The sequence below is a fragment of the Lycium barbarum genome, chromosome 11 (assembly GCF_019175385.1).
Source record: "Lycium barbarum isolate Lr01 chromosome 11, ASM1917538v2, whole genome shotgun sequence".
Taxonomy (NCBI): domain Eukaryota; kingdom Viridiplantae; phylum Streptophyta; class Magnoliopsida; order Solanales; family Solanaceae; genus Lycium; species Lycium barbarum.
The window spans coordinates 5,327,009-5,399,097 of NC_083347.1; the positions used below are offsets into that span (position 1 = coordinate 5,327,009).

General features: G+C 34.1%; 5 protein-coding genes, 1 long non-coding RNA gene and 1 other non-coding gene across 9 annotated transcripts in view; 5 read left to right on the top strand and 2 right to left on the bottom strand.

Moving 5' to 3' along the window:
* The window catches only part of LOC132618303 (G-type lectin S-receptor-like serine/threonine-protein kinase At4g27290), a 2,677-nt gene extending 1,657 nt beyond the window's left edge, over positions 1–1,020 (top strand). Inside the window, exons 4-6 of one of the 2 annotated variants that reach the window (XM_060333374.1) lie at positions 1–167; positions 248–398; positions 486–1,020. The exon at positions 1–167 is cut by the window's left edge and continues 71 nt beyond it. In XM_060333374.1, coding sequence (XP_060189357.1) covers positions 1–167; positions 248–398; positions 486–788 — 621 coding nt within the window. In that variant the 3' untranslated portion in view covers positions 789–1,020. The remainder of the gene's footprint in view (positions 168–247; positions 399–485) is intronic. The other variant, XM_060333373.1, reaches the window with a different exon arrangement.
* Positions 1,021–2,757: 1,737 nt separating this feature from the next.
* Positions 2,758–7,137, top strand: LOC132618304 (uncharacterized). Its single transcript, XR_009574049.1, has 5 exons — positions 2,758–2,949; positions 3,834–3,884; positions 5,093–5,178; positions 5,828–5,907; positions 6,930–7,137. It is a non-coding gene; the product is annotated as an uncharacterized LOC132618304 (long non-coding RNA).
* A 5,005-nt stretch (positions 7,138–12,142) lies between these two features.
* LOC132618302 (G-type lectin S-receptor-like serine/threonine-protein kinase At4g27290) lies at positions 12,143–17,080 on the top strand. 2 transcript variants are annotated; one of them, XM_060333371.1, is made up of 8 exons: positions 12,143–13,248; positions 13,392–13,708; positions 14,314–14,430; positions 14,591–14,733; positions 14,802–15,012; positions 15,102–15,339; positions 15,420–15,570; positions 15,662–17,080. In XM_060333371.1, exons 1-8 carry the CDS (start codon positions 12,299–12,301, stop codon positions 15,962–15,964), a joined length of 2,430 nt encoding a protein of 809 aa, XP_060189354.1. In that variant the 5' UTR covers positions 12,143–12,298; the 3' UTR covers positions 15,965–17,080. The 2 variants fall into 2 exon arrangements, with proteins under 2 accessions (XP_060189354.1, XP_060189355.1); XM_060333372.1 differs by having other exon boundaries at positions 12,145–13,248; positions 14,609–14,733.
* Positions 17,081–22,580: 5,500 nt separating this feature from the next.
* On the top strand, positions 22,581–23,238 carry LOC132617487 (calcium-binding protein KRP1-like). Its single transcript, XM_060332493.1, has one exon. It carries the CDS (start codon positions 22,660–22,662, stop codon positions 23,005–23,007), a length of 348 nt encoding a protein of 115 aa, XP_060188476.1. The 5' UTR covers positions 22,581–22,659; the 3' UTR covers positions 23,008–23,238.
* Positions 23,239–37,674: 14,436 nt separating this feature from the next.
* LOC132616984 (universal stress protein PHOS32) lies at positions 37,675–43,856 on the bottom strand. Its single transcript, XM_060331821.1, has 3 exons — positions 43,515–43,856; positions 40,722–41,228; positions 37,675–37,924 (listed from the first exon to the last, which is right to left on the bottom strand). The coding sequence occupies exons 1-3, from the start codon at positions 43,711–43,713 to the stop codon at positions 37,917–37,919; spliced, it is 714 nt and encodes a 237-aa protein (XP_060187804.1). The 5' UTR covers positions 43,714–43,856; the 3' UTR covers positions 37,675–37,916.
* A 73-nt stretch (positions 43,857–43,929) lies between these two features.
* TRNAS-AGA (transfer RNA serine (anticodon AGA)) lies at positions 43,930–44,011 on the top strand. The gene has a single exon. It is a non-coding gene; the product is annotated as a tRNA-Ser (tRNA).
* A 4,088-nt stretch (positions 44,012–48,099) lies between these two features.
* Positions 48,100–50,394, bottom strand: LOC132620432 (uncharacterized). The gene is made up of 3 exons (XM_060335107.1): positions 49,672–50,394; positions 49,448–49,576; positions 48,100–48,576 (listed from the first exon to the last, which is right to left on the bottom strand). Exons 1-3 carry the CDS (start codon positions 50,293–50,295, stop codon positions 48,292–48,294), a joined length of 1,038 nt encoding a protein of 345 aa, XP_060191090.1. The 5' UTR covers positions 50,296–50,394; the 3' UTR covers positions 48,100–48,291.
* Between the last annotated feature and the right edge of the window lie 21,695 nt (positions 50,395–72,089).

A 72,089-nucleotide genomic window follows, 5' to 3' on the forward strand; every position in this document is an offset into this window, starting at 1 on the left:
CTTTACCTTCACCAGGACTCGAGATTAAAAATTATTCACAGAGATCTCAAAACCAGCAATATTTTATTAGATAGTGACATGAACGCCAAAATTTCTGATTTTGGCCTTGCCAAAATTTTTGGTGGAGACCAAGTGGAAGGAAAAACAAAAAGAGTAATAGGGACATAGTAAGTTCTAAAATCTTGACCATTGAATTTTCTATTATATTCAATCAGTACATGAGCATAAATTTATTGAGTTGATGCAGTGGATATATGTCGCCGGAATACGCTGTTGATGGGAAATATTCAGTAAAATCAGATGTATTCAGTATCGGCGTAATCATTCTTGAAATAGTTAGTGGAAGAAAGAACAGGAAATTTCATCATTTGGAGCATCATCACAATCTTTTGGGACATGTAAGCACATATATCGCAAACTTCATTCTCTTAAGTTACTTTCTACTGTAAATGCAACTGTCTAAATGTGTTATTTATGTAATTTAGGCATGGTTACTTTGGACTGAAGGCAAAGTGTTGGAATTGATTGACGAATGTTTGAAAGAATCATTTTCAGAATCTCAAGTGTTGAGATGCATCCAGGTCGGTTTGTTGTGCGTCCAAAAACTCCCGAAGGATAGGCCAACAATGGCATCAGTAGTTTTCTGGTTGGGCAATGAAGGTCTGGTTCTTCCTCAACCAAAGCAGCCTGGGTTTTTTATAGAGAGGAATTCAATGGAATCTTCAGAGTCGACTGATGAAGCATATCTAAGTAATAGCATGTCGATAACAGTTCTAGAGCCAAGATAGGCACAAAATCACAACTGGAACTTTTGAAATGTATCGACTTAGTCAAAAGTACTAGTGTATATATGACTATATGAGGTCAATTCAGGAAGAAAGCCGAGTATTTTTGTTTGTCATTGAAATGCATTCTTTCGATACTATCCTGAGTAGAAACCTTACAAATAACTTGTGAAACAGGGCCTACTCTAGTCCCTTCCCTATTTTTGCTCTCAAATGCTGCTGTCTAAGGCATCTCACCGTCTCCGAAAGAGCTTGTCAACTAGAAAGATGTTATTTTAGTTTATCCCCAAATGATTATCACAAGTGTCAGAGACATGGCTTCTATACTTTCTGATGCAAATGAAAGTTATTAGGTTCGTTCATTTGCTGGAATGCAGTAGGCAGTACCTGCTGGATTCTTTTTCTTTTTATACCAACTGTGGAACAAAGCTGATTTTTTGAAATAATATCGAAAAATCCTCTCTGACTTGTAGTCCCAGCTGCAAGTCCGTTCTACTTCTCACCAAATTGTATGAAATTGAGGCAATTGTTGTAACGACCCATTTGTTGTTTTGAGCTTTTGACTTCTTTTCCCTAATATACCCTTTCCGTAGTTTTAAAAAGTATTCTTGACTTGCAAAAATCGGTTGCACGATGATTTAATTAGCGGGAAAATTTTGAAATATATTTATTTAATGTGTGTGAATAGTTTATTCATAGGAATATGAGTTTTACCCATATAAGGTACAAATTGGTAAATAAAGTATTTGATGGAATGACTATATTTTAAAGTCTAAGTTGATGAATAATATAATTGACTAAGTGGGTCAATTGCTAACTTATACATAGTGGCTTAGTAAAAAGGTTATTTTGGACAATTGTTTAGTTAGTAATTAATGGGCCAAGTCCACAACTCTTTTAACACCATAGGTTACACGGCCTATATACAAGAATGATTTAAGTTAATAGGTTTGGACATTTTTTTAATATTAGCACAAAAACCTTGAGACATCTACTCAAAACCTACGATGAAGAGGAGAAATTGAGTGCCTCAGGTAAGAAACTGGTTAAAAGCATTAGTTTGACTTGAATTTATTGCTATGAAATATCTCTATTGCCAATTATAATATTTGCTACTAGAATGAAGTTAATACCTAATATTAATCGGAAACAAATTGCTGTGCTTGGTTCCTTTAAGTTGGGAAATAAATTTGTAGATATCTATCATGGTTTAATAATGACCAAATGATTAGAATGGATGTATTTAAATGAAAAAGTTTGGCTGCCATAATATTTGATGTAGAGAAATCACTGGGCATTGAACGCATATATGCCCAGTTTATAAATTTCATTTCTTTTGGACTAATTTAGTGACCAAATCCACAGTACTCCTCACGTTTCCTCTAAATGGGTATGACTTAATGTTAAAAAGTGTTATATCCCGTATTTTTGAACGTCGAATTATTTGTAAGCTGAGGTGGGGCCCACACGTCAAGATTTTTTTTTTTGGACATGTGACAAATTATATGAATCACATATGTGAAGTTAAACACAACTCAAGAAGGACCCTTGGGCCAAATCAAAGTGGAAGTCCTCCAAACGAATATTTTTAAGAAAACGTTTTCGGGTGACCTGACTTTGGGGGGCAAAAACGGTATTATAAGTTTGGAATTTGGAAAAATACCAAGCAATAGAAGTTGTAGATAACTGAATTAGCTTTCCAACCATATGTCGTGGGTTCTCAGGTGACGTCGGTGCAAGGAGATATGGATGTTTTAAGGTCGAAAGGTCAGTGGGCTAGGCCCAACTCGGGACCAACCGGGTTGGCCCAAAAAAAAAAAAAAATTTAGGCCCAATTGAGAAGGGGTGGCCGGCCAAGTATAGGCCCAAGTCCACCAATTAATAAATTTTTCCATGTGTCAAAATAATATAAGGGGTCAAAACCCCTAGAAACTTCAAGAGAAAATTAGAAACCAAGAACAACACAAAGAAGAGCACAAATATAAGGCCATTCGGCCATAGCTTGAATTTTTGCCCCTTCGAAATCTTTCTCCAAAAATTATTTTCTTGTGGTATTTCCACTAATTCAAGGGTACTTTACAACTTGGTGTAATTATTTTGGAAGAAAGAGCACTTGTTTCTTCAAGTTGACAACTTGGTCAAGTGAAGAAGATTGTAGAAAAAGGTAAGAATTAATCCCTTTTTATTATGTTATGAAGGTTGGTTTATGTTGTAGTATATAGAAATGAGTAGAATTTATGGAAATATGGAAGTTTACAAGGTGGGTTTGCATGTGTGCATGTGTATGTAATGTTGTATAAATAAGATGAGTTGAATTTTATGTTGTATTCTAGTTGAGGTTATGGTGAAATTTATATTGGAAATGAAAGTTGAATGAATTTGGTTGAAGTTGGAAATATAGGTGTTGGCCGTGTGGTGTATGGAAATTGAAATGGGAATGAATTAATGTTGTTTAATATGTTAGTTGTGATCCTTGCAATGTAAATGAAGGCAAAATGGTTTAAGTTGGCATTGAAATGGAATGTAGAAAATTATGTCATTTTAGTATGATTTTATGATATTATGGAAATGTAGTTGTTAAGGTGCAAATTGTGATGATTGTTGATGAAATTAGAAGATGGAAACATGTTATGAATAAGTATGTTAAAGATTAGAAGTTTTGGAGGAATTATGGCTTTGGTGGAAAGTTTGTATATCTTGTGAATATATTGTAGAAATGATATGAAATACTTCCGAATTATATGGTAATGATTTTGGTTAGTAATGAATATGAGAATGTTGGTATTGATTTGAAAATGTGAAGTTGGAATGAAAGTTATTGCTTTATGTTGGAAAGAAGACTAGTTGTGTTATATTGTGATTTGTAGTGATTGTTGTTGTTGTTGGTGTTGTTGTTGGATTGTTGTTGATTGTTTTGGCCGAGTTGAATTCTCGGGGGTGTTATATGTATAGGGGAAATGCTGCCCAAATTTCTGTAGAAAAGTATTGATTTAAGATTTAAGTCCTAAAGTCTTATGGTTAACATTTGGTAAATGTGACCATTTGTAGATTTTGGGCGAAACGGGAATTGAATTTGGAAGGGCGTAAAGAGCATATAAGGTATGTAAAGCTATCCCGATTCTTCTTTTGGCATGTCCTAGGTGCACTAGGATCGGACTTGAGCCTCGGAAAGTATTCTGTTCATCGGAATCCGCATTTGAAAATACCCCTTTTTCATTCAATGGAATTGAACCCTATGAGTATGCTTCGTTGAAAGAATTGTGTAAACTTTCGCAAATTGTCTAGAAAATTATGGAATGTCCCCAGGACCTCCGTAGATGACTCTATAAGCTTAATATATGTAATTTGGGCCCATCGCTTCAATGGACCCGAGGTGGGCCCCACTATTCCCGCTTTGTCCTTTATGGTACTATTGTCTTATTTACAAGTAATATAAAATGAAATGTTTTAACTACACCTCTAACTATTAAGTAAAAATTGTTTTAAATATTCCATTAAGTCTTATAAACTGTTTTGGAACTTGGAAACGAACTCAGAAAGATTATGCCTCCGTAACCCATTATGACATCCGAAATACGCTTACTATGATTCTGTCCGATTTCATCATTTCGATTTGTCATTCGATATGCCTCATTGAGTCTCTGGAAATATATGGTATTTTTATTGCATTTAGTTTCTCACTACTCCGTTCGTGGATGCCTCAATGTTTCCCCCACTGAGCCCGGGCCAGGATATGTTGTCAAGCGTATTCCACTGCATTGTTCGTCGTGCCTCGATGTGAGGGGGCAGGTATACATGTACATGGGTTGTGGAGTATGATGTGCCATGTACACATATTCTGATATGATATGATACGATCTGATATGGCCATCTGATATGATATGTTATGTTACGGGGTTATTCCCCTTTTCTGATCCTTATGTGTTGTGGCACCAGTGTCGGGGGGTGACCACGTTCTGTCTGCCGAGTCCCTTGGCAGGGGCCGGATATAATATGGCATATGTTTCTGTACACACTCTTTATGTTTTGAAAATATGCATTTGATACTTTGGATATCACACTCACTTTTCCGTACGTTTTGTTCCGGTTATGATTTTATTCCGTAATGGGACCAGGTATGACACACGTTTTCTGCAAGTACTATTTATGCTTTATGATCAGCATTTTGCTAATCTAGATATTCCGTTCATTTTCTGTATTTTCTGCTTCGATTATGACTTTGTTTACTACGTCCCGTGCTTTACATACTCAGTACATATTTCGTACTGACCCCCTTTCTTCGGGGGCTGCGTTTTCATGCCGCGCAGGTTCAGATGACAGATTTGTTGATCCGTCTGCTTAGGACTATATTCTGCTATTTCGGGGTGCTCTTTTGTCCGGAGCCTATATTTTGGTACAGTCCTTTGCTATTGTATATATGTACGCTATTCAGGGGTATGACGGGGCCCTGTCCCGTCTTATGATTCTGTTGTGTTCTGTAGAGGTATGTAGACATACATGTGGGTTCTGTATATGTTTTGGGTTGATATGATCTGTGATAGCCTTATCGGCTTCCACGTGTTATATCTGTTCATCTATGATAACTAGTAACGCCAACTGACTTTTATATTGATACATTCTGCTAATATGTTGATTTGGGTTATTGGGTACGTATGGGTGTCCAGCACGGACACTAGTCGCGGCCTACGGGGTTGGGTCGTGACAAAAAGGATCTACGGAAACAGAATGGATGCTGGGTTTTTTTTCTTTTTTTTTTTTGTGTTGACGTTTTCTATAGCAAGTCTAGGAAAAATGAAGGGGTTATACGCATCAGGTCATTTAAGCATTAGGATAATTATGTCTGTTGGTTCAGTAAGAAACCGCTGTTGAAACAAATTGTTTGTGCTTTGTTAGCGGCATTAAAAGAGCAAATGGATTGATAATTACTTTATTTGCTTAGTAATTTTGCTTGCCCGATTGTGGATAAAGAGAGGTAGAAGGTTGGTTTGTTTATGGAATGGAACGAGAAAGTAGAGTAAAAGTCTGCTAATGTGAAATTTCAGAACTACGAGAAGATCGGGAACATTCAGAGATGCTCAGAAAAGGAAAGACGACTTTGTGAGTTCGTTGGCTCGACTTTGAGGTAGGTTACGGTTTACCTTATGGTGAGACTTTGATTAGCGAAACGTATGTTTAGATGATATTGTTGGAGAATGCATGTAAGCCTTCGGGTGCGAAGTTGGGATGGATATTGTCTTAAGTTGAGCCTTGTTGTATGATTTGGGGGCTAGCCACCTCGTTGTGTTGCTAACTCATCTTGATCTATTTACTTGTTGGCTCGTTGACACGTTGAGATATTGGTAATTGTGACTAGTGATAGATCATGGCCATGATATTGTGGTACTTTACTTGAATGATATTGAAATGAGAATGGTGATTCCATTGTGGCTTATTGTGTAGCCTTATTGCTGATATTACTTGTATGCCATGTGTGGTACCGTTTCGGATTGAATTGGTTGTTAACATTACATTTCATCATACTCATATGCATTTTCATGATGCATTGATATATGCATGGTTATGGCACTAATGATGATATGTGAGAGAGTGTAGCCTTCGAGGTCTTTGCCGAAGAGCGTAAAAGAGAGATGAGTGTTTGTTGCCCGAGGTTTCTTGCTGGGAACGATGGAGTGCCCAATGCCCAAGGTCTTTGCCGGGATCGTGAGAGTGTGCTCGTGATCCGAGGTTATATTCCGGAGCGAGTGGTACATGGACTTCGCGGGTCCCCCATGGGTCATGATCGCCGAGACGTGGAGTTACTCCATCCGGGACATGTTGTACAAAGCTGCATATGCATTGCATTCATCCTACATACATTATTGCATTGCATTGTATCTTGGTTCCTGTTGATTGTTGTGATAGTACTGTGATGTACTGATTCGAATTGATTATACTGAGACTTGGCACAATTGGGTTTAGATGCTATAACATAAAAGATGACTTGTTCTGTGGATATGGATTCATGTTGACTTGTACTTGTTGGTTTATGTGTTTATCTTGCTTATTGTCTTTATATACGTTAGCTAGTCTTAGTCGGCCTATGATACCTACCAGTACTTATTATTTGTACTGACCTGCACTTGCTGCATTCTTTTATGAATGCAGAGTACCAGTTGAGATTGACTTCTACTCTTCGTGGCTAATATTCGAGGATTCCTGATTCGAGTCCTTCATGGTGAGCATGAGGACGTTCGCTGCCCGAAGACTCTTTTTATCATTATGTATTTATTTTCATTCTGAGACATGATCTTTGAGGCTACTATGTATTATTATGATACAGACTTGTAGTATTTAGTTAGATGCTCTTGTATGACCAGATCAGATACTGGGGTGGATTTCATTTACTTCTGCATTTTTTTTTATATTATGATTGTGAGACTTACGCTATTTTATTTCTTTCGCTATTTTCTCTTATTTGTGAATGTTGAGTTAAGGGTTCGCCTACCGACTTGAAAAAGGTAGGTGCCCGCATGACCTAGGCAAAAATGGGTCGTGACAATTGTACCAAATATTGATCTTTAAAAGAAGTTTGCTAACTTCATCATTTGTTAAAGAAAAATCACTGTCATGCTGTTCCTGGTGCAGTAGGTCTGGGATATGATTAGGCTAGCGATTCTTACCGGCAATCTTAATGACCTCTATGCAATGCAACAACTTAATTCATTGTCTTACGGTGCTATGAGAGATGCTCCCTTCGTTCCTCCACACTCGCTTAGGCTACGAGTTATTTTAGAAGAACAAGCAAGCTACCTGATCAAACTAAATCCACAGTATCATTTTATCTGAACATGAGAAAGGAGGAGAAAATATACTTTCCATATGTCACTTCAATTAAAAACTTTGGTCCAAATTATAAAAAGAAAGCATTAATTGTTTCTATTTTCAATTCTGCCCGGCCTTAATGCTATATCGTCATTAATTACTCTTTTAAGGAAGAGATAAGAGTAATTTACTCAAATACTTCTAATGATAAATGCAATTACTTAAACAGTTTTCTTAAAGGGTATGTCGTAGTCTTAAACTACATATTAAAAGACCACCAAGAATATTAACTTAGCATGTTTAGATGATAAAATTAAGTGATAATATAAACTAATTTAATCATGATTTAAGTTTTAAGAATTAGTAACATGTATTTATTACTTTACTAGTTTCTTTGTACGTGCTTTGCGCGTGACCAAAGCGCGTACTTCATTTGATAATAAATACTATAGAAAAAATTTAGACGTAGCTACGAACTTCGTCATTAATCCATCGCTAAATTACATAATTCATCACTAATCAATTGGTACAGGATTAACGACGAATTGTCCTCAGATGCCTCATTATGCCAAAGGACTTCTATGGGAATATACCTTATTAAAATTACTATTCCATTATTTGTGTAACTTAATATTAAAAACAAAGAACCAACACAAATTCTTTCAACATGATTTTTCAAATATTTGTCAGATAACAAAAAGTACAAATAAGATATAGAATATGTTATACTCCATCGTCTCAATTTATTCTGATAATCTAAGCATAAAAATTTATAAAGTATTAATACTGTACATTACAATAAACAAAGTGCTCAATGAGATTTAATATTTAAAGATTCTAGTGACATTTTATCTCCTTTTTAATAGGATTTAAAACTTAAAAGAGTCATACAATAACATAATTAATTTGAACTATACAACTGTTCAACCTTTAATTACACAGAGTTTTGTGCTTTTATAATTTATAATAGTATACATAACATTGTTTTACGCTATTTTCTAACTATTGTGAGTTGTATATTATATTTATGTTTTGCATTATTTTTCATCTTTTTCTCTTGCAATATTTCAAAATTGGTTGTTAAAATTAATTGTAGTAATGTTAATTTTTAGGTGGTCATAATGGATTAAGAACCGTAGATAGTTAAAAACATGGAATACACTTTAAGAACTGATATATATATATATATATATATATATATATATATATATATATATATATATATTTTACTTTAGATGTTAATACAACTACTTGTAAAAAATTAACTATACCAAAAAGGATGAAGATGAGTTTCATTTTCGACTTTACCTTCTTCATAAAACAATAAAATTATTTTGACTAGTACTTAAAAGAAAAACCAAACTTAAGAATTCTATTTATTAATGTCTCCTTGAACAAATAGAAATATTGTTATTAAGTGTACATATTTCACTTAGGACGTCATTTATATATAATAAGTTATTAATTATTATACTACTAAAAATCTTTGCACGTTATTTTCAGTCAATCATCACAAGAGATATTGCCTCGCATGTGTAGTAGCCTCTACAACAATTGTAAAAGTTATACGTAAAGATAATGAATACATAACTTAAAAATATTTATCTAACATATATGTAAAATCAAAACATACGGAAAGTACAAGTTTCAGTTGTTGATAGATGTATTTGTTTTTATTAGATACATCTTCAAGTTACGATAAGCAAATTGGTAAAAGGACATCAACTTGACGAACGACGATAACTATATTTTCTGGGAGTATTATTCATTATATGATTGATTTGGGAAGAATAAAAATATAAAATAATCAAACAAAAGTGCTAATCAAATACATCGGGAGCCTTCAAATTTCACGGTTCGTGTGCTATGTTTCAAGAATCATACAGTATAAATTTATAGCATAGACACAAAAATTAAAATAAAGCAGAATTTGGTAACCCAAAAGTTGAAACATATGTCACATTTATAGCTTTTAACACGTTATTTTTAGTTGTAAAAGAATAATTATTAAATATATGTACCTTGGGGAAAGTTGAAACTTGCATTAGGCCGTTTATATATAGTATTTTGCATTGGTTGTTTGCTTTCATAAATTATAGTCTGATCTTTTTTGTCATGCTTTATTTTGAGTCGAGGGTCTTTTGGAAAGAGTCTTGTTACCTTGCAAGGTAGGAGTAAGGTCTACATACACTCTATCCTTTTCATACCTCACTTGTGGGATTACACTGGGTATGTTGTATGTTGTTGTTGTTTTAGTTAGATGTACCTCGGGGAGGATGCAAGCTTATTGTTACCGGGTTAATCTGACTAGTACTCTCAATGCGGAGCACAAATATCTGTGTTAAAATTCTCTAAAAATACAACAAATAATAGTAAATATGAACCCACAACTTTAAAAAATAATAATGAGTACTTCAATCTTAAGTACCTTAAATGTTGAACTCATAAAACTTAATCTTGGATCTGCCTCTTAATATACCTGCAAATCAACACAATTTTGATCAACCCACAATTTAGTCATACACCGTATACGTCTTCCTTGTCAGAATCTGCTAACCCAGAAGTTTGAAACATATTAACTTTTACAGCTTTTAACACGTTATTCTTCTTTGTAAAAAAATAATTACTAAATAGATATGTACCTTGGGGAGGATGCAAGCTTACTGCTATCGGGTTAATCTGAACTCAGTACTTTTAATGTGGAGCGTAAATGTATGTGTTAAAATTCACTAAAAGTACAATAAATAATAGTAGTAAATATGAAACCACAACTTTAAAAATATAATGAGTACTTCAATACTAAGTACCTTAAATGCTGAACTTATAAAACTTAATTCAGAATCTGCCTCTTAATAGACTTGGAAACCAACACAATTTTGATCAACCCACAATTTAGTCCATACACCATATGATTTTTCCTTCTAAGACATACGCAACAATACTAAAAACGATCTAGTGAGCTGTTTATTTTAACTTTTACAATACAAACTCATACTCTGTGAATGAAAATCCAAAAGTCTTTGCGATTGTGTAAACTTCAATTACCTTTTGGTCGGCAGAGACTAACACGTAGATATTTAATTCTCTATAGGAATACATGCATGTATATTTACTGCTAAAAAAATGCTTTCTTATAAATTTCACTATATGTTTATGATAAATCAATACTTACATACAGAATGAGAAGATCCAGACTGAAAGTCGTCCGACAAATAGCTTGATTGGTTTTCAACATCCATCTTTTTTTTTTTGATTGGATACGACTTTATTTATTTAGGTTTTAGGATTCTCTTTAGGTTTAGGATTCTTAATTTTTTGCCAAAAATAACGCAGTTTTTATTGCAGTTTTTATTTTAAAAGGAAATATCTATTATTAATGTTTATGTATATTAATTTTAGAAAAATAGTAAATAACAATTTTGTCCTAGATATAAGGTAGAATTGAGTGTTAAAAACTTTTTCAACTGGTGTAAAAAAACGACCAGATGTATTACTACACATTTAATTGAAGTCCTAAATATAAGATAGAATTGTGTGTTAATTTAGGACTCTAATAATTATCAATACTACGGAGGAAGAAAGAGGTTTTTATTATTTAGGGTAGTTTTTTTTTGCTAAAAATAAGGCAGGTTTATATTGCAATTTTTATTTTGTAAGGAAAATATATATTATTAGTGCTTAGTAATAATATATGTAAGAAATTAGTAAATGATTATTTTATCTATTACGGAGTCAAAGAGTAAAAAGTTTAATCATGGCCATTGACACTTTTAATATAATATAGATTATAATAAATATGTAAGACATTTTTGTCTCAAAATGGAAAGTCAATGGTGTCCAGCTATGAGAAAATTTCAGAGTTTCACATCCTAAGTCTTAGGCTCTAAGCCGCCTATGGTCCCTCAACAGAAAAGTTGAAAGAATTATCACTAAATTGATCAGTAAACTTAAGTGATTGGCTCATAAAAAAGTTAAAAGGAATTCACTTACAAATTGGGTAGTTCCAAAATAAATAAAGAAGCCGTGATAGACCTTCATGGGTTCTTTGTTTAAGGGATTAAGGGTTATCCCACTATAAAATTTGGGATTAAATTTGTCCAATGTTTGATTATGACTCATGAGTATTAACTAAAATCAGGATGAATTTTACACCAACATTATGGGATTATCTATCCCATATACAAGGTGGCCATTATTTATCCTGGTTATATCTAAGGATTGTAATCCTGGCATAACCTTGTTTTAAACCAAACGATCATCGTTTTCGAAAATCAAATACTAGGCCATTCCCTTAAGATGCTTCCAAGATCCATTTCGCACTTAAGGGCGTGCCTAATGGTCAATGAAGTGGATGAGAACCATGAGGTCTCAGGTTCAAATTTCAATTTGATACAAAAATATTAGATGACCTCTTCTCATCTTATCTAAGCCTTGATGCATAGAGTTACTCCGATACTAGATAACAGGTATCCAATGAAATTAGTTGAGATTATTTATAAAAAAAGATCCACTAAAAATGTTTTCCTTTTCATTTTCCTTATAAGAGGAATATTGGACATAAGACTTTCGTATTCTAAAGTGGTGGGCAAGGAAACTTGACTGTGTCGATCAGGTATTTGTCAATCAGGTATGGATATTCTTCTTTGGGTCAGCTAAGTTGAAGCTCCAAGGTTTTATTTAACCTTGTCAATCAAAAATATGAGTCATAATCCATGAAAGGCCTACTTTCTTTATTCGTTTGCTCCAATTTTCTCTTCATATTACTAACTTCTGCAGCACTAGACACAATCACTACAGATAAATCCATTAGAGATGGTGACACAATTATTTCAGCTGGTGGGATTTATGAACTAGGATTTTTCAGCCCTGGAAATTCCAAGAATCGCTACGTTGGCATATGGTACAAGAAGATAGCACCTAGAACTGTCATATGGGTTGCCAACAGAAATATTCCACTGAACGACACTTCAGGAGTTTTAACACTCAAAACCAATGGGGTTCTTGTACTTGTTGATGATTCGAATGTCTCAATTTGGTCATCAAACTCATCAAGATCCTTAAAGAATCCAAAAGCGCTGCTCCTGGATTCTGCCAACCTTGTCGTGAGTGATGGAAATGACAGAGACCCAGGAATTAATTTTGCGTGGCAGAGTTTTGATTATCCAGGAAACACTTTATTACCTGGCATGAAGATTGGGAAAAATTTGGTCACGGGCATGGATTGGAGTTTAACGTCATGGAAGAGCACGGATGATCCTACTGCTGGTGAAAATGTAAACCGTCTTGATTCTCATGGATACCCACAATTGTTTGTGTACAGAAATTCATATGCAGTATATAGCTCAGGGCCATGGAACGGTATTGCATTTAGTGGTAGTCCTAACAATAAAGCAACTCAATATTACACTATAGAGTTCGTTATCAATCAGCAGAAAATTTACTACAAATACGGACTTAAGAATGAGTCCCTGCCCACCAGGGTGGTGATCAACCCAGCTGGGGTGATAGAACACCTAACATGGATTGAGCACACTCAGAGCTGGTTTCTATACTTGACAGCACAATTTGATAATTGTGATCGTTTTGCTTTATGTGGTCCTTATGCAAGTTGCAACATCAATAACTCCCCTCCATGTGACTGTCTGAAAGGTTTCAAGCCTAGGTATGTATTTGTTAACTATTAGAGATAACACACTATTAATTACATAGTTATGTCTTTGATCGCCCCCTCCTGTGCGGTCTTGTTTCTTTTTCTTGGGCCAAGCACATATCTTTTTGTTTGATTACTTAACTATGTTTTCACAGGGATCCTCAACAGTCTGTGGCAGACTGGTCTAGTGGTTGTGTAAGGAGAACTTCTTTGGATTGTAACCAAGATGGTTTTCTTAAATTTTCGGGCATCAAGATGCCAGATTCAAGAAACTCCTGGTATAATGAGAGCATGAACCTTGAAGAATGCAAGCAAATGTGCTTGGCTGAATGCAATTGTACAGCCTACTCATATCTTGACGTTAGAAATGGCGGAAGTGGATGCTTACTATGGTTCGGAGAACTCATAGATATTAGAGAGTTCAGCCAAAATGAGCAAGACCTGTATGTGAGAGTTGCTGCTTCAGAATTAGGTAATGACCCAACTCTACACCATTCTCATTTTATTATACAATATGAATGCACAACTCTTTAATGAAGGAACTCTACTATTTTATTTTACTTACTTGATGTACATTAAAGTTGAGTAGGTGCTTTAGTAGTTTGTATTATGTTGTTTGCATTGTAAAGGATAGAATGCTTTTTATCTACCTATGACAAAGTCACCCTCTAGTTTTGCACTTTTGCTTACCTAAGCTGAAACATCAAAAAAATTGCTTTAAGAATTTATGATTTATCAACGATTAAATGGTTGCACATCTGCAGTATTTTCCCTTTTAGGAGCAGATAATCTAGTAAGAATTTGTCCTACTAATAGATTGACGATGACACTTTGCAAAATCTTACTCTATGGTGACTAGGACGTATTCAGTTAGTACAGTGATGAGTTAGTAGGATTGCCAAGGGATGAGACACTTCTTTCCTGAAAAGGTCTCATAATATACTTGACCTCGTGGCAGATCAAGGTTGTTTACATGGACTACCTTTTAAGTAATAAACTCATGAAAATTACCACTTCTATGTCCAACTCATATGTAAATTGAAGACTGCTTATGGACTAATTATTGAACATATTCAGACAGGAATCGGTGGAGAAAGAGGTCAGTCCTGATTGCTGTCATTTCAGCAATGGTAGCAACATTTATCATCAGCTTTTTAGTTTGGTTTTCCTTCCAAAGAAGGAAAAGAAGAACAGGTAAATATACTTGAGGTACTCTTGGCTACCGACTTTATTAGAAAGTCATTAACTCTGAATGTTGTGCTACCTAGGTGGATTTTCAATCTGGCTTACGTTCTTCGTCTTTACATTTTCTCATTATAGGTAAATATACTTGAGGTACTCATGTTTGTGACAGACGGATTTGTATTGACAGATTCAGAAGTTGGAAATGAAGACATAGAGCTTCCACTGTTTGATTTAGTTAGTGTTGCTAGTGCCACTGATAACTTCTCTTCTGCTAATGTTATTGGGGAGGGTGGCTTTGGGCCGGTTTACAAGGTAAATCAACTTTGATCTTCAGATTCTATCTAGAAGTGGCAGCTTTGACCCTTGACAGAAAATTGCAGGGTGTCCTACCAAATGGACAAGAGATAGCAGTAAAGAGACTATCGAAGTATTCTGGACAAGGCATTCAAGAGTTAAAAAATGAAATCGTTCTCATTTCCAAGCTTCAGCATAGGAACCTTGTCAAGCTTTTGGGTTGCTGCCTTGAAGGAGAAGAAAGGATGCTAATCTATGAGTTTATGCCCAACGCTAGCTTGGACTATTTCATTTTTGGTATGCTATTCATGATTCATTAACTAAATACTACTTGATAAGTACTCAATATCTCTGCAGCACTTAATGATTAGGTCTACATTGTGCAGATCCAAGCAGAAAAACTTCACTTGCATGGAAGAACCGCTTTGAAATTGCTATGGGAATATCTCGAGGTCTTCTTTACCTTCACCAGGACTCGAGATTAAGAATTATTCACAGAGATCTCAAAACCAGCAATATTTTATTAGATAGTGACATGAACGCCAAAATTTCTGATTTTGGCCTTGCCAAAATTTTTGGTGGAGACCAAGTGGAAGGAAAAACAAAAAGAGTAATAGGGACATAGTAAGTTCTAAAATCTTGACCATTGAATTTTCTATTATATTCAATCAGTACATGAGCATAAATTTATTGAGTTGATGCAGTGGATATATGTCGCCGGAATATGCTGTTGATGGGAAATATTCAGTAAAATCAGATGTATTCAGCATCGGCGTAATCATTCTTGAAATAGTTAGTGGAAGAAAGAACAGGAAATTTCATCATTTGGAGCATCATCACAATCTTTTGGGACATGTAAGCACATATGGCACAAAACTTCGATCCCTTAATTCGTCTCTTTCTATTGTGATTGTAACTGTATAAATGTGTTCTGTTTGTAATTTAGGCATGGTTACTTTGGACTGAAGGAAAAGCATCAGAACTGATGGACGAATGTTTGGAAGAATCCTTGTCAGAATCGCAAGTGTTGAAATGCATCCAGGTTGGATTGTTGTGCGTTCAGAAACTCCCAGAGGATAGGCCGACAATGGCATCAGTCGTATTCTGGTTAGGCAATGAAGGTCTGGTTCTTCCTCAACCAAAGCAGCCTGGGTTTTTTATAGAGAGGAATTCAATGGGATCAGCAGATTCAAGTGATGAAGGGTGTCGAAGTAACAACGTGTCGATAACAGTTCTAGAGCCAAGATAGACATAAAACCACAATTGGAAGTTTTGCAATGTATCTACTTTGTCAACAGTACTAGTATATATATGACTATATGAGGTGAATTTTGAAATGGTATCTACTTATTCGAGTATTTCTCTTTGTCGTTGACATGTATTCTTTTGGTACTATAATGGACAAAATTGATTGGCCTATTCCGAGTAACATCCTTCTAAATTACTTGTGAAACAGGCCTAGTACTAGTCCCTTTTCTATTTTTGCTCTCAAACGCCGCTGCCTAAGGCATCTTCAGTGCATGTGATGTGCATGAGTCATTGCATCTCACCGGCGTTTTTGATTCAGGTCTGCGAAAGAGCGTAGTCAACTAGAAATATGTCATTTTAATTTATCCCTAAAAGATTGTCAGAAGTGACAGAAACATGGCTTCTATACTTGCTGATGCAAATGAAAGCTATTAGGTTCATTCATTTGGTGGAATGCAGTTGGCAGAAGCTGTTGGATTCTGCTTTTTCTCTTTTGGTACAGTTGCTTAAAATCTAAGTGGATTCTGTTTTTGATGTCAACTGTGGAACAAGGCTGATTTTGTGAAATAATATCGAAATCCTCTCTGAATTGTAGTCCCAGCTCCATGTCCATTCTACTTCTAACCAAATTGTGCGAACTTGAGGTAACTGTACCAAATATGGATCTTTAAAAGAAGTTTGCTAACTTCATCATTTGTTAATTGCAGAAAAAGAAAAATGACTGTCATGCTGTTCCTGGTGCAGTAGGCCTGGGATATGATTAGGCTAGCGATTCTTACCAGCAATCTTATTGACCTCTATGCAATGCAATAACTTCATTCCCTTGCGGTGCTATGAGAGATGCTCCGTTCATTCCTCCACACTCGCTTAGGCTACAATTTATTTTAAAAGAACATGCAAGCTACCTGATCAAACTAAATCCACAGTATCATTTTATCTGAGCATGAAATCTATCAGGACCTCAATCTACTTCAGTAGCAAGAAGAGCTGCAGTTACTCTCCACTCCATGTTATTTGAAACATCGTGTTCATCAATGTCTTAGATTTTGCATGCTCTGAGAAGAATGTGCACACTAACTTAGCCACCAGCGCCTACACAAATTCCATTCCACTAATATTCTGATGGGACGCTCCTGAAATGGTGAAAACTGCAAATTGTTTCTAAAATCTTGTACTAGACTGAATTTTTCCAACAAAAATTAAAAAAAATGAAATTGGACATAACTCCTAAAATTAGTCAAATCTAGGCAAGGATTGCCCACCAATGTGGGAACTCAACATTGGCACTTGATAAACTATGAGTAAATGCACATTACAAATTGTTGTATTCTATCCTAATAATGCATTTGAATATAGATATCACAAAAATGCTAAATCAAAATTGCACAATATACACTTATGTATACAACAAATGAATAAGGAATTAAATAAGTCACTTTGCAAACTTAGCAGGGGACTGAGAAAATGCAGAAGTAATTATTCATTTCTGCGGCATACTCAAGTTTTATGGAGTATGGATATGATGGTATATGAAGAAGATGTTGAACAGTGGCATGGCAAATTTTAGCACGTTTTAAAATTTGAAATTGAGAGAGAGAGGAAGCTGCACTGAAATTTCCTTTTGTCAAGGAAAATGATGCTAAAATCAAAAACTGTTTTCCCCGTGGGAAGCAACAAAAATAATGTCTCGTCCCTTCAATTTTAACTGTCCAACACCTCTTAACTTTATGTAATGCTACCTACAATTTTGTTTTGTCTTGAAGTTTAAGGAAACACCCTGGAATATTCATGTACTTACCTGTTTTCACTTTATATTGTGCACAATATGATAAAAACACTTGGATATTAGTGTCTTTTTGCGATCTTACAAATAAGTGGCAGAGCTGATCAATCCCGTCCAAAAATTATAATCTTGTGCTAGCAAATAGGATCACATAAGGTTAAATGCAAATAAAAGCCAGTAGAATGTCACATGATGCTCTAATAATCTTGGCAACTAAAAGATTGTGATCAACATTCGATCACATTTGAAAAAATTGGCTAGAAAGAGAGTAATTGCTCTTCTTTTCTACGTAGAAAGAATGACTCGTTTCTATATTTAAAACATGTTTACTTTAAACTTCTTATTTGACGCTTAATAGTAAGTTTTTATAGCCACATATTATGTCATGTTTCAGAATACAAGTTTCATAAGTCTTTTAAAAAAACATCTATGCCAGAATTAAACTAAGAGCCTGTTTGGATGGGCTTATATGTCTATAAGCTGAAAACAGCTTATAAGCTAAAAAAAATTAAGTTGGATAGTCTAACTTATTTTTTTTGGCTTATAAGTTGTTTTCAGCTTATAAGCTGTTTTAGATAAGATAAGTCAAATGGGCCCAATTATTTTTTTGAGCTTATTTTAAGCACAAAATGAATTTAAGCTAGCCAGCCAAACACTCAAAAAAACTGAAAACAGCTTATAAGCAACTTATAAGCCAATCCAAACGGGCTCTAAATCACATAAGAAATTGGGAGAGAGAGAGAGTAATAATATGGGCATTCCAACCAGACAAAAACGATTGCGACTTAATGTACTGAAAGGAAAACACTCAGTACATTTCCTTAGCATCCTTTATTCTTCCGAAAATAGACAATAAGAATAGACCCTTATGGTCCTGCTCTTCTTCGGACCACGCGCATAACAAAAGCTTATTACACCTGGCTGTCCCTTTTTATATTCCATCTTTGTATTTCTAGTTTAACTCTATATATCTAGAAGACACTTAAGAAAAAAAAATGAATTATATAGTGTTTATGTATTGGAGACATAAATTGTCACATTTTCACTGTGGTGTGGACGTGTGGCCTTAAAAAGTATTACTAGAATAAATGGAAAGTTGTGTCGACAAGAGAGTCGCACATCACCTTAAGATCTTAAGTAGGCGTTTGATCATGAAAATAAATATTTTTTACTTTATTTGATATTTTGAAGTTAGAGTTGGAGTTAGAGTTGAAGATGGAGTTGTGTTTGGTTATAGCTTTTGTAAAAAATGTTTGATAGTTTGAATGTATTGAAAGTAAAAAAAAAAATGAGAAAAAAAAAGTGAAAACAAATTTTTAGTTGTTTTCCGGAAATATTTCTCATGGCCAGAACTGTGCATGATTATATATTAAGAGTAATATTGTAGAAATTAATTTGGTAAAAGAGCTTCTTAATTTACAATAGCTTGAAATGTGAAAAAGAGTACAGTAATAATTAGCTGGTAAGACGACAAATCAATTTTGAAATAACATAAATGACCATTAATTATAGAGTCAATCTCACTTTACTCTTGACATTTAAGGGTTTGGAAAATAATAGTCCCTCTAAATATTGAATGGGAATGATAACCCCCTTATATAATATATATATATATATATATATATATATATATATATATATATTTTTCTTTTGAATAAATATATTTTTCTTTTTCTTTCTAGAATTAAAACATGAAAACATATAACTCTTATTATTGCCACATTCACCTATTCCATTGAAAATAATGTACTTCTTTTAGGATTAAAACATGAAAATATATAACTCTTATTAAATATTTGAGTTCTAATTGCACATTAGCAGTCTACCTAACTCCCCTCTCCAACATTACCTTTGGGTTATCTATGAATTCTCTCATTCACCTCTTACATTGTTCTATATATTGAACATAAAAAAAAAAAATCAAGGCTGAAAAGAACTTTTCGGGTACCTTTATCTTGATTTGCTAAAGCTTGTGTTTTTCTCCTTTTGATGAATTTAAGCTAAGAGTCAATTTTACTTTACCCCCTTATTATTTAAGCGTTGGAAAAAATAGTACCTCCTCCACATTGTTAAATGAGAACGATAACCCGACCGCTTATGCAATATTTTCCGGTGAGACTTTTCATTTTTTGAATAAAGATATTTTTTCTAGAAAAATATAAAAATATATAACTCTTATTTATTAGATTTAAGTTGTCCATACATTTGCATAACATAAGCACTCAAATAAGATGTCGATCGATTTCATGTAACCAAGGCATTTCATCCATAACCCTCAAAGAGTTGCTTATATAAATATAACTAGTTAATTTTCTCGTGCTTCGTACGGTCATGAATGACGTCATTGAATTGCGAATGATCCTTCTCCAATATTTGAACATTAAAAATAACAAACGCCAAATTGTTATAAAAAATAAAAATATAGAAAATATTTCAACTAAAGTTAATATTAAAAATAACAAAAGGCATATTCTCGCAAAAATCATATATGTTGAAGATATTCCAACTTGATAATGAATGATATAAAAGTATTACTCTTTAATCAATTCCCCCCTCCCCCACCCCTCCTCCCCCCATATATTTGTATACATAAGAAGAATGAATTATTCGTCTTCGCGGCACATTTTATACACCTTCAACAAATTTATGAAATGATCTTCCCGAAATTTAGCAGAAAAATGAGAGATTAAATTATTATAATACCAAAAACGAAACAAAAACTAATATATAAGTAATATACATAAAAAAATCTAGAAAAAATGCTTAAGACAGAAAATCAGATATAGATTAAGGCATTAATTACATTTGTACTTACTCAATGGTGGAGTCCTTGAGGAGAAAATATGTAACAGTTATTTTGCCTATTAGTCCTAAAAAAATATTATAAATATCAATCGATCTCACTTGTATTGTGCACAACATACTTCTTAAAGCCATTGAAACGATAGTGTCAAGTCTTCATTTCAGAATTTACATTGTGTTGAGACACATTCCTTGAATTTTATTCCAACTTTGGAGTTACTACGCTTAAATTCTTCATAAACACATTGAATAATAATTTTCAATTAATCAACCTTGAGCAGCTACATGTGAAAACGTAAGCGCATTCTTCAAATGCTTATTATAGTATCAAAAATTCTCCCCAATTCATCATGCTTTTTTTTTCTTTACCATAATTTCAACTTTAAAAAAAAAATACGCTCTCTCAACAGCAATCAAATTGTAATTTTTTTTCTTTAATCAGATATGAATTATTCAAGCGTCTTAATTTAATAAAATAAATCGGGCCTTGAGCTAATTAAGTTGAAAAAAGGAAAATCTATGTGGCTTGACAAACACTAAAAGGTAATTATATCTAGTAGCTATAGTTTGACTTAGTTACTTCCCATAGCTAACACTTGTACGTTAATGACAATTATTAACTATAAAGTAAAATACAGTAAAAAAAAAAAAGGAAATATTCGGTGTATCCCCAATTCAGCCATTCTCTCACATCTGGTCTCTCTCTCTCTCTCTCTCTCTCTCTCTCCATTTCCACTCTCTCTCACTCTGGCAAGAAATTGTCGCGCTTTTACGGTGTATTTCTGGCCAGATCAGTCGCGGGCGACTCAGATCGGAGCAAAAATATTTGATCGACCACCACCAATCAACTCTCTTGGCTTTCAAGCTCCGGCGCCATCAGATCTGAGCATATGCCGACAGACCAGACATTTAGGGATCTGTCCTCATCAATAATATTCCAATCTTTGCTGGTGGAGAAAATCGGCTTAACCGTCATTAGTGACGGAGCATGTATTTTTGAGTGTGATGTATTTTGAGTTTCTGGCAACTGTGATGTATTTCGAGTGGTCGTTGTATTTGAGTGAGTAACGCCGGCGACCTTTGCCGCTGTATTTTATTTTTTATATTTCGATGTATTCTTCATTTTTTAAATATAAATATAATGTATTTTTTGTATTATCATCGTATTTCTATATTTTGAAGTAGATTTTTCCAGCAAATTCTTGTATCTTTTTTAATTTTAATTGTTTTGAATACAACTGAATTTGAATACAGTCTAATATCCATGTATTTTTTGGATTTTTGTTGTTTGAATACAATTGAATTCAATAGAGTAAATTGAATACATTGTGAAAGTGCTACATATGAATACAATGGATTAAATATAACTAAATATCCTTGTATTTTTAAAAGAAAAAAAAATTATTATTCGAATACAGCCGAATTGAATACAATGAATTAAACAAAAATTTCACTGCACTTTATTCATAATACACGCGAACTAAATACATGCCCACAATGAAATACAACCGGCAAGCTAAGTAAAAGTAGCTACTAAATGTAAATATTGAAAGTGTAGCTACGTCCACTGATTTACTACCAAACTATGGTCCTTTTTTGAAAGTTGCCCTTGAAAAAATGAGTAGATAAATCTCTAGGTGTAAATTTCAATAACTAGTTATAAGAGGGTGCAGATCAACTATCATTTAAGAAGAAACTTTAAAAAAATGCAATAACAAACAAATTAGGAACTTAATTATTGATTCAGATTTAGGGTTGGACATATCGAAATGGGCAGAAGTTGCCCTAGCCCTAGAAGCAATCATATGAATGATATCCCTTTACATATGTACCCTAAAATCAGACACATCGTTATCATTCAAATCAAGAAAATCAAGAAACAGTACAGGTTTTCCCGTAAATCTCACTAAAAAACAGCTCCTTTTTCACAAGTGTGTGCTTCTCAAATGATTCCCAATGCAACTTCCAGGAAGGAGAATTTTATAAGCCAACAATTATACAACCTCCACACATTAATTTCTCTCATTTTTTCTATAAATACACACACACATCAACCCGTACCCTTACTTTTTAACTTACTCCTAAATCCATTCTTTCTTTAGTGGCAAAAAATGGCTCACGAAAACCCTTTTGGTTTCGACGATTATTTTCCCTCGATGATGCAGAGATTAGGCGCCGAAGGGTTCATGAGGGAACTTTGTAATGGATTCTGCTTGCTTATGGATGTGAGTATAGGGCTAATTACATATGAGAGTTTGAAGAGGAACACTATGAATCTTGGTTTAAATGATTTAAGAGATGATGAGTTAATTTGCATGTTGGCTGAAGGAGATTTGGATGGTGATGGAGCACTTAATCAGATGGAATTTTGTATTCTCATGTTTAGATTGAGTCCTGGTTTAATGGATGGATCTAAGCAGTACATGGACGATTTGGGGCTCATTGATTTCCAACCCTAGTTTCTAATTTTCTATGTTTCTCTGTGTGTCTGATTGGTATATCTTGTACTATTATCATGAGAGATATCTTATGCCAAATAAATAATTCTCCATGTATATCTATCTACGTACGTATTTGGAAGGAGTGATAATTTAGTTATCATACTACATCAGGTACTTCTATTTCATTATGTTAATGTTATCTTATGTTATTGTGTTTTTCAGTAAAATAATGTTTGAAATTTGTGACCATCTCATTTAATAACTTATATTATGAGAAGGATCGTCATTTATTTACTTAATTATGTCTTGAACAAATAGTGAAGGATACTCCATTAATAATCGGGAAAAAACAGATGGAAGGGGATATGTATATGTCGTATAGAAAATGCAGAAATATTTAGCCAAAATTGAATGCTGAAAGAATGGAAAAACAGCTTATTTCTTAATTTTAATCTTTTTTCTTTGGGCTGGGGGGGGGGGGGGGGGGGGAGTGAGGGCTGATACTATATAAGGTAGTCTACTTCATGAAGTTTCTCTTCTACTTTTGTTGTTCACTAAAATAGTGAAGGATAATCTATTAAATGAAAAAGAGATGAAGGGAATCTGTTATATGCATGTTGTTAGGTCGACTAGAAGGTGCGAAAACATCTAATTTGCTGAAAACTAATTAATTTGTTGTCTATGCTCATAGTCAAGTTTTTCGGATCTGGCTCATCTTCAGTACATGTTGCCTCCAGTTGGTCCAGTGCATAGGTAAGATTGTGACACCTAGACATTTTTAAATCTAATGACCAACACTTATTTAACTAAAGCAACCCCTCAAACCATGGTTAAACTCCCTAATTACTATCTGATTTATCCTTCCATATTTGCAGCATCAAAAAGGGCCAAAATCTTGCTAAACAAAACAAGCATATGAAACAATAGCTGGAAAATCTTTTGGCTGAAAGTGAATAAATTATTGCAATGATACGTTCAGTTTCTTTAAATAAAGTTTTTGCAGGGAGTTTATAAGGGGATTGCTTTCTTTCACATGCTCCATTAATTTAGGTTAACTATACAAAAAATCCACATTATTATATAGCTAGTTACCTTTCACAAAAAATAAAGGAATTCTAAACATAATAGTTGAAAATAAAGTGTCAACCAAGACCTGACTATAAGAAGTAGCTTAAAGCATACACCTGAGCTTCCCGGCTGCTTTTGATTTAGTTTAATCGGTCCGTAGTTTAATTTTTAAACGCCAATCGTGTAAAAGAACATTTACACTATATCATGTCACTCAAAAAAAAAAAAATCCGAAATTTTTATTCTGAAAATAAAGCAGGTTATTTGCTGCAAGTAGACAAAAACTTGATAAATGTAAATTTCTTTTACGTTATCGATGTACATATATTAGTTAAACCCGATTGGAGATATTTTCATAGGTTAATTTCTCGGTGATAGAAATATAAAAGAAAGTTATAATTCAGGTAAATAGCAAAGAATATAAAGAAATGGATTAACATGTCTTCACTGGATCTTCAGTTGGTGGCTAAATTAGCTTATCACTGGACTTATGTTTCTTGCTGATTGTTCCGTTTCTCCATGATTTTCATGATAAGACAATATTTTTTTCAACCAAAATATGTTCCAGCTATTGTTTCGGATGCTTGTTTATTTTAGCAAGATTTTCGCCCTTTTTTATGCTGCATATGGAAGGATAAATCAGATAGTAATTAGGGAGTTTAACCATGATTTGACGGGTTGCTTTAGTTAAATAAGTGCTAGCCATTAAATTTAAAAATGTCCAGATGTCAGTCTTACCTATGCACTAGACCAACTGGAGACAACATGTACCGGAGATGAGCCTCATCCAAGTTTTTCTAGGATGAGCTGGGGCACATAAGTACAATTTTATAGCACTTCATTAGAAAACCCTAAATCCATGACACATTTTCTACTTTTGGACTTGGAGGTAATGATGAATAATACCATAAGAAGGCCTTTGCAATGATTGTTAATTATATATATATATATATATATATATATATATATATATATATATAAAAGGGAAAGTGAGTAGGGGGGGAAAACAAAATCTGCTATAAGTTCATCTTCTATCAACGTCCTTGAGAAATACTAATGATTGTACCTATGGTTAAAAATCACTTCATGTTAATCTATAGAAGTTGTTCATATAAATTATAGTAGGTGACGTGAAGCCAAAATGTCTCCCAAAACTGCATGCACTTGCAGTTGAATAATGACATTATATAACTAAAGAACAAGGCATATATTTATTGCAGTACTAACAAACGAAGCTTCTGTTTTTTAAGCATCTTCTCACGTTTGTTTCAGAAAGCATGTTTTTGGAGAATTTATCAGGAAAGAATATTCTTATCTGAATAGTTTCACTTGCTCTTGAATAATGCCGGTATATGACCAAGATATTTGGATAATATTGCCTCTATTTCATTTTTGTGGGCTATTTCTTTTTTCAATTGATCTGTTCCGAAAAGAATGACCTCTTTATAAATTTGAAAATATTACATGTCTTATTTTATCCTTAATGACAAAGTTTTGTAGTCACTAAAATATTATAATAGCATATTTAAGACCAAAAGCTTCAAAAAAGTTGCAGCCACACAAATGTCAAAACATGTTTAAAACTACGAGTTTCAAAAGTCTTACTTCCTTTTTAAAACTCAATGCTCAGTCAAATAGGTTCATACAAATTGAAACTAAGGAGTATTAGATATTCTTCATAGATTTTAAGTTTTGTCATTGAAGGAAACAAAAATACTCAAAGGACTAATATAAGCACACGTGAAAGACTCAACAATGGCTATATAGAAAAAATTTATCAAACTAAAGAAAAAAGGTAGAAGGTTTTACTTAATAACTCAAAACTCTTGAATACTAGAAACCAAAATATTTGACATAGCATCCCTATTTATAATACTAGAAATCAAAATAGACTAGGACTAGGAAAACCTATTTCAATATGAATTTGATAAATAAATCCTAACTAGACATGAATTAAATAAATTAAATCCTAAACAACTTAGATTTTCTACTCTTGATTTACTTCCTACGGTCATTAAAGTGTACAAGTTCATCTGACTGAATGTACAAACATGTGAGAATTGTTTATGCAATATTAGAGTGAGACCTTGTTATGTTAAGCAAAATATCAAGCGATAAAGAGTCGCAACACAAGTTGACCAAAATAGGAAGATAGCGCAATGAGAAGGACCAAATTAGGAGGTTTTATTGGTTTCAACATTACTACTATTAAGAAGCACGGGTTGGGGCTCCTTTTTCGTCGTCCGTTGTAGGCCCCCATAAAAAGGGCTCCTTTTTCGTTGTTGTGGGGCCCCCCATGAAAAAAAAAATTGGCTCCATATTAAACAGCCCATAATTAAAAAAAAATGTAAAAAAAATAAATTGTGGGCCCCATATATATTAAACAATAACTAATATTAAAAAAAAATGTGAGCCCGATATTAAACACCAATCAGTATTAAAAAAAAAAAAAACTGGAACCCACCACATCCAAACTCACGGGAAAAAAAAAATGGACCCCATATTAACAAAATTAAACAATATTAAAAAAAAGTGAATCCCATATTAAAAAAATAAACAATGTTAAAAAAAATGTGGGCCCCATATAAACACCATGCGTATTCGTAGCAAACACTAATATAATAAAGTTTTAAATACGGAGCACAAACTACAATGTTATATTAATTGTATTTTGAACATAGTTTCCCATATTGACAAAATCAAGCAATATATATAAAAAAAAAAAAAAAAAAAAAAAAAAAGTGAATCCCATATTAAAAAAATAAACAATGTCAAAAAAAAAAGTGCAAACTTTGTATTCTTAGCAAACACTAATATAATAAAGTTTTAGATACGGAACACAAATTACAATGTTATATATATATATATATATATATATATATATATATATATATATATATATATATTATATGCATAAAAATAGTGCAAATTAATAATGTCCAAAAGGGTGGGCCCATACTAAACAACACCAAGCAATATAAAAAATAAAAATAAAAAAAGAAGAAACTATATAAAGCATGGGTTTAGACCCATGCTTCATCGTCCGTTGTCCCTTAAAAAAAAAGGGTGAGCCCCATACTAAATAACACCGAGCAATAAAAAAAAGGAAGAAAAAAAAGTGGAACTCATCACATCCAAACTCACGGGAAAAAAAAAGTGGACCCTATATTAACAGAATCAAGCAATATTAAAAAAAAAGTGAATCTCATATTAATAAAACAAACAATGTTAATAAACAAATGCTTAGAAAATCAAACAATTAAATCAATAATGATGGACTCATTGCCACATGCGTATCAACCCATTAGTGAGAGCAAATGAAATTATTGTACAGTAACATACTTAAAATAATCATATATTAAAATAAGATAGAATTTAATTACTTTTTCATTTTTTCCTTACTCTAATAAATGTGAAAAAAATTGTGGGCCCCACATTAAACATCATGCGTATTCGTAGCAAACACTAATATAATAAAGTTTTAAATACGGAGCATAAACTGCAATGTTATATTAATCGTGTTTCACTAATATAATAAAGTTTTAGATACGGAGCACAAATTACAATGTTATATCAATCGTGTTTTGAACATAATATATATATATATATATATATATATATATATATATATATATATATATATATATATATATATATATATTATATGCATAAAAATAGTGCAAACTAATAAGGTCCAAAAGGATGGGCCTCATACTAAAAAATCAAACAATATTCATGTAATTCCCAAAGTATCCCCATCAAGTCAATAATAGTGGATTCATTGGCACATGCATATTAACCCATTAGTGAGAGCAAATGAAATTATTGCACAACAAAAAACATGGACCTCATATTATTACTTTTCTTCAAAATATTTAATTACTGTATTTGCTATTCCACCATGTCATTTATTTATTATATTTACTAAAATAAATATACTTAAAATATATATATTTAAAAAATAAGATACAATTTAATTACTTTTTTATTTTTATTCTTACTCTAATAAATGTGAAAAGAGATTAACATCAAAAGTATTAATAAATTTTCTTAGCAAATACGAATAAAATAAAGTTTTAGATATGGAGCACAAACTACAATATTATATTAATCGTATTTTGAACATAGTATATATATATATATATATATATATATATATATATATATATATATATATATATATATTATTATTATTATTATTATTATTATTATTTAAACATAACTACATATACAAAGATACACTATAATCCGAAGTGTTGGGCCCGTGCGCAGCAAGAGCATAGGCCATCTAGTAAATTTATAATTCGATCCCTTTTGACCTTTTTCATCCTAATCACTTTAATTAAAACGAAAACCACCAATCATGGCAAGGTATTAATCCTAATAAATAACTCTGCTCCTAATAGAATCCTCAAAAGTTTTACGCTTAATGTTGGCACTACAAGAAAGTATAGAAATGACAATAAAAAATTTAATATTTGGCAACAACTTAGTTTTATTGTTGGCAAATGAACTTTTTTGTTGTCAAAAAATTTAATTTTGTTGCCATAGTATTGGTTATTATTGCAAAAAGTACTTTTGGTAACAACAAAAAAAATTGTTACACGTTGTTGCAATAACAGCCGTTGGGAAAAGTCTATGCAACAAAAAAAAACTCTTTTGTTACCAAAAATACTTTTTGCAATAATAATCAATCTATGACAACAAAAAAAAAATATTGCCAAATATATTTTTTCTTGTGCTTTTTATATTTGCACTTGTGACTGACAATGTGAGAAAGCTCTCATAGGAGTTCTTTCTTAAATTTGATTCATGTTTTGAGCGAAAAGAATTTCAAATATCAATAGCTCGACTTTTGCTTCTTTTTCATAGCTGAGTGAAGGGTATTATCGAACTTGTAAACTGCTGAGTTTAGAAATCAATTAATGCAAACTGGACTGAATTTGAAATAATGTTATCTGTAGTAAGAGAACAAAGAAAAGCATGTGTAGAATTACCATCCAAGACACTAAAAAAGTTACAGACTGATAGATACAAATGTCATTGTCTTGAAACCCTTTGTATTCTTTTTCATTCAACATCCACTCTCATATCGACAAGTGTATTTGTCGTTTTTAAGGGTCAGTTTGTGGGCTTGTGAAGTACATATTGTACTTCAAAAACCCAATTGCTTATACATATATTGCCCCTGATATGATATCGAAATTGACTCTTCTAGTTTGAATTTTTTTTTTCATTTTTCTACAAAAATTATATTGCTGATTCGGATTTTAAATGATTGTAGTGCTGCTGCTTGCTGTAATTGTGAACGATAATTAGTAGAAAGATTTTGAAGAACATGAAACATTACTTTCTTTTATGAGTTCTTTAATGTTAAGGGGCTACCATGAGAATAATTCAACTAATTAAGATTATATCTGACCTTTTGATTGTATTATTGATCTCACACATGCAATGCGATCTAATTACATTTAGATTTGTTTCAGAGTGGGTCCTTTTCACTTTATTCAACTTTAGACGTATTCTTTGCTTGGGCAAACATGATGTAAAAGACTAATCACGTAGGCGCAAGTGCTATGTTAAATAGTTCAAACTTCAAACCATTTGAATCCAGAGGAGTTGCTACTTGGATTAATAAAGTATATAATTAGAGTAGGGTCATTGGCACAAAAGCCCTTATTTTGGGCTAGAGTTTAATTTTTGCCCCTCCTATCTTATTGTTTTAATTTGTACCTTCACTCATTTGAGTTAATGAGTTTGGTCATCAATTTTTCATGGTTTGAAACCATGGTTTGAATCCAAATCATCCAAAAAGCATGATTTGAGGTTTGAAATCATGGTTTCAACTTTTTAAAATATAAAATTTAACCCATAAGTTAATATTTTGTAAAAAAAGGATCCATAAGTTGATAAATATTTTTAATAATTACCCCCATCAATCATTTACCAATCTCATTAACCTCCACCAACCTTTATTTATGTCTACCAACCTTTAATTTATGTGGGAAAATTATATTAAATAGTAGTTACATTACTATTCATGTTAAATTTTCGATTTTATTAAGGTAAAGTTTGATTAATTGATGTTACATTTTCTAGAAAAATCTTCTAGTAGTGTACTAATTTTGTTATAAACTATAATTTGCTCATTTGGTAAGATTGTATAAGAATTGAGAATGTTTTGATAGTTTTCACAATTTGTAGGATTTTTATGTCTATAAAAGAAAATATAACTTAAAATATCCAAATTGTATGTCCAAACGGGGCCTTAGGTTTCTTCTCCAATTTATCTTCTTCCCCAACTTCATCCTTCTCTCCTCCTTCAGATTTCAAACCCAGGAGCTCCAAGTATCAACAATGGTGGATTTCAATTTTTGCCATGAACTTCTCTCTAACACCAACTTCAAATTGTTAGATCTGAAGGAAATAATTTAAGCACGTGCGTTTTGTAATATGAAACTGTCATCATATTGAGAAGAACTCATTTTGTTGGGTCACGAACTTCATTTGGATACAAGAGAACACTTTGAAATCCAGTTGGTTTTTGTCGATTGGAGTGATAATGTGGGTGATAAAATATGTCGTTTGTCTTGTGATTTTTGGTGGGGGAAGAATGAGTATTGGTGGTGGGTGGGTGATGAAATCCATTGTACTTGCTATGATATTTGGTGGTGGAAACGGTGGATTTGTTTATTGTGTATAATCTTAAATTTTAAGCTATTAAATTAATAAGACAAGATTTCTTTTCAGCTATTTTGCCTCAAGGCATAACTTTTCATTTTACACACCTACAAGTTTTGCCCAATAGGGTAAATTTAGCTTGATTATTATTCAGTTTATTTTTTTATATAAAAATTTAACTAGTTTTGCCTCAAGTTCTGCCTTAAAGTATAACTTGACTAACTTTGCAACATACAATTATGCCTTACGGCACAACTTGATTAACTTTGGAACATAAAATTAGGCCTTAAGGAAGAACTTGACTAACTTTCGGATATAAAATTTTGACTAACTTTGAAACATAAAAGTAGACCTTGAGGCAGAACTTGACTAACTTCGAAACATAAAATTAAGTCTTAACGTAGAACCTAACTAACTTTGGGATATAAAATTTTGTCTAGATTTAGAATATAAAATTAGACATTAAGGCAGAACTTTACTAACTTTGGAACGTAAAAATAGGTCTTAAGGCAGAACTTTACTAACTTTGGAACATAAAAGTAGGCCTTAGGAAAGAACTTGACTAGCGCCTTAAGACATCACTTGATTAACTTAGGGATATAAAATTAAGCCTTAAGTCAGCACTTGTCTAAGTTTGGGATATAAATCTTTGACTAACTTTGAAACGCAAAATTAGGCCTTTAGGTAGAACTTGACAAATTTTGGGATATAAAATTTTGACTAATTTTGGAATAATATTAGACCTTAAGCCAGAACTTGACTAATTTTGGGATATAAATTTTTTTCTAAATTTGGAATATAAAATTAAGCCTTAAGGCAGAACCATACTAACTTTGGAACATAAAATTTGGCCTTAAGGCGGAATTTGACTAACTTTGAGCATAAATTTTGACTAACTTTGGAACATAAAAGTAAACTTTAAGGCAGAACTTGACTAACTTTACAACATAAAATTAGGCCCTAAGGCAGAACTTGATTAACTTTGGGATATAAAATTATGCCTTAAGTCAGAACTTGATTAACTTTGGGCACAAACTTAGGCCTTAAGGCAGAACTTGACTAACTTTGGAATATAAAATTAGGCCTTAATGCAAAACTTGACTAATTTTGGGATATAAAATTAAGCTTTAAGGTAGAACTTGACTAACTTTATGACAGTGTTTGATTTCTATAAAAACTCTAATTGAACAAAATATTCGTTTGTTTCTATTGTGAAAACAAATTTACTTTTCATCTATCCCTCCACACCCAAGTTCTAAACATCTAATAGCAACAACTTTTTGGTTTTAGAGGAAACAGTGACGAAAATCTATTTGAGCTTGCTGGAAATTAAAAGGGCAAAGGGTCAAATATATCCTTCTACTTTAGTTTATTGGTTAAATTTACCTTCCGTTAGTCAAAGTTTACAAATATACCCCTTTGTTAGCCAAAGTACACAAATATACCCCTCAGTGGATGGAAAATCCGAAATCAATTAAAATTACCCATTTAACTTAAAAAAAACCCATGCCTATCGCTTTGACCCGACCCGACCAGTGGCAAAGCCAGGATTTTCATTTAGGGGGTTCAAAAATTCTAAAAGGTAAATACACGAAGAAGTCAGGGGGTTCAACATCTACTATATACATAATAAAATAATTTTAACTTTGAAAATACACTGTAATTTTTCGCCGAGAGGGTTCGGATGAACCCCTGGAGCTAACGTGGCTCCGCCCCTAGACCCCGACCCCCAAAATTATTTCCCCCAACCCTATTACACATCACTGTACAAGGGTTGGTAAAAACTTGAGAGTAGAACCTCCCTGTCTGTATAACTTAGGAGCTGATTACAGACAAGAGCTACTGGAAACACTGTTTAATTTATCCATTTACATCTAAAATAAAGATTAGGAACTCATAAATTAATTTTCTTTTCCATGGTAACGAATTACATATTACAAAACTGCTCAAGAATGAAAAACTAATAAAACTGTACACAAGAATCAAGTGAGGAAGCAACATATAGAAATCAAAGTACACACAGCTCTCTCTCAAACATCGGGCTTTGTGTTTTGAGTTTTGACTGAAGAGTTCTAAGGCGTAGAGGGGTATAATAGGGTGGGGGGAAATGATTTTGTGGGTTGGGTTGGATCAAAGTGATGGGCATGATTTTTTTTAAAGTTAAATGGGTAATTTTAATTGATTTGGGATTTTCCATCCACTGAGGGGTATATTTGTGTACTTTGGCTACAGAGGGATATATTTATAAACTTTGACTAACGGAGGGTAAATCTATATATATAATAAAGCTAGGCAATAAGAGAGTGATGTGGCACCTTTCTTTGGCCAAAGATTCTATTTATCTTTTTTCTCATTTTCTTGACAATTTTTCCTCCTCCATTCAATTAATTTAGCTTATATTAAAAGGCCTAAAAGTCTTTGCCCCTCCATAATCATCTTTATTCTCTAATTAAACTAAGCAATTAATACATATTAATGCCAATGCTTTTTGATCTTCCTATTCGACTGTTTTTGCTCACTTTGCTGTTCATGGCCAACAACTGTTTAAATCTCCAATTAAATTGGATAATTAATACAAATTAATGTCCATTCATATGCCATTGCCATGCCTCAATTCTGTAGTTTTATATTGTGCAAGAAAGTCTAAGTTTCACAAGTTTTTGTTTGCTTTCTCTATGTATATGTATAGTCGAGTATTAGTAGTTATTCGAGCAGATTGTTTACTTCATTTTCAACTATTTTGTGTAACTAGGACAAGATTATAGATTATGTACAGGAAGTGGTTTATTTTTGGAGTCTTATCGCACGTTAATTCTCGATGTCGAATCCAAAAGAAGAATGTTGATTTTTACTTTGCATACTCACTGTATTTTACTCTCTTTTTTCCTTTATAGAATCACAAATTGTCTTGTGAGGTTCATGCATGTGCAGTCTTGTCATCATATTCAAATGGACCATTTCCTTACGATGCAAAGGTATGGCAACGTTTTCGTTGAAAATTTACTTTTGAATTCCATTTTTTTAAGTATTTGCTTAATTTATCATATGTATTGACGAGTCTGGTGCACTTGGAGGTATATACCTTAACGTTGGATGCATTTCTTCTAAGGTAATTATATTCACTCTCTAAATTCATAATTTTTTTACTACTGCTTACTTAAATTTAATTTGTGTTACAAAACATAATTTATTTTCCTATTAGATCTGTTTGGAAATACGATTAGATCTATTCAGAAATTGACACAGTGTAATTTTGAAAGCTATTTGAAACTTAACGATTCAAAAAATAGAGGTCAAAACTTAAATTTTAACGAGAAATGATGATTTGCCTAGCATTTGCTGTGAAATTAAAATTCATAAATGATGTATTTTCATCGTTGCACCCAACAATCATAGCCAACTTTTTTTTTCATCAGCAAAACATAATTCATAATACGTGTGGCAATTGAAAGATCCAAAAGCATATAATAAAACGAAATTGAAAAAGAAGAAAGTGACTACCAGCAGGAAGAAGACGCGCTTCGGATTAATATTAGGATTTTTTTAAAGAAAATGTTATACTTAAATATTCACTCATAAAAAAAATGTTAAATTAATTTATGAATATTTTGTTGGTTCTTTTCTTATTCTTAAAAATTTGTTCTCTTTTCCTGTTCCTGGCTACGTTGATTCTCTTTATATTGTCAAAATAAAATGAATAATTATTGTGTGATAATATATATACTTTTTCATATTCTATAAAGTGCTTTTTGTACTACTTTTTTATATATTCTTTTACAGTTTATGACGAGACTTGAGAATATTATCTTTTTGGTTACTTATCTTTATTATTAGGAAGTTAAAGAAGAAAGAAAAATAAAACTTGAGCGGCGAAGTAAGAAAGGAAAAGAAAGAAAATGAAGAAAGAAAAAAGTTAAAGGTTTAAACAAGTATAGGACAAAAATTAGAAAAAGATGCTTGCAGATAAAAACTTATATAAATGTATTAGATGGATTAGAAATAACTATATTTTAAAATTGTTATATATGTGCCAGAAACAGATCGATTTTTCATAAAATTCTTTCTCTCTTTATATTTTTTTAAAAGAAAATAAAGATAATGTTTCACTTTACATAACACAAGTATTTCTAGAAGACCAAAAATATTTCTTAAGTGACGGAAAATCATAGAAAAACATGTAAACTAACCGTTAGTAATATTTGGTAAAGCTTGAAATATTTGACTTTGAAGACCAATCAAAATTTTGAAAAAGAAAAAAAAAAGTATATTTGAAAGTCTAATTAACCCGCGCGAAGCGCGGTTAAATTTACTAGTTTAACCAATAAACTAATGTAGAGGGGTATAGTTGATCCTTTTCCCAATTAAAAATAACAATTTTCGAAGGTTGATTTTGATTCAACTATTAATTATTAATAACATAAAAAAACATTTTCTGAAATTTCAAATTCAGTACAAGAAATTTTGGTACTTCACTAGACGACGTGCTTTGTGCTATAAACCTTCTAAGGTATGAAGAGTGGAGGAGAATAAGGAGTTGGAATCTGGTGGATTTGAGTTTATGATGATGGCTTGTGCGAAAGCCTAAGAGCAGGGAAAGAAAGACGCCAAAGGGCATTTTAGTCAGAAAAGATTCATTAAACAAAAGGAAGGATAAAAATTAAATACTAGCCCATTTGAAGGGTAAAAATTAAAGATCAACCCATTTGACTTGACTAACTTTGGAATATAAAGTTAGGTCTTAAGGTCTCACTTAACTAACTTTGGAATATAAAGTTAGGCCTTAAGGCCTAACTTGACTTTACATTCCAAAGTTAGTCAAGTTAAGTTAGTCAAGTTAGGTGGTCTAACTTGACTAACTTTGGATTCTAAAGTTATAGCTTAAGGCCTAACTTGATTAATTTTAAAATATAAAGTTAGGTCTTAAGATTTAACTTGACTAACTTTAGAATATAAAATTAGGCCTTAAGCAAAACTTCCTATTATATACACTTACAAGTTTTGCTCAATAAGGCAAACTTAGTTTGGTGATTGTTTAATTTATTTGTTATATAAAAATTCAACTAGGTTTGCCTCGAGGCAAAACTTCCAATTATATTGTAAAGCCTCGTAAATTTCTATAACTACTTCGGACTAATTTCGAATTTAAAGAAGCAATTTCATCGAACCAAAGACACGCGCCCCACACAAGTGTAACAAAGTCATGAAAATACTTTGTGACTAACATTGGTATAGCTTGAAATAAATTATAACTTCATGAGATAAGTGATTGAATGAACCAATGTTTTTAAATTATTTGGCCGATAATTGTTTTTGAGTGATAGAAAAATGATCAATTGGAGTAACCATTTTACCAATGATTAATTGGGAAAATGAGAAAGGAAATTTGGAACTTAATGATTTATTTAGCAGTGACTATGAGAGGAAGAATAAAGGACTAAGAAGAAGATAACATGACAAAAAGGAACTGAAGATAAGGATATCAATTGGTTGATCAATGCAATAAACGGTTCAATTTACTAAAGGAGCATAAGGTATAAATTGAAAGGATTCAAATCCTAATTGGCTGGAGTTAGTAAAACAAAGCAGTAAGCTTTTCATTTGAGCCATGATAAGCGTCAAAACCTCTTAAAACTTGGGACCCGAGTGCAATTGCTGAAAGCCTTTTTAAAGGCAAACACGGTAGAGTCATTTCATTATTCGGAGTTTGTTTTTGGAGGCCATGAAGAGAAGAGAGCTCTTCCACCATTGATAGAATAAAAAGGAGGATGAAGTTGCAGATGGAGAGAAGAAAAGGAGTTGAAAGAAGAAAGCTACGCTATTTGGGATGGAAGGGTATTTGCATCACAAAAGTTTCATTAAATGAAAGGAAAGGCAGAAGTTAAATATTTTAAAAACTAAGGGGAAAATTAAATACCGCTCTTTTTGAAGGACACTCAGCGCAAAAACTTGATTAGAGGAGCAAATTGGCCCATATGCCAATAAGGATAGACAAGAAAACAGTTTAGTTTGTTTAGAAGTTGCATCGTTTATCCATCTCAGCTTTTCCTGTCCAAACTTGAAATATAAAATGTAGGGGACTGAGAAACAGACATGAAGAAGAGTATGCATAAGGGTGACCAAAAAAAAAAGAGCATACACGAAATTGGTAATCTTTCACCTCGATCTTTTTTTTTCTAGAACCCAATCTAGTTTTCAAAAGCCGAGGGTCTTTCGGAAACAGCCGCCCTACCTTTCAAGGTGGCGGTTAGATCTGCATACACTCTACCCTCCCCAGACCCTACATAGTGGGATTATACTGGGCTTCTTCTTGTTGTTGTAATCTAGTTTTCAGAAGTAGGTCAAGCTGATGTTCAATAAACGAAATATGACATATTAATTGGGATTGAAGGTGAAAATAATCGCGTTCACTCGCGCTAAACCATTACTTTGACCTTCAAAAATCAAAGTGAGAATACATCACTTAACAATGATAAGTTTATATGCATTGGTTGTATTTCGCTTTTGTTAATTTGGTGCACACACCTTGTTTAAGACACTAGCAATACAAAGTCGTTGGAACCGTTTTTTTTTTTTTTGGAGGGTGGGGAGGGGGGAGAGATGTATACTTTAGCTTAGTCTAATCTCTTCTGGGGCTTTTTTGTTGCATCAATTACAATCCATTTCTAGGTCCACGAGTATCCCATATATCAAACCACCAGTTCATAAGGTGTACCAATCCCTCATTTTTGGACAATAAGATGTCCTAACATGTACAGAATTTTTTCAATGTACAGAATAGCCAAAAGAGTAACCATCCCACTACCTTCTAATCTCGCCAGTCAAACGTACTCAACATATATAGATGCATTAAACTACAGCATCCATCGGAACAGGAAATTTTTTAATGCATGACTAGACTTGTAATGGGATAAAGACCACAAGCATATAGCGGACACGTCATAAAAAACGTTTAGATTGCACTGCAAGTATCTAAAGACAGTCAAGTAACAACATTGCGCATATGACAAGCATAACAGATACAATCATCTACGGGGAAGCATAATAAGTTGATGCAGAGAGAAACAAGCTACAACAGTTCATTTACATAAAATGACTCCAGACATCACAAAGGGCCTACTGGTTCTCATGGAAGCTGGTCAATGCTAGTGCAAGCCAAGGGAAGACCTCGCCCACCTTCATTATGAATCTGTCACAAATAACCAGAAACATCTTAGCAAAGCACAGAGGGCTGGGAATATCTTTTTATCAGTAGAGGGAATCGGGAGTAATTGCAGGAATAAAAGAATGGAGCTGAGAACTAGTGAAGGAGCTACAAAAGTTAATTGATAGGCTCAATAACCTTGAGAAAGTTATAGACTCCACAAACTGATTTATGAAACTCAAAGATCAAGTCGATAAAAAGTACCACAGCCAAGGATGTGTTCAACTACGTTGCAACTCTTTGCAGGACAATCAACAGAAAAAAAAACCCCTTTCATTTCTAAACAGAATCTCACACACTCATTGAGGGTGTGTTTGGTATGGAGGAAAAATGTCTATCAATTTTACCATATTTGTTTGGTCAAAATGTTTCTCTAAGAAAACAAATTCCTTAAAAATCAGGAATTAATGCAAGTTTGGGATATTTGAATAAAATCCTCCAACTGTTCACTCCCGTGTCAACTCTACTAGTAGAATAAATTTCAGAAAGGTAATCGGTAGTTACTTTCAGTGTCTTATTACTTAGAGCTATGCAATAGCATCATAAATGGTCAACAAGCAAGTACTCTCAGAAAAGCAACATTGGTCCCATTCATACTTGCCATCTCTTCAAGAAGTTAAAATTATATAAAATGTGCGTAAATATGTAACATTGGTCCCATTCCTTTTATTTCAATAACTCCTTGACTAAAACCTGAAAGGGAGAAAAACAAAAGAAATAACATATGTAGCGGCCATTTTCTGAATCAGTATTCAGCACTGAGATCCTTAAAAGACCTGACACCCGCCGCTTATCAGAATTGTCAGTATTTTCTGTGCGAGTAAACTCAATCTGGTGGATTATAATAGCCTCAAACAGGAGATCTTTCTGGCTTAACAAGCACATGCACCATAGGGGTCATCTATCTCCAACACCATCTGGAACCAAAACACTCTTTACCATCCTCATGTAAACTTTTTCTTTCCCTAGTCCCAACTAATCTTAAGGTAAGCTAATAGTTCCACGATAAGGATGTGGATAATAAGAAGAACAGGATCTAGCAGACTAGAGGTCTAGAGCAGAGCAATGTCATTAAACATCAGGCCTTGGATTTTGCTCACACTAGGAAATGCCAAATGTAAGCACACATGTCGCTTGATAGACAGCAAGTTCAAAAAAGCATCTCTGAACCAAGCATCTAATCCATCACAACTTCAGTCATCTTCTTTTACACACTTTTCTTCTTCTTTTATTACTTTGATCAGTTCTACCACCAGTTCATTCATTTAACACTCATTGAATGATGGCAACCCTTCATAGACAGTCTAAAGTCATGGCTAGGTAACACACATGAAACAACATTGCGCGCCACGGCTATCCTCCACCAAACATCTTTCATAGTGTGGCCCTAAACAAAGCTCAGGTAAGTGATTGGTTGATTCAAGTTGAACCAGAACTCCAACCCTTTTTTTTTTCCTTTTAGGACTTTCGACCCATAAGTTCAACCTTAAGTACTACAGCACATTTGGAAACTCAAAGAAGATTGACTTTAGGATTTAACATGTGTGACCGTTAGCATTCTAAAACAGACTTACTCAACATTGTTCTCTCAGAAGTATGCACCTGACTATCCCATAAAATTCCTTTCGCATTTCTATTAATTTGGGAACCCAGGGTTCTGATGTATGATGTCAAAAACAGAGAAAACAATCATGACCAAATTATATTTTCCCCAAAATTATTATGAAGATTTCACAATATTTTGTCTATGAATCATTGAAGCATTGAGCTCGTCTTTATATAATTAAAAGAAACAGCCTGCACCATGCCAAAATATAACGGATTTTTTTGTCAAACAGGACAAGTAATAGGAAAAGAAACATAAATTAAATCTATTGAAAGATAGGGATGACAATGGGGGAGAAAAGCTTAGGAAGTGGAGGAACTAGCAACGGGCAGAGAGGGAAAGACTGAATTTTTTTTAGTTAGAGTGGAGGAAGGAGCAAGGGTTGATTTTGACTTCAGTATCCCCATTTACTTCCTTTCAACTTCTCAATTGATATTTCACTCCTACATAATTGAACTTTACTTTAGAATACTAAATTTTATCATCAAAAGATAGAGCAAACAACGTCCGATATCAAGCAGAAAATTAACAAGAAATTAGCCCTTGTATTCTAACTTGATCATTCGTTTTGGGACAGAGGGACTGTGAAAGAAGAAAATTATCAAGGAAACAAAACACTAACACTTTGTTTGGATGGTTGTTACATATCGTTTCATAATGTATCGTATTATATTGTACTACGTTGTATTGTATTGTAATGTATTGTTTTTATTAATACAATGTTTGGATAGATTGTAATCGTTTCTTGTCATTACATAATAACACACATCAATAATTTGAAGGATAAACCTGCAAGAAAAGTAGGGTATGGGGCCATTATAAAAAGGTAGCGTAAAGGATAAAATAGAATTTATTAGATAATAAGCAACGATAAAATGAGAAGAACAAGAAGAAAAAAAAAAAGGTAACGACGCGATCACACCAATTGGTCGTTACATAAAATGGGACTTTTCGTCCTTACATAATGATGGATTTAACGATACGATACAGTAAAATTTATGTAACAATCAAACATTGTATTTAGACTAACAACACAATACAATACAATACAATACAATACAATAGGTAACAACCATCCAAACAAGCTGTTAATAATGAAGAAATAAGTAGAAATAACAGCATTCATAATCCAAATAAACGAAACAAAGACCGCGGAAAAAGTAACAAGCGACATACCTTTTCGATCATCAGAAGCATCATGAAACTCAGCTTCCTCATCATCATCTTCAACAGCACCCGAAGCAACAGAAACCACCGGCTCAACAACATCATTATTTCCACTCTCCTTATCATCAGGATACCTAACAACCACAACAGGACAAACACAATGCCTAACACAATAATCACTTACACTCCCAAGTCTCCCATCACTTCCCCTTTTAGTAGCTCCAAATCCTCTACTCCCCATAATAACAGCACTTAGCCCTAACCTCTCAACTTCCAAACACAACCTTTCCCTCATATCATGATCCTTAACAATATGGATCTTAAACGGAATATTCGCATCAACTAAAGGTTGAGCTAAATCAGATGCTTTAGTGGTAGTAAAAGTATCGAAATCAACCTCGAGTTTACGTTGATTCTCTTCGTTTTCAGTATCGACAATGGATAGATCCACGGAACCCCAATCAGCTCCGTAAAGGACGGAAGTTGGACGGACGTGGACTAAGATGACGGCGTCACCTGCAGAGGCGTATATAGCATATTAGTTATGGGTTCAATCCTAACTTTCAACATGGAGTATAAATTTATGTGTAAAAAATTTACTAAAATTTGCAATAAATAGTAGATATGAACATAATGTGAAAAATATAATGGATTCAATGCTAATAATCTTAACATTGAACCCATAGAGTTTAAACGCTAGTAAGATGACAGTGTCACCTGCAGAGGTGTATGTAGCATATATAGTTATGGATTCAATTAACTTTAGACACGGAGTATAAATTTATGTGTAGAAATTTACTAAAATTGCAATAAATAGTAGATATGAATCCATTAATTTTTATTATGGGTTCAGTGCTAATAATCTTAAGATTGAACCCATAATTCAGCTTTAGAAAGCCTCTTCTGGAACATGTACTAGCTTAAGAGCACTTTTTCTTTTTTTTTCCTAACTTTCTAAAGTGAAAATTTTTGTAAAGAAAAAATAAACATTTTTGGATTTTCTGAAAATTGGAAACTCAGTTGCGGATCCAAAGTTTTATCTACAGGTTCACGTGAACCCAATATTTTTTGCTTATACTGTGTATATGTATTAAAAATAAAAAAAATTACTAAATATTTATAATATTTGATTGTGAATCCAATTACTAAATAGTATTAAATATGAAGTCATAAGTTTTAAAATATATAATGCTAGTAAGATGAGGGGGTCACCTGGAGAGGCGTATGTAGCAGGAGTATTAGTTATGAGTAGAGGTGGCAAAATGGGTAAAAAATATGGTTATCCGCCCGACCCAACCCATTTAAAATGGGTTGGATACCCAACCCATTTAAAATGGGTTCAATATGAGTCAACCCATATTATCCACTTAAAATATGGGTAAATTAATGGGTAAAATGGATAAAACCCACAACATATAGAGTGTGTTTGGTATGGACGACATGTTTTCCAATTTTCCCATTTTTTATTGGTCAAAATGTTTTGGAAAATATTTTCTCTAGAAAAACAAGTTCCTTAACCACCCCCTCGTACCCCCACCCCACCCCACCACCTAACCACCCCTACACCCTCACTACCCCCACCCCCACCCCTACACCCTCACTACCCCCACCCCCACCCCACCACTTAACCACCCCCTCCTACCCCCACCCCCACTACCTCCTATCCCCACCCCTCACCCCCTACCCCCACCACCTTTCACTATCTCCCTCCCCACCCTTATAACCACCTACCCCCACCCCTACCCCTATCACCACCTACCCCCAACCCCTACCTCTCATCTCTCTACCACTACCCCCTATCTCTCAACTTTACAAAACTAGACATTTTGTGAAAGTAGTAACTTTACAAAAGTAGCCGCTTTTTCAAAGTATTACTTGGGAAAAGTAGCTACTTTTCAAAAATAATCGTTTTGCAAAAGTAGTCACTTTTAGAAAATAACCATTTTGTGAAAGTAGATACTTTTTAAAGAGGTCATTTTTTTAAAGTGACACAAAAATGGCTACTTTTGTAAAGTGATCATTTTTTGAAAAATGACAACAAAAGTTGCTATTTTGCAAATTTACATTTTCGGTCGTTTTGCAAGAAATATATTTTTGCAAAAATAACCATTTTTATGTCACTTTTCAAAAATGGTCAATTTACAAAAATAGCCATTTTTTGTGTCACTTTTAAAAGTTGGCTAGTTTACAAACATAGTCAATTTTTGGGGTTGTCTTCAAACTGCAAAGTAGTCGTATATGAAATAGACGCTTTGGGAGGGGGTGGATGAGGGTTGGGTGGAGCGGTGGTGTGGGATGGGGTGGAGTGGGGGTAGGTAGGTGAAGATGAAGTGCGTTCAAGGGTGGTCGGTGGGTGGGGTTGGGATTTGGTTGGGGAGTGGGTGGTGGAGGTGGGGTTGGGCGGGTAGTTTCCAAGAAAGATTTTCTTGGAGGTCGTTTCATAGAAAAGTTTCGAAGTTTTATTCTTCCCACAAATGTTGAGGCTCAACTATGTACCAGGGATTAGATTTGTGGACAAATGGTAAATTAATCTTTTTCCATATTGGCTAAATGAAGCCAACATCTTTAAAGTAGCTTTGAATAAGATGGATATCCATATTATCCGTCAGGTAACTCATTTTTTAACTGTGTTAAATATGGGCGGATCGGGTAATTGATCCGTTTTTTGTCAACCCATTTTCGATCCGGCCCATATCCAACTCGACCCGCTAGTTTGCCACCCCTAGTTATGAGTTCAATCCTAACTTTGGACACGGAGTACAAATTTATTTATAAATAGTAGAGATGAGGGGAGAGGGTTACCTGGACGGAGGTATTGGTGGACGGCCCATTTAACAGCGAAAGCGGATTCGTCGCTTAAGTCAACGGCGATGCCGATTTTGCGTTGAGCGTTGGATGTAGGGGTCTCGGTGGGTGGGGTGGTGGGTGGGGGGAAACGTGGGGATGAGGATTTGATTTTGATGTTAGCAAGGATGGGGAGATCGGAATCTTGTTGTTGCATTGTTTTGGGGGATTTTGACTTGACTTGAGTTGAGTTGACCTTTTTTTGTGTTTAGGGGGGTTTTGGTTGATGCTTGTTTATCGCTATACGGGGTTATGAGCGAGTATTGCTCTTTTTGATGAGGGTGGTGATGATCAAGTTGAGTGTTGTTTCAGTTTTATTAAAATTAAAACTAAGGTAGGTTAATAAGTAGTAAACTGTTTTCAGGAGCATGGGGTGGACGTGCCGGAGTGGTTATCGGGCATGACTAGAAATCATGTGGGCTCTGCCCGCGCAGGTTCGAATCCTGCCGTCCACGCTTTTTTTCTCATGGTTTCACTTTTTCATTGACGAAACAACTCTTTTTATTGTTTCCTATTTGGTATCTGTTTTGAGATTTTGATTAATTGGGATTCACGCTCTTAAGATCTAAATGGAAGACCGAGTTCGAGACTTCTAATTAAGACTATCCTTTCATGGATAGAAAGTCCACGCTTTTTCTCATGGTTTCACTTTTTCATTGACGAAACAACTCTTTTTATTGTTTCCTATTTGGTATCTGTTTTGAGATTTTGATTAATTGGGATTCACGCTCTTAAGATCTAAATGGAAGACCGAGTTCGAGACTTCTAATTAAGACTATCCTTTCATGGATAGAATAAAGAGCGTTTTTTATTTTCCTGTTTTGATATTTTCATTAATTGGGATTCACGCTCTTAAGATCTAAATGGAAGACTGAGTCCAAGACTTTTAATTAAGACTATCCTTTCATGGATAGAATAAAGAGCGTTTTAATTTTTCGCTGGTTGTTTGATACTCATTTTAAAATTTCGATTAATTTGAATATACGTTGCGTAAGGTGATTAAAGGGAGAAGCACTCTTTACTAGGATTATTTTTATTTTGAAGGTTCGAACCTGTGACTTCTTATTAAGAATAGACATATTTATTTCATCGATGAAACAACTCTTTTTTTGGTTTTCAATCGGTGTTCAGTATCTGTTTAGAGATTTTGACTAATTCGCATTCACGCTCTGTATGATGATAAGATCATTAAAAGGAAGAAGCGCTCCCTTCCATGATCTTTTTCATGTTTGTGGCTCGAGCTCGAGATTTCTAATTAAGAATACTATTTTTATTAATGGAACAAATATTTAATTTTACTTCCCACTGGTTGTTCCATACCAATTCTGAAATTTCGATTAAATTAAATTTAGGGTGAAGCGCTCTCTATCAAAGTTATTTTCATTTTTAAAGTTTAAGCCAAAAACTTCTAATCAAGGATAGACATATCCTATTTATCTCACCACTACCTTTAATAGTTGAAACACGGATATTGGATATTCCCTGAGCTGTGTAAATGTCATGAAAAGATAGTACGGGAGTAGGTTATATGAATTGACTTTATACGCATTTGGATGACAATTTTGATCGGATAGACTTTTTTATAAAATAAAAAAGATAAATACTTTAGTTGGGGGTTATAATTTTGTGGTTAGTCAAACTGAAAATGAACCTTTAGGTAGATGTTTGAGATGGTCAAATAGAAATAAGATCAAGTCAATAATCCTTCAAACTAAAACACTAGCATCGATATTTTTTCTTATAAGAATATTGTAGATTGTTTATATATTGAGTTATATTGGCTAATCTACTTCAGTAGCAATACATTCCAACCGATCACCAATTTGAACCAATCTTTGAAGCAGAACGTCCAAAATATTGCTGTAATATAATAATTCACAAATTGCTGAAGAAAAAGGAGAAAATAAAAACTTTAAAAGATCCGACACTTTTATTTGCTAGCACCTATCATACATTACCTGCCCCCTTTAGAAATGTTTGTCATCCTTTAATTGGGTTGTACATATTTTTCATTTATACATTTTCACAAAATAATATAAAAAGCTTTAAGGTATCCACTTGCACTCTTCTTAATGCAATTTAATCCTTTCTAAAAAATAAAAAAAATAAAAAACATTCTCCTTAAACAACTCATCTTTTTCTGTATTTTCACTTAACAATCCCGTATATCAAAAGTTGACAACTAATATTAAACTAATGGAATACAATTATACATTGATTCAATCACCAAATCCCTGAAGAAGCTTTCTTTTAGGTTAGACTTGCCATGGAAAAATGGCTTTCGCTTGCTTAGAGAGCATTTTCAAAACATTATGCTTACCACGACTTCTTTTTTTTTCTTTTGTGGCTTTTCTGAAAACTATCTTTTGAAGTAAATCCGAGAAATCCTTAATATTACAAAAATAGCACTATGAATTTGGTTAGTGCACAAAAGTGAGAATGAAAGTAAGGTGTAGGAGCAATATTTTTAGAAGGAATTACCTTAAATGTTAAGGAAAACGCAACATCTTGCGAATTAGACTAACCGAAAAAAGTATTATGAATATTAGTATCAAGGGAAATATTATACATATTACTCCCTTCGTTCCACTTTATATGACGTGATTGAAAGTACGAGGGTCAAATTACTTACTTTTCTATGTCAATTCAGATATAGAAACTTCAACTTTTTTAAATAAGATTTACATTTGTAGAAGCTACACAAAAGTTATTAGAAGTCATAATAGTAATAATTTAAAATATTTATAAAGTATTTGAAAACATTATGTCTTTAACTATCCAAATTGTAACTGTGTGTCAAATAAATATAAAATGAAACCTGGAAAACTTATGTGGTTAAGAAGTAGCTTAGGCAAAATATCTACAAATAATGTTTTTGAGACTTAAAATAGGAGTTAACTTATACATGGGTACATATAAAGAAACATTTCATTAATTATTAGTGTATTTTAACCTGTTGCAAGTTGCAACAAAGAATCTACTTTTTCGATCCTAATTTATGTGGCATTTTTCGCTTTATGAAATTTAAATTATATAAACTTTTACCAACATTTTGTGAGAACAATTGCAACTTTTACTATAGTACTTTTCGTATAATTTTTGAATATTTAAATTTTAATTTTAAAATATTAAGTTGATATAATCCAATTAAACTTCAAAAATTCGTCAAATTGACTCTCACGAAAAGTGTCACATAAATTAAGACAAGTGGATCGGAGTACATTATTTTTTGGGTTACTAGTGTCAATTACCCTACAGTGTAAAAACTTCTTTCATGGTCAATATGCAAGTGACACTCACACTATAAGTCTATATATAACATGTATACTGAAAAAGTTTTGCAGCCCTAAGGTTTACTGAGAGTCATATTATTAACACTCATTACATGAGGGTACTACGTTCGTACTACTTGGGGCAAGAGCTGCTAGACTTGCAGAAAAAATAAGAACCAGCCACAAATTAAAGCAGCATGCAGCTGCAGAGTGCAGTAGCCACATCTACAGATGAGCCAGCAAGAAGCTAATACAGTACATTGCTTTCATGGATATATATATACATACGGTCTACTGAACTCCCTATTATTGGCTCTTTCCCCTTCCTTTTTCTCACACTCACTTTTTACACTCCCATAAAGCACTTCTTCTTTTGGTTTTTTGGTATCTCAGTACTATATTTGCTTTGCTTGACTCCCACAAACAGATACACCTCAATTGCATTCCTCATGGTTTAATTAGTGACCATTCCTTTTAAGGAAACATACAAACTCTCTCCACTTAATTAATTACTTCTCTCTTCCCAAGGACCCTCCCCCCCCCCCCCCCCCCGCCCACACATACTAGGTGCTAGGGTTTGGTAGATTATGCTTGCACTGGGAGCCTTCACTGAAAATATTCAGTTAATAAGCTTAATTTTTGTTCCCTTTATTAATTTGTAAAATAGTCTAGGCTGTCGCCTTGAAACCTTAGGCTTACACCGGTGTAACAGACAAAATAGAAGAAAAAAGAAGGGGGTATCAAACTATCCATTTCATCTACTGAACAGGATTTATTTTTTTTTAGACGTAAAAAGTATAGTTACAGGATTTAATTGTCAAAGCTCATAGTTTCAAAATAAAAAGAAATCAAGGAAATGAATTTTTAAAGAGTTTAAGTAATGAGGTAAGTAGATCTCATAATAAGCATTAATTAATAATTTGATAAATTAAAAAGGTAACTAAACTAAAATCATTAGGCTAAAATTTACTGATAGAGTAAAGAAATTTTACGCCGGCATGTAATCTAAATCCATATTTAAAATGTAAAGGACCCTTCCGCCACTCACTTTTCTTTTGGTGGTCTATGTAGTCAAAGCAGTCCAAACAATTAATTTTGAATAAAGGAACTACGTCTAAAAAATTGAGATTTAATTTGCTGTTTGAAACAATTAATCATGAACTTCAAAAGGAAGCAAAATATATAAGAGTAAATATAAGATCTGAAAAGCTGAAGCATCTACATCTCACTGACACAACACCAAGAGTAGAGAGAAAGAGAGATAGATACAATAAAAACCCAGAAAATGTATTGCTCCATTTTGGAGAAGTAATAACAAGTAAAGTACTACCTAACATAACCAAAAGGGTAAATATAAAGTAGTGTTTTGGTCCTTGATCAGATCAAATTTCGCAAAACTGTGAAAAGACAAAATTCAGAAACCATATACTTAACTCCTATTTTAAATGATTCTGTAAGAAAACCTAACAAGAAAGCTTAAGTGAGAGATCAATAGAACTGGTAGGTGTAGTAATAGTATCAGTCCAAGATATTGTAGTGACACAAGAAGCTTCACCATTATTATTCCCCACTGCAACAACTGAAGAAGATTCTGATGATTTAGTACTAATCATCTTCCTAAAACAACTTGTGTTAGTACTAATTTTGCTTCCACTTTTGTCTAGAAAGAAATCATACTCCATCACAACTGCTCCTTCATCGGATAACGATGAACTTCCCTTTCGATGGATGGCCACTATCTCTACGCCCTACAAAATCATTAATTGAATTTTCAGTCTTTTGACAAATAAAAAAGAAAGATATACTTACATATTATTTTGCAATTACTACAATTATTAAGAGCTTGTTTGGATGAGCTTACAACTTATCGCTTATAAGCATAAATCTTAACCCTAACTTATGTTTTTAGCTTATTTTTATTAGGCTTAAAACACTTTTTTATCATACCCAAACATTACAAAAGTACATAAAAGCTATTTTGGCTTAAAAGCACTAATCCAAACAGGCTCTAAATCGTCTCTACGGAGGAATAACAAGGTTGAAGAAGAATTTGTAACATTCAGTTTGTCTTTGAATAAGAGGAGGAAAAAAAATCATTAATTGAATTTTCAATCTTTTGACAGATAAATAGATAGATATACTTAGTACATAGTAATTACACAATTACTACAATCATTAAAATCGACTCTACAGAGGAATAGCAAAGTTGAAGAAGAATTGATATCTTTGAATAAGAGGAGAAAAAAATCATTAATTGAATTTCAGTCTTTTGACAGATAATTAAAGACATAGATATACTTACATAATACTACACAATTACTACAGTCATTAAAATCGTCTCTACAAAGGAATGACAAAGTTGGAGAAGAATTGATAACATTTTATTTTGTCTTTGAATAAGAGAAGAAAAAAACCATTAATTGAATTTCAGTCTTTTCACAGATAAAGAGATAGATATACTTACATAATACACGATTAGTACAATCATTAAAATCGTCTCAGATGAATAACAAAGTTTGAAGAATAATTAATAACATTTTATTTTGTCTTTGAATAAGAGAGGGAGAGAGAGAGAAAAAAAAAATTAGGGCTGCTCTTTTTTTTCTTTTTTCGTTTTACCTTTTGAGGACGAGTAGGTATAGGGCGGCATGGTTGAAACAAAGGCTTTGTTCCAAAATCTGATTGGTTTACGCTGATCATGTTTTCCATATGAATGTTCATTTCATCTCCATTAATCATGCGTTTCTTCTGATAAATAAGAAGAAAGAAAATATAAATAAATTAAATCAAACTTTAAATGAAAAAAAAAATCAAGGGGTAAATAAAATTTGCGTTTTATATACTTTGTTGCATGAAAGGCAACGATCAGAGAAACATGACTTGTTGTTGGTGTTCTTGAAATTTGGCATTGAAGACAGCTCCTTTGATTTTTCACTGGCTTTAGAAGAAGTTGGAAATCCATAGAGACCCATATTTTGAGATTGAAACTGATGATCATGAGAAGAAACCAACTGATTTCCAAATCCAAATGACATAGCTGGTCCAGTAGTAGTACTAGATCCAATAACCCCAGTATTTACAACTTTTTGTTGAACAAAAAAATCAGGGCTAACACACAGTTTAGGAAACTGAGGAAATACTGGTGAAGAGTTCAAAATGGAGTTATAAATTCCAGGATCAGCAACAGCAGCAACACTAGCACTAGCAGTAGTGAAATTGGGAAAATTAGTAGAGAAGTACTGATGATGAGGGGTTGTGTTTTTGATGTGGTCTTGCATTCGAAGACGTTCGAGTTGTGCAACACCCATCCCTCTTTGTGGTTGTTTCTTCTTTTTCTGGATGTTTTTACTGGACCTTTTACGTCCAGTAGCAGTTTGGATCATTTTTTGTGTTGGCTTTGTTTGATGATCTTGAGAAATGAGGTTTATTGGATGATGATCTGAAGGAAACTGAAATGAAGTAGACATTTTCTCAATGGAACAGTACTTAAATTTTGAGAGTTGTTTGTTGGGGTGGGGTGGGGTATGGGGGCAGTAAGACAAGTGATTTTTTGTGTGCAGAGAAAAGAAACTAAAGACTACAGATGAGAAATGCAACTAGTTATGGTGTTTATCTGCTAGAGTGATCTTGTGTATTTATACATACATAAGTTGTGATATTTCCACTTTTTTCTTTTTACTCTGGGCAGAACTAGGAAAGTGATATATATTATAATAGATTAACAGTTATTTCTGGTGGATTCAAGTTTTTATTTAAGGTGATATATATTGTGAGCTAGCCTAGAATATTTTTATATTGTTGGGTTATTTTATCTATTACTTTTGCAGGTAATATATTACTATATTTTTTAAATTTTAAATCCTATTATTGTACATTTTAACGAAGCTTAAGTTTACATGTAGATATCATTTGCATGATTTAAGAATTATAGACACTGACTGTAAAACTTAAAATATTTATGATCACTACTGAACCTGGTTTCGAATTTGTTAATTTACTAAAACATACCTGATTCTTCTATTAAATGAAACACATTAAACCCCTTCGAGCTAACAAAAACTGGATATAATTAAACATGTTAATATTATCCATTACCTCTAAACAGTTGTTAATAATACAATTGTTATTTTACACTTTTTATTAATAATTTTTATGAATGATTAGATCATCTAATGAAGTAATATTTACAAAAAGATGTCTTTTGCACAAAAGTAACTACTAGTACTAGTTAAAGTAGAACTTCATAACTGCATTAATTTCCAAAGCAATTAGAATATATATATATATATATATCTTTTTGAAAAAAAAATTTAAACAAAATTTCTTTATATTAAAAAATCTTAACAAAGATAATGGTAAGTTGAATTTAGAAATGGTCCGATCGAAATTCAATTCTTCCTTTACAATAGTACTGATTAGCTTTTAAATTGTTGAAAAAATGTATCATTATTCAACAGTACTATTGGGGAACGAGTTATTATTGTTTCTTGTCCCTCAAATGATTAGAGAGTTCTGAAACTTTTGAAGAAAACCATTGTTTCCATTCGGTTTTCTTTTTAACCACGTCATGGCTCAAATCAAGTTGGTATAGCTTTGGGGGTTCAAGATAAATAATTTAATCATTCTTTAACTTATTGCTATTTGTTCTTGTTTTTAACTCTTACTATCATCTTAAGTTCTAAAATAAGTTGTTAATGTTACGAGCTAGGAAAACATCATAATATTACTTTCTAATCTATGGTCAAACTTTCAAATTCCGCTTATTTTGAAAAGTGTTTTTTTTTTAAATTCAAAACTTACCAATTTGTGTGTAGCCAAAATTTCAAAAAGTATTACCTGGAGAAAAGCTATTTTTTTCATGTTTAGAAAGCATCTTCTGGTACATATTGTACTAGCTTAAGAGCACTTATTTTTTTTCCCCTAAAAGTTTAGTCAAACACCTCAACTCTCTAAAGCGAATATTTTTGTAAAAAGAAATATAAACATTTATTTATTTTTGGATTTCTAAAAGCTTGAAAATCCAATTACGGATTCAAAGCTTTATCTACAGATTCACGTGAACACAATATTTTTTTCTTATACCATATATATGTATTTAAAAAATTATCAAATATTTATAATATTTGATTATGCACCCGGATATCATTATAAATTAATCTGAGATTACTATAAAAACTCATTAACCTCAACTTTGACTCAAACAGGATATTAATTATTCTCTCTTTTTTTCCAGGCATTAGTCAAATAGCCACTAAGGTAACAAAGAAAGTTTGGCCAAGAACCTACACTTCCGTATCCTAGTTTTGCCTTTACTCTGTACTCTAAACAAACAGTTCTAATTCTCCACTTTACTTTTGTTATAACAGCAAAAGAGATGATTTGTGTATTGTCAGTAAAGAACAAGTATCAGATAAATGCAGCTTAGGAAAAAGACCTTATGGGATATTGAGGTCCCCCCTAGTCTATGACTATACTATATCTTATATAATTAGTAACAAATCATTGCAGCAATATTCTTTTTTAAGGTGCAAAAATAGCATACGTAGACCTAAAAGTGTATCTTCCTAGAAAGAAAAAAACCCACAAGTTTCTCTTGTATTAGTAACAAAATATTGCTTCAACATTCTTTTTCAACATGGGAAGATAACATACTCAACCAAGAAAAGGGGTATGTGTGTGTACGCATTGACCCTAGCTACTCTCTTTTCTTGCACGTCAATTTTATATAAATTAATATACTATCAATTTATGTATATGGTTTTCCCTGATTTAAAACATATACTTGGTATGGATCGAAAACATTTTAGTAATTTTCTTTATTATGGAAAATGAATTGTTTTCTATATCATATATTTTGTTGGGTATAAAATGGCAATCACACAAGTTGGGGGATGGAGTATAAGAACAATATTCCTGTGTTATTTTGAGTAGTAAAGTTTGAACATTTCTCCATTTAGTAGAACACTTCTAGGACATTTGCAACGGTTCAACGTATAACCAAACAATGAAATAATTTCATTGAAATGAAATTTTGAGAAAAATATTTTGTAACATACCAATTACCAACAGTATTAAGCAAAAAGAGATGAAAAAGAAAATGAAATGTGATGAGTAGAGTAGGGTAGTGGCCCTAGTGGGTGTGGTGAACATTAAAAACAGCAGGACAAAAAAGCAAAGGTAAATAATGTACTGTGAGTAAGATTAGGCTATGTTATAGGGATTGTCATTGATTCTTTGTTCGTAAATGGAAATGCCAAAAAGGCCGTCTACTCTTTGTTCATGTAATATTTGCAGTAATTCTTATAGCCCCCTAAAGGAATAAAACAAAAAAACATGTCTGTCCTTGTATTCTGCATGCCTATCTACCTTTAAAGAAAATAAACACCTTCACAACTCTCAACTAACTTCAAGTACGTTACAAAGCATTATTTTTTAAACCTTTTAATTTATCACGCTAATTATTCATCTGCTGTGAAGAATATGAGCAACTTTTTTATAAGTTTTGTACTAATTCTTTTGGACATGAGATGCATTCCCTCATTCTTAAATATCTAACCACACATCATAGTTGAAGGACTCTCTACAATTAATAGACATCAATCAATATGATCTCAATTTCCTTTCTACTCCTCCCGTTAATGTTTTAATTTCCTCTTGATCCAAAAAAAATTCCTTTTTGATCAGTTTAGAAGAGATTTTTTTTTGTTTCAAATTTGGTACTTCCTCCTTCCTTTCAAGTGTCTTTGTAGCCTTTTAAAAACAATCCAAAATAAGTGCCATTTTCAAAAATCCAAAAAGTGTTTTTTTTTTTTTTCCAACTTATACTTTGCTATTATATGTTGTTGGAACAAATTTCTAAAAGGGTCTTTCAACTAGTATTCTTTACATTTTCTAGGAGTATATGAGTAGTATATTAAAGAGGAAAGATAAAAGGATAATATAGTCAAACGACCCCTTTAATTGTTTAACTTATAAATTTCTTAGTGGGTATGCCCATCCTAAGGACACATAAAAGGGCCCGAAGGAAGTACAATAGTAGCTTTTTAATTCTAACATCCCACATGAAATATTTAAAATTACAAGATTCAAAATTCAAAGGATATATATTAGTACATTATACATATCTTTAACTTAAGATATAGTAGGATTCAAAAATATTTCATATTTTTTTAAACTATGTATCCAATCAAACCAAAACACATAAAATGAATTAAACACAAGGAATATATGATTGGTAAAAATTCTCTGCTCTACTAAATTTAACATTCAAGTAATTTGCTACTATAATTGAAATATATATTTTTATATTAATATTCAACATTATATTGCAATCTTTCTTTTTATCTGGCTTTGAACGACTATCTTTTCCAAAATATATCCCTATTGGTCTACTTAGCTTATTTATTAAGGGCTTTTAATGTATTCGATTGCTCGGCCAAAACTAGTTCAATATACATTCTAATGATAAATCCACAAGCAATAAAAGAAGAAAACATTATGGAAAGAAGAGAGAGTGGAGAACATTCTAATGATAATCCATACTGTTTAATGCACAAATCCCAAGAGTTCCAATATAATTTCCTTGCAGGGGTAGAGATCTTGGTCTGAGACCTCCAATATCCAGCATGTCTGTTCTTAAACAGTACCCCCCATATTAGGCCACAACCCGACCCATTTCTCCAAGTCGCTGTTCCAAAAACCGATCAGCCGCCTATACTAATACATCGAATTTTTTTTCACTCTCTTAGTACGACTAAGATATAATGAAATGGATTACTATGTAGATAGAGGGGACCATGTTCTTTAGAGTAGAGGGGACCATGGACTAATAAGATTAAGATTCTCTTCCGTTAAATGATGAGGTTTTTACTGCACATCTAAAAAGCTGGCTCGATCTAGACCTTAATTTTGCTGTGACATGTTGAGTTTTTATTTGTTAATACAGATGCAGTACTTTGTCAGTTGTCGGCGCTGTGTACTAAGCCCATGAGAAAAGAAATTTTTATTTGGTGCTCTAGATCTATTTCACTATCAGTAAGCATCTCTTCTTGCTCACACAAATTAACCTACCTATTAGCTTTTGGTAGCTCACACTGTTTGAGTTTAATTTGGGTTCTCTGCTCTTGGTTTTAAAGATGCTAATTGTACAAAAGGTTAGTGCCAATAACATGGGAGTTATTCCCCCGTTTTAATTTGTTTAAATTCGAAGTTTAAAAATATAAGGAACACTTTTGAAACTTGTAGTATTGAATTAAGTATGTATAATATATCAAAAATACCTTTGAATTTGTGTTTGCTAGTAGACTATTGTCATAGTTACTTGACATATATTTTCACCCTATTAAATTACTTAACTATGATAAGTTGTTCCGATTTATTGAATTCGGGTAAGTATTACCATTATTCGGATGGTGTATCACATATGGGTGCGAATGTAGAGGTTATTCGTCATTGATAAATTTTAGTAATTAGGGTACGGATCATCAATACGGTAATTTAACTCAATTCTATTTAATTAAGTTTATGATCTATGGTCACTGAGAAATTGTTTGTTTTTTAATTCTAGTTTAGTTAAATATTCATGGTTGCTAGTTACTAGTTCCTACTCAACTTCATTGATGGGTGTTTGGATGTCGTTTACATTTTGAAGAATCTGATACGAGTGTGGCGGCATTTTCAAAGGATTTGAATAACATAATATAGGGGTTAGGGAGGGCAAAATTGAACTCATAACCCATTATATGAAAGATTTTACTTGTACCACTAGATTATAATTCTCGGTTGTAATTAAATTGAATAGGACAAAGAAGGTATTTCCAACCCTGGACCACTTATGTTACCCTTCTCTCTTCTATTTAGGACAAAACTAGATGTTCAATTCTAGGGTCATGACACACTGAAACAAATCTGTTACACAAATTGGTGTGTTATTTATTTACACCACACTTCAGGCTTTAATAAATAATGGTGAAGAGAGAAGGGTTGTTAAGTTGTGCTTTTTTCCTAGTGGTTTTGCAAGAATGGCCAGAAATAGAGCAACTGTTGGCCCCTATACTTCTGTTTCTTGCTTTAACCCTTATCTACTTATGGAATGTAATAAGCCGCAAGACCCCACTTTTTTTGTTTTGTCCAGTACTGGTTCCTCTGTTTCTTTTGTCCAACTTATAAAGAGACACAATCTGAGTTCAGATTCATATCAGTATCTGCAAAATCCTTCTCTTTCTTGCACAATAATATTGGCTTTTACTATCACATTGAATCATTTATGTTGAAAAAGCACCACTCAACACTGTATTGAAGATAGATAGCATTTCTTCCGCCTTCATTAGAGGTATCTGTTTAAGTCTTAGTTATGAAAAAAAATTTGATGGGTCATTGACACTCATGCCCTATTTTATATTGATCTTTAATTTTTGCCCTTCATAACAAATAACCTTTTACGAGGGCATAGTTATATTTTTGCATAAAAACACCCCACTAGTTATGCTCGACATGACTAAAGAATTTATGACTCACTAGACATAAGTACGATTGCTAGGGGGTAAAAATTAAAGACCAACTCATTTGAAGGGGAAACGTGCAAATTCTTCAATCTTGATAGAAGTGCTTCATCCTTAACGCATTATGCGGAGCTAATTCAGATCAATCCTAGCCAAATAGCCTCAATACGAGTATCGAAAATAGGGTGCCTCAATACGAGTTCTGAAAACATGATGAAAAACCAATTATTTTTTTTTATTAAAGAAGCAAAGACTGCAATACCCAAAAATTGAATGGGGTAAAGGATTATATCACATATATAAGTATAGTAGTAGTAGTAGTAGTAAGAAGCATAAATCAAGACCCTCCTCACGCGACACAAAACATTGAATAAAGTATGAGTCCGGAACCAAAATGCCCCCAAAAAATGTACATTTTGAACCAAAATACCCTCAACAAAAAAAATGTTACCAAACTACCTTTAGCGCAGTAATTTACTGTGCTAAAGCAGTTAACGGGGACGACTCCGTTAACTGCTATAGCGTAGTAATTTACTGCGCTATAGTGTGCCTCTTTTTTTTCGACCCTTTTGGTTAACCCTTGTTTCATTACACTTTTTAACGTACTTTGATCATAGATTAATCATGCTTCGGGACCCCGAAACATCAATATTTTATACAGAACCCTACTTATTTTTGTGCGATTAATAAGGTAGGATCAATACATCAAGGATACACAAAAGTTCGGATGGCCGTTTTAGTGGTTGAAAAGTGCTCAAACGCCATTTTCGTTTGAAGGCTCGGTGCCATTAGCTTGAAGTTCTTTACGAATACTTAAACTTGTTCAGTAATAATTAATCAAAAGTTAGTCAAAATGGCAGCATTCATACAAAAAAAAAACTTAATTAAATTGCATCATTCATAACCTTGAGTAGATGAAAATACTTAACATACTAATATTCTTCAAAATAACAACATCATCATAAATTAAACTTAAAACTAAAATCACAACATTCTTAATCATCATCAGAGTACAAGTCCGCAATATCATTCTCAGAAAAATATTGGCGGTTTCTTAAGATACATCTTTTTTCAGTAGCAGTTAGTTCTCTACCGGATGATGATGCTTGTTCTTCGGCCAACTTTAGCATGTAAAATCTACATCGTCTTGCCAGCATTCTGTTGTTTTCTTTTCTAATCCTTTGCACGGCAAGCTCGCAAGTTTCTGGACCTACTTGAGGCATGGTTAAGGGGTACCTTGTTGGGATTGGAGCGTTGAGATTTTTCAAGTCACGAACAAGACGTTCTGATTTGGCAAGCCGATGTGACTATTCTCGGCGTAAACCGCAATAATATTCCCGTGGATCTGAATATTTCACACTGCAGAAATCATCATTACGCTCTATAAGAAGGTGGGGATTTAGTTTATCTAGTTTGAAATCACTGGTATCGCTCGAAAAACTGCTATGATTTGAACTCTCATCATCACTACTATTTGGTTCTTTTGGAAGGAGTAAAGACCAAGTTGAGTTTCTACTACTCGACATTGAATATGTTGTAGTCTAATAACAAAAGAAAGGGCTACTTATATAGTTGCAAATCCCTAAGTATCCTCGGGGGGAGGGGGAGGGTCTTTATGACCCTACCTACTTACCTTATTATAAGAAAAATATTAATCTTCATCGGACATTTCACAGTCCGAATCCCACTTAGATCTAAATCTTGTGCTACCATGTATACCATATTCTACCCTATGGTAACGTATTTGCATCCGATTGTTCTCTTCGCGAAAATGATTGAGAGCCAAATTATACTCTTGTGGAGTTCCTCGAGGCATTGACATAGCACTTTTTTTGGGCGTTTAAGCCCTACTGACGCTAACGTGTGCTCCAGTGTTGCAGCCTCCCTAACACGCCAATCTCACTCCTCTCTCATTTTATTATTGTATTCTCAATTGAATTTGTCGTTAGGGTTATTTGAGTAATGAAAATCATCATCATCTAGTTCCCAGGTCCTACCCATTGCTTCAAATATGTTTGCTGGAGTGAACGATATAACACGACTAATATCTCTAAATTGGTCAAAAACTGACATAGTAACTCAATTTTGTGTGGAATGTTGTGTGGTTGGTAACAACTATTCGTCAAATTACGTTATATAAAGTTTGATTCGAATCATGACGTTTTTCTGTTTGACAGTTGAGGTGACAATATACTGCAGCGGTATAGCGCAATAAAATACTGCGTTATGCCAGTATAACGCATTAAATTACTGCATTATATTGTCATAACGCGGTATTTTACTGCTTTGTGACAGAATAACGCAGTAATTTACCGCGCTATTCTGCCGGGATCTGACATAACGAAGTTATTTCATGCGTTATGCAACGCTCCGTACTTAATTTGATTTGATGTAACACTACAAGACACACTAATTGCATGCATGCATTGGTTCTATATTCAAAATTCAAATCTTATTAATACCGAGTTCGTGTAAGGCAAAAAATTCTAAGTTTCATTCAGTTTTTGCATTTTGTATTCCTCCTAAATTATTCAAAATATGACAGATGTTCCAAGAATTAGAGTTTCTTTATTCTGGGACGGATAAATTATATTCGAGGAGAATAATTTGCGCTATTATTCTACCCCAAAATACCATGTTAAGTTTCCACTTGACTTAATGATACAAGACCAACTCCATCGAGCTTCATGAAGATGGAGTCTTTGAAGATCACGGGAGGCCCACATAGGATGGCCTTCAAAATATGAGAGATAGCTTGGATGGAAGGCTTCAAGAACGTCACATTCAAGATATGAAAGATAGCTTGGGTGTCACGTCCCAAAATACCTGCTAGACGTGATTGGCACCCAGCAAACACCACCCGCCAGGCGAACCATATATCATACTCTTAATCATTTACAAAAGCACTAAAAGAAAATAACTGCAAGTCTAACAACGTTATTAATGATAAAAATGCGAAATAGTCGTCAACCAAATCCATAATCGATTTATGAAAACCAACCAACGCTAAGATAAAAAGAATCTCTAGCCCACATCCCACACTAAGACCATGGAGCATCTAACAGAGTTACATGAGTTTGAGTGTCGGGCATGTAAACCCAAAATAAAAGAAATAACTAGAAATAAACTAGATAAAGGTGAAATGGCTGCCTCCACGAACAATGCGGTGGCTCACCTCAGTAACAGAATCCACTCACGAAGTCTTCAATTATCAGCCTCGTTCTCAACGACAGTATATGCATGGACATGCAGGTAAGGAGTGAGTTATACATAAATATAATCTAGTAAGATCCTCGACCCGCCACTTCAAATACCCCTGGAACAAGTGTTAGAAAATACAAACACACAACAAGCACAAAAATATTATGCACATGAATATATCATTATATAATAGCAACCAAGGTCCAAACCACTGTTTATCAAATATTATATATATATATATATATATATATATCAACACAATTTACACTACGAACCGTCATAAGTGGCAGTTAAAGAATTAGTCAACACTATGAATCCACGGCAGCATACACAATGTGCCAAATATGTCAGGAAGCATACACAATGCTAAGGGAAGCATACACAATGCCCCAATATCATCAAGAATCATACACAATGCTAAGGGAAGCATACACAATGCCCCAATATAATCAAGAAGCATACACAATGCCCCAATATAATCAACAAGCATACGCAATGCTAAGGGAAGCATACACAATGCCCCAATATAATCAAGAAGCATACACAATGCCCCAATATAATCAAGAATCATATACAACGCCCCAATATCATGGCTCACAGCTATATCACATCACAAAATAATTTATCGAGAGAATTTTAGAGTATTTGAAAATAAAGTATATGCGGCTGGCCTTAAGGACCACCGATTATGCTAAGCACACGCTCGTCCCAACACATGGACTAGGCAGACAAAACATATTTTTAAAACGGGTTTTGAAAAGCAAGTACCCAAAGCTAAGTCTCACTTACCTCAAATTCACAATTCAAGCACACTTCCCAATAAATCAAAACTGCGTTCTCGAGTCTCCGGATTGCCTCAAACTATACAAAAACAGATTTAAAATGGTCAAAACCCTTAGGGTAAACCACTTCTATATTTTTAGAGGCTTAAACGGTTAAAGTCAAATTTTAAAGGACGAAAACGCCCTCTGGTCAATGTGTTCAAAACCCGACAAGACATATGTTTTCGGGATGGCCTTAACGAGAGGACTCCAACGATATATAGAGGTCTAAAATCCGACACTATTTGCCCCTTCAAATTAATGATTTAGGTTGAAGAGCTCTAGGCTAAACTTTCTCAATTCCTCAAAACATCCTCATGTTTTCTCCACAAAAATTCACCCATAATTACTTAATAAACTTAAATAAAAGATTATAAGCATTACCTTGATGATTAGGGTTGAAAATCCCTATTTTTCTCTTTTCTTTTCCTCTCTTTTTCTCCCTCCCTTTTCTTTTCTTTCTCTGCGTATTTTTCTGCTGCTTCTGTTACATAGGCTTCCTTTTTATTTTTAAATCATTCTTCTCTTTTCTTTCAAATTTGGGCTTCAGCCCTTCCTTTTTATTTTTATTTTCCTTTTCCTTTTTGGGCTTGGCCCACTAAATTCTTTCTTTTCTATTTTCTTTTTAATTCCTAAAAGCAAAAATTACCAAACAAACCCTTATTTAAAAAAAAAAAAATGAGTTATTACATTGGGAGGCTATTTGGAGAAGGAGGCTATTCATGCAAAAGGGGCTAGTACTTAAATGCAAGCTTTTTCAAGTTTCACTTCCATGGAAGACATCCAAACAAGGCCCTTACTTCATTAAGGATATAATTGTAATAATGTAGTGTCTTCTTTGTTTCATTAGTATAAATAGTAGACTAAACATTTCAATAGGGAGCTTTTGATGAATTATGAATATTTTGAGTGTTTAGGGTTATCTCTAGAGAGAGACACTTGTGAGAGGCCTTTGTAGGCTCTTGTTGATTCTTGTGTTGTTGAGAAGTTGGTTGCTTGGGATTCGATTCCCTTGAGGTCAACTTAAGAATTTTGTGTTTCTTTTGATGATAATTTAGAGGTCTTAGTTTTATATAACTTTGGTTGCTAAATTGAATCTTAAGTTGTGTCAAATTATCTATCTTTTCTTTTTATCTTCTTAATTTCTCGTTTCTGCGTATCCGTTATTGTATGAATTGGTATCAGAGCTTAGCTTAGGTTTGTTCCATCAAATCTAGTCTTGGGTTTTGATTCAACAAAAAAAAAATTGTAATTAAAAAAAACGCAATTTCTTGTTGATTTTTGTTGAATCTAGTGTTAGATTAGTGTTTCTTAGTATGTCTAGAGTCTAAATCTTCCATTTCAAGCTAATTGGAGTTAGGGTTTTTCAATCACCATTGTTGAGCTTTGAAGCTTTGAAAATTCAAAAAGTGAATTTGGTGATTGAGTTTAAATTGGGTTAATTGATTAGTGGGCTTTGTTCTCCATATCAAAGGGAGCTTGGATCTGAAAATTGGAGGAAAAAGGAGTTGATTTGGTCCTAGATTGCATTTGGGTGTTCTTGGTGTTCATAAGAACATTCATATCTTCATATTGCAGAAGAAGACCAAAGAGGGTATTTGATCCAAAGTCTTCTAGTAAAAAGGGGTGAAAAGGTGTTTGTGTGGGCCCAAAGAAAAAAAATCCGGATTTCAAAAAAAAAATCGGATTTAAAAAAAAAGGTCGGGCGTGCGACGCACGACCATCGCACGAGGCAATTTTTTTTGAATTTTCTGATTCTCTGCAGAGCGCGTGTTGCACAGATTCAGAGAGGGGTGTTTTGTGCGATCTTTGTGCGACGCATGGCCATCGCATGACTCTGAAAACTCTGAAAATTTTCTAAGTGTCAGATTCAGAGAGGGGTGTTTTGTGCGACGGGTGTGCGACGCATAGCTAACGCACGACCTGCAGAAGATTGTCTAAGTGCTCGAAAACGGTTTGATTCCTTCTTAACTTCCCTTCTTTGATTCTTACAACTAGTTAACAACTAGTAATCGATCTTATTAGTTGCTAACTAGTTCTTGAGTCCTATTTTCATTCGTACCAATTCTTTCAAGCTTTTCTTCATTTTTACCTCGTTGTTAATTTCTTGGCTCAAGTGCGTTTGTTTTAATTGAGTCATCCTCTTTCTTCGAGTCTAACAAGAATTCATTCCGATCTCGAGTAGAAATTATGCACCTTGCAAGCAACCGAATCCAATCGAGAATTAATATCGGCCAATCCATTTGAGTGGTAAAAGGCAAGAGTGTGTGAGTTCATTTGAGTGGTGCTAGCCGAGCACGAATGAGTGTAAACACGAGTGTGGTGAGGTTTCTTTACTACTAACGTGTTTGCTAAGTGTTCTTTGCAGGTACTTCTCCATGGATTCTGATTCATGTGGTGACGATTATAATTGTTATGACGATGATGGTTGTAGTTATGAAGGGGAGGACTATGGGAGCTATCAAGGGTGTGACGATGGGGGATATGAGGGCTATAGAGGAAATTATGATCAAGAACAATTTGGGGGCGAGAGTTCCTATTTTGAGGGCGACTATGAATAGGGTGGTACTCATGTAACTCATGAGGAAGATGGGGATGAAGAAGAACCTTGTTATGCTTCGTATGATGAAGATAATGAAGGTGAAGGGTCTTGTGCTATACATCATGATGATGAAGACGACTCGAGATATGACTCTCCTTCGCATGTGTCTTATGGGGAAAATCCTTATACAAATAGGACTCGTGGAGGGTATGTCTATGGAGGTAGTGGAAGTGCTAATGTTGATTATGGAAGGGCTTCTAGTGGGAATGCATATGCTTCTTCTTGTAGTACTTCCTATCCGAAGCAAAGTGGCATGCATGGGAATGTGAGTACTAGTTGAAGTCGTCATATGCAAAAGAAGGTGGTTCCAAAGAGGCGATTCATGGAGACCAAGGTAAACCTTTGTGGTAGATAGGGAATCCTTGTGCTTGATGATGATTGTTACACCAATTTCATCACCCCCTAGTGTGGTTGAAGAGTTAAGGCTACCTTGTGTGATTAGGCGAAATCCTTACTATGACGAGGGAGGGTATTGGGTTGATAAAAGAGTGATGGTATTCATTTCACTTGGTGAGTACCAAGAGGAGGTTTAGTGTGATGTGCTTCCAATGGATACTTGTCACGTATGTTTAGGTGGCCTTTGGTTCCAACGGCATGAGATCCCATATGAGCAAGAGTGGCATAAGTATGTCGTGGATGAAAGGAGGAAACCTCTATTTCCATACGTACTTCGTAGAACGACTCCAAGTATAAAAGTGCAAGAGCCCAATGTGAGATGGCCTATTTTGATTATGGAAGCTAGTGGACAAGAGTACGTGAAATGGGAGTTCATGATGGAAGATATCTTTGCTAGTTACCTTTATTCCCAAGAAAGGAAGATGAAATTGGCTATTGGGACTTTTGAGAAGAAGCTTTCACACTATTGGGCGTACAAGAGGGGAGATCCAATCACTACTTGGGATGCAATGAAAGAGAGCTTGAGAGGCCATTATCCCGAACCACATGACAAGGGTTATAGGAGCAAAACCACTTCCCAAAAGAAAAAGTCAAAAGGGAAGAAGAAAAGTCCCTCTTATGAGATTCCACAAATTCAACATATTCCCTCACCTATAGAAACCCCAAGTGAGATTTGGGCGGCATTGAAAAGGAAGCGGTTGAAAGGAGGAACGGCGGACAAGACCATTAATTCACGTGGTCAAATGAGTTTCTGTGAGGATCTTCCCTCCGCAAAGGTATTGTCTATGTCAGGGTGCCTGCAAATTCTCAGTGTAACCATACACCGTGCCGCAACATGCCTCATCGGGAAATTAGGAAATTTCCCTCGACGGAGGTTCGAACCCGCGACCACTGGCCCTTTGTCTTCCAAAGAGGGAAGCGCCTCTTACCAATTGAGGACTTGGTTTTTATTTGTCTCATTTATGGTTTTGCAAGGTTTAGATTCAATGACGAATCCTTTTCAAGAAGGGGAGAATGATACAAGACCAACTCCATCGAGCTTCATGAAGATGGAGTCTTTGAAGATCACGGGAGGCCCACATAGGATGGCCTTCAAAATATGGGAGATAGCTTGGATGTAAGTCTTCAAGAACGTCACATTCAAGATATGAAAGATAGCTTGGGAGGCTATTTGGAGAAGGAGGCTATTCATGCAAAAGGGGCTAGTACTTAAATGCAAGTTTTTTCAAGTTTCACTTCCTTGTAAGACATCCAAACAAGCTGTAACCAGTTATGGACAGTGGTACATTCAAGACGATGATTCTTTGACTGATTATTTGAAGGCGCCTTATGATTATAGGCAATGCATAACTTTAAACGTCCTTGAAATGTATATAGAGAAGGTCCTCATTAATCGACTTGAATTCATGGCTCGGGCTCCTCGGGAAGCTCGAAATAGACCTCGTCAGGAAACCCCGTCTATAATTCAGGCCGAAGTCACTCAAGCGGAACCTACTTATCAACACAATTACCCTGACAGAAGTACCTATGAAAGCATTTTGACTAGCCAAATGCCTCTGGATAGTTTATGTCAGCAATTTGTCGGCCAGTGGTAAATATTCATTTTTTACAATATTATTATTATTATTATGTGTAGTGGCACTTGAATGCTACTAATGATGTCGATTATATTATTTAGGGGTTATACACCTGATATGGATCATATCGTACGGTCTCCTCAACCGGGATGGATGAATCAGGTTAGAACATCCTCAGCTTATCCAACAACTCAAAGCGATGGTCCTTCCTCAAGTTTCGGTGCAGTTGATTACTATCGGTACGTCTATTTTTTTTAACATCAATAGTGTTATTTGATGTGTAGTAGTTAAAATACCCTAATTTCTTATGTAGGGAAAATGTGGTGGTTGCACCAAATTATACGCAAAGGCCTGCTATGGATGGTCTGGATTATCCGAATTATATAGTGACATCATCCAGCGATAGTGAGGAAATACCTAATGCGGAGGAAAGTGACGATGAGCAAAGTGACGATGAGATTGAGGTTGGAACTAATCCTCAACATCAAGTAGAATTGTTGCAAGACATGATGAACAGTCCGGCACACCAGGAGGAACTGAATTCACAGCAACCATTTGAACAGCAAGAGTCGACTCCAGTTCAGCCGCAAAGCCAATTTTAACAGCAAGAGTCGACCCCGATTTAGTGGCATTCCGATGAGATCCCCTATCTTGATCATCTTCAAGATCGCCCAGATGTCTTTGTCTTTACTAGGGATGATGATCATATTCGGCGAAGTTTGTGGAAAGAGCCAGTGGATCTTTTAAAAGAAAATGCTCATTACTAATAATCTCAAATACTTTAAAAGGTCACTCACATTACCTTATATACATACTCATAGCGCGATTTCAAATCCTTTAGGTAACCGTGTCACCTTGGGATACTTAAGGAAACCATATATATATAACGATATTCTTACTAACTCGATTAACTTTCCTTGAACCTTCTTAACTCATTCTTTCTTGTTTTAATACAAGTAGCACGCATTATTATGGAGTGTAACATTCTTCCCCCCTTAGGAACATTCGTCCTCGAATGTTACATTAGTGTTGTATAAGCATACTTAACCTTTCACCCTTCCTAGTCAATCTTATCCTTCAATCCCTCACAAGTTGTCTTATCAATATATTCGCAACCGTCACAATTCTTTTTCTTTTGTACTTTTGTCTTAATCATACTATTACTTCTTTCAACTATAAACTCGTCATAATTTATCCCTACTTATCAATTTAGTCGGTACCTCATATAACACCCTAATAAGATTTGCCAGCCTTTTCTAAATCATCTCTTATTATCACAAACCCTTCCAAATTGCCCTAGCATTTCCTTTTTACTATATTGATATCAATCTCGTAATTACTATTACCATCAATTCAACGATTAACTTATTTCTCGCAGTCAAATACACTCACCACTTAGTCAACTCTTATCATTACCGTTGACACGACCTTTCAATACATATTACGAACTAATATCTCATTCCTTTTATACTTGTGGAAAATTTTAGCTGAGTTCCCTCTGTATTTCCTTACTATCCCAGAACCTGCACGCAGGAAATACCAACAATGCCTCACAGGGCCAACATATATATATATATATACACATCATATCATATCATAGCCACACAGGGCTCCCAATATTAACAACAGTATGAAAATGATGGACTTACCTCGTATGTCTAATCCAAACTGCACCTGTTACACTTTGCTATTTACCTTCCCTTTCAATCTTTAACTTTACATTTCAATCGTACTTCCATACCTTACTCGACATATACCTTTCGTACCTTTGCTTACCTGCATACTTTGGAACTTCCAATATCATCAATCATATTCTTCGGTCAATGTCGTTCTACTGCTGAAATCAAGGGTTAGTATAAGGAATTTCATTTCCTATGACTGGGCTCTATCGCACGATCTTAGATATGAAAGAAAGGTAACATCCAAAATGTCCTGTAGTTTCCTGTTTATAGATGTGGTGCACAACACACCGATAAACAAGACTCTACTAGACACGGTCTGTTGACATTCCGAGGACAAACCGCTATGATACCACTTCTGTCACGACCCAACCCCGTGGGCCGCGACTGGTGCCCTACTTGGACACCCAGACAGACAAACATATCAAATCGTAACACACTTATCCAAATCGAATCACACACAAAATAGCGCATACGGCACAAATATCACACGCTGCCTTTAATTATATCAAACTGTATCAAACACATTTCAACGCAACCATGTGCGGACATATATATATATCAAAAAGCCGGTAAGACTATCAAATGTATCAAAAGCCGACAAGGCTATCGGATGGCGCAACGGCCCAAAATATATACAAAGTGCACGCCGACAAGGCTGCCATGGCGAATAGGATCATACAAACACATCTGAACAGAAGTAGGCACACACACCCACAAATACGTCTACAGATCTCTAAACAGACCAACCGAAACATATGGCGGGACAGGGCCCCGCCGTACCCCTGAACAAATGTATACATATGTGACGAACGAACATATATACCAAAATGTAGGCTCTGGAATGAGAAGAGCACTCCAAATAGCAAAAGAGGTGTCCTAAACTGGTGGATCACCAAACTGTGTGTCTGTACCTGCGGGCATGAAACGCAGCCCCCCCGAAGAAAGGGGGTCAGTACGAAATATGTACTGAGTATGCAAAGCAGAAAATACAGAAACAAATCTGAGGCATAAACGAAATAGTAGTACAGAACATAAGTATAAATTTAACATATCAAAATGTTTACTTTAAAACATAAGTCATGCGTAGGGTACAGAAGAATATGGTCGCCCGCCCGTCGATGGCGCCATAACACAGCATAACACCAGAAAGTTTCAAATCTCCGTACCTCCGTCACATACACAGCAAACCACCATACACAGCATAACACCAAATATAAGTGGAACCCGACCCTCATTGGCGAGTAGCTCGGTGAACCATAAACACAGCATAACTCCGGAGTATATCAAAGTGCGCACGACAACAGAACCGGCCCGGGAACCGGCGAAAGATATAACAGAACGCACGAGCAGAGTCATGAGTAACCATATGCATAAAATCATTATCATAGACTCAAATATAAGTAAATGACCATACTTGAAATTTGAAATGATAATCATACCAAATTCTTTTAAAAGTCGTCTGAATTACATAAAGGAAAGTCACGGGACCCACGGATGGGTATTGACCCGAGTCGGGCCCGCCTATGGAAAACGTACTCATTATACATCATGCAAACTCCTATAAAAATATTGGAGCAATCCGAGCCTTTATGCAAAATATATGGCATTTCGTAGTTACGGAATTCTTTAAAACAACTTTTTGTACAAAGTTTGGAAATCAATGCTTTCGAAGACATAATGGTTTATACTTCATCACAACATACATAAGAATGCCAAGAAATATATATAAGGATCATAACGTACTCGGATTTCGAATTTAGAATTTCCTCGAGGCTCGTAATGTAGCCTATTGAAAACTAAGGCATGCCAAAAGAAAGAAGGGTTGCGCTTTACATACCTTTAGCGTTTAGTCGTATTATAACTTGTACTTGCTGCCCAATAGTACTTATCCTATATCAAGATATCAAGAGCTACAATTAGTCTACGAGGGAATTCAATATGTATTTTAGCGTTAACAATCTCTTTCAAACATTTAGACGACGTTTCGTTCGCATTCAAACCAACTACATACAACCAATCCAACATCAATAATCATATGTTCAATACCAATCCGGACAGCCCACATAACATTCCAAATAGCCCACATTCACAACATTCCATAACGATTCACATACGGCTACTACATTCTCAAGTTACTCCTAATAATCCGTAGCCTTAACGTTTTCGTGTAACAACTTTACAACAACCCAAACAACGTAAATACAATATATATTCTTAACTATCATTAGTCTTTCCAATTTAAAGAAGACAACATGTCCAAAACAGTTCCTAACCACAACACGTCCAAAACAGTCCCTAATCAACAACACACCCAAAACAGTCCCTAGCCAACAACATAAAGGTGCCCGGAATTCTTGCAAACGTTTACGAACATACCAAGCAAACCACATATGATTCTTACACATTATTTCATGTCTTCGTTTCATATAATTTCAGTAAAATATGACCAGCAGTCACACGATAAATATATCACCAAATTCGTACGCAAATAGCTACATTGTTGACACTATAACCTTACAACGACAACAACACATTTAACAATGTTACCTTTACGATTCTTGGAACTGTTTTACCATCATTTTCATTCTTACAACAGCCCACAAACCATCTCAATTTCAACTTGAATCATTAAGCTTCACTTCCACTAATCGTTCATAACAATAATCAACACTCAACATACACAAATTCACTTTTAACACTAAAACAGTCCACGGTTTGGACTGCTTGTATACTTCAACATAATTCATTTCTTTAACACCTCAATTCACATTTTCAACATGCATACAATACACCACAATGTCCATAACAACAACAATCAAAATGTGACACAAAACAGTCCCTAAATCCCCCTAAAACAGTCCAATACCAACTTGCAACATCATAAACCAACTTCTACAATCTTTGTTCATTTCCATATGTTGATACACATTCAATTCATCAACAATACATGCAAAATGAAACCAACCATGGCTTCACCAAGCTCACGGCTCAGCCCCCTACTTCAACCACAACAACAATCCAACAACAACATGCATGAATTATACATTCAAATCATCATACAACACAAGAACAATGATCATTCTTACCTTACAACTTGTTCTTCCACCTTGGCCGAATCTTCAACCCTATTGAAAGGCTACACCTCCTTGTTTCTTTCCAACAACTACTACACGTTCTTATGCACTTGATGAGGAGTTGATTTGATGGAGAAACTGATTTTTTTTTTTGATCAACTTGGAGAATCAAGTTCTGGCCGTGAGCTTCAAAGGCATGTTTATGGTTTCTCCTTCACTTGAAACTTAATGGTGAATGTGTAGAACACTTTAGGGGTTTAATGGTGAGAAGGAAATGGAAGAGCTGGCCATTTTTGGTGGTGGAGCTGTCATGGCCGTGGCTCTCTTTCTCTAGTTGGTGAAGATGAGAGCTTCTCTCTCTTGTCAATTTGTGGAATTGGAAAATGAGTTGGCATGCAACTTTTGGTCAACAAGGAGACAATTTTGCTGCCCAATATAGTCATACACGTTCCCCCAACTAAGCATGGACAAACAAAATCTGATTTGTTATGTGCTAGTGGACCCCACACGGCCACTAGTGCAAAATTTGTGAATATTAAGTCTTAATCCCCACTTAATAATCCAACTTGAATCGTCCATATCTCCTTATCCCGATATCATTTTGACGAGCGGTTTGTTGCATTACAAACTAGACTCGATGAACTTCATTTTAGGCTTTTGAAACACCTTAAAACTCCTCATATACAATGAGATATGCCTCCTACAATATAGACTAAAATCGGGTCCGAAATTTACTGAAGTTGTTCCGATTCATTTCGTTTAACTTCTAATCCTCTTCCAACCTCATGTAACCTCTTATGCATACATATACACACTTATATACATCAATAAAAATCCATATACACATCTCGAAGGGTCCAGAGAATCACAATAACCTTAAACATAACTAGAGAACTCACAAAGCTTTGACGAAACACCAATCGCAAAAGTATATTCATATCTTTTGTTCATCCTCTATATCATTACTAATAATCTCAAATACTTTAAAAGGTCACTCGCATTACCTTATATACATACTCATAGCGCGATTTCAAATCCTTTAGGTAACCGTGTCACCTTGGGATACTTAAGGAAACCATATATATATAACGATATTCTTACTAACTCGATTAACTTTCCTTGAACCTTCTTAACTCATTCTTTCTTGTTTTAATACAAGTAGCACGGATTATTATGGAGTGTAACACAGGGGATGAGGGAGTTTAAAGTTGACGATTCCACACGAAAACTTTGGCGATTGGTCTGCAAGCGAAAATATCAAGGCTGCGAATGGATATTCCGTGGCAAGGAAACTGTTGAAAAGATGTGGACTATTTCAGAGTTCTAGACAAAGCACACTTGTGATATGGGTGACCTCCCAGATGATCATTGCAATCTAGATACTAATTTGATTGCGCGTGTATTAGTTGGCGATATTAGAGAAACCCCAAGGTATCCCCTTCACCTAAGTTTATTTTATTTTTGGTGTTAATACAATGTTTCTCGTTGTTATATGCTGATATTTTAACTTTTTTAGGTTCCCTATTAAAGATTGTATTAGAGCCGTCCTGAAAGTATATAGCAAAACTGTTACTAGGATGAAGGCGTATCTTGGGCGTAGGCGTACGCATGAGATAGTCTTCGGCAATTGGGAGGGCTCTTTCAAGAAGTTGCCGAGATACATGATGGCTCTACAACACTTCAATCATGGTACTGTTGTTGAATGGAAGCTCAAATCGAAGCCTGGTGTGCCTGGTAATATTTTTGATTTTGTGTTTTGGGCTTTCAAACCATGCATTGATGGTTTTACTCATTGTCGGCCTGTAATATCAATAGATGGAACACATGTGTACGGGAAGTATGACATAAAGCTGCTAATAGCAGTTGGAATGGATGCAAATGAAGCTATATTCCCTCTAGCTTTTGCAATTGCAGCTAATGAGAGAATTAGTACGTGGGGTATGTTTTTGGACTACTTAAGACAACACGTTATTAAGGATCGCATGAGAATATGTGTGCTATCAGACAGACATGCTGGCATATTACACAATATGTTCAATTTGCAAGGGTGGCAGCCACCCTTTGCCTACCATCGTTATTGTTTAAGGCATTTGAAGGCAAACTTTAAAAAGGCATATTAAACCCCACCACTTTGCAATTGGATGTGGGCGGCTGCAACAGAGCCTCATGAGAAGAAGTTTAACCTGCAGATGGACATTATTAGGTGGGCGAATGAGGAAGGCGGGCGAATGAGGAAGCCTTCCACTGGTTGAATGCAATTGATAAAGACAAATGGACATTACACTAGGATGAAGGTAGGTGATGGGGTATGCTGACAACAAACAGCTCTGAGTCATTCAATGGCTTATTGAAATCTGCACGGGGACTACCCGTCACCGCAATGGTGAGAATGACATTTAAGCAGGTTG

What these genes read in the sequence shown, in the direction of transcription:
- LOC132618302 (XM_060333371.1), top strand. Translation starts at nt 12,299, where the DNA reads ATGAAAGGCCTACTTTCTTTATTCGTTTGCTCCAATTTTCTCTTCATA. An exon ending in AGTTGCTGCTTCAGAATTAG is followed by an intron (nt 13,709 to 14,313) that starts GTAATGACCCAA and finishes GAACATATTCAG; the next exon opens with ACAGGAATCGGTGGAGAAAG. An exon ending in ATCACAATCTTTTGGGACAT is followed by an intron (nt 15,571 to 15,661) that starts GTAAGCACATAT and finishes TTTGTAATTTAG; the next exon opens with GCATGGTTACTTTGGACTGA.
- LOC132617487 (XM_060332493.1), top strand. Translation starts at nt 22,660, where the DNA reads ATGGCTCACGAAAACCCTTTTGGTTTCGACGATTATTTTCCCTCGATG.
- LOC132616984 (XM_060331821.1), bottom strand. Translation starts at nt 43,713, where the DNA reads ATGCAACAACAAGATTCCGATCTCCCCATCCTTGCTAACATCAAAATC. An exon ending in CCACCAATACCTCCGTCCAG is followed by an intron (nt 41,229 to 43,514) that starts GTAACCCTCTCC and finishes ACGCCTCTGCAG; the next exon opens with GTGACGCCGTCATCTTAGTC.
- LOC132620432 (XM_060335107.1), bottom strand. Translation starts at nt 50,295, where the DNA reads ATGTCTACTTCATTTCAGTTTCCTTCAGATCATCATCCAATAAACCTC. An exon ending in GTTGCCTTTCATGCAACAAA is followed by an intron (nt 49,577 to 49,671) that starts GTATATAAAACG and finishes CTTATTTATCAG; the next exon opens with AAGAAACGCATGATTAATGG. An exon ending in TACCTACTCGTCCTCAAAAG is followed by an intron (nt 48,577 to 49,447) that starts GTAAAACGAAAA and finishes ATGATTTTGTAG; the next exon opens with GGCGTAGAGATAGTGGCCAT.